Source organism: Lolium perenne, chromosome 4 (genome assembly GCF_019359855.2).
Source record: "Lolium perenne isolate Kyuss_39 chromosome 4, Kyuss_2.0, whole genome shotgun sequence".
Lineage (NCBI taxonomy): Eukaryota > Viridiplantae > Streptophyta > Magnoliopsida > Poales > Poaceae > Lolium > Lolium perenne.
The window spans coordinates 363,792,561-363,853,508 of NC_067247.2; the positions used below are offsets into that span (position 1 = coordinate 363,792,561).

Below are 60,948 nucleotides of genomic sequence, written 5' to 3' on the forward strand. Positions count from 1 at the left end.
GCAAGGACTACCAACGGGCAACACATGGCAATATTAAGGCGTGGAAACCGATGATGAGATGAGGGGATGTCACTGGGCATCAACTTAACGAATCTACTGGAGTAGCCAGGCGTGTCAATCAATGCTTAGACGAGGAGGTGTCACTGGGCATCGACGAATCTACTGGAGAGCCACGGGGTGAGAGGAGAGAGAAGACATGAAGAATGATAAAACCATTGTCATGTACGGACGAAAGGGGTGCAAAGTACGATAGAGCAATCAAGGATTTATTGCTGAAATTGAATACCTAGTTTAAAGTCTGCCAAAGAATCAAGTGGGTCTTACGAACAAATGCAGCCGAGTCGTTGGGGAGACACGCCAGTAGTCGCGCCGGAGCGCTCCCCAAGGAAACAGGTAGTCGCGTCTGCGTCTCGTCTTTGCGGCTTCCCAAACAGCAAAAAGATTCCCGCGAGATTCCCACGGCACGTCGTGGCGAGGCGGGCGACGGAGGAGGAGGAGTGCGCGAGGGCTCTCTCTCTTCTCACTCACTTACTAGTACTAGAACAGCTCACCTTATATATCACTCCAACTCTCTTCCAACTAGCAATATGGGACTAAACTTTAGCCCCAACTAGTACTGTCACTGATTTTTGGAAATGGACCATGTGAGTTTCAGAATTTGATAATGGGCCATGGGCCATAGGCCCAAAAATTCCAGCAGACTAGTTTGCCAAGTCTTTTTTGTTTTGTTTTTGTGAAACTAGCTTTTTTTTTTTTGGGTGAAAATTAACTTGGCAAGTTGAGGAAAAAAATTCATGAGAACCTCACTCGATGACTCGAGTACCTCTTGTACCATGACACGCAAATCTGTCGAGGTTCCATGATTCCATCGAGAAAAGGCAAGGATAAAAGAGAGCTACACATTGTAGACACGGTAGCAAAGTCATGTATACTCCTACTTAAAGCTATTGCGCGTGAGCTCAGCAAGGCAATTTCGACCGTCTAAAAGGAAAAGAAAGAGTCATGAAGAAATTACCTTACGGGCTTACGGGGCTTACAGCATAAGCTACGGCCCGTGACACGGATATGAACGCGCAGCCTCGCTGACGACGTCTTGACGTCCCAGGTGACCGTAATCGGCACTCGATCAGCCGCAAACAGCCGACCGGCCGTCCGCACAAATGAACCTACCGCGGTCTGCCTGGACCGCGCACGGTGGCGTAGTAGAAACCTGTATCATGATCCAACTGCGTCGTTCAGCACATACTTGCCTATTCAAGTTCCTAATTTCCCATAATTTGTAGTATCTCATAAGCTTTGCTTAACTAATACTACATCGTAGTAACAACATAAAATTTGCCACTGGCACCAGCGTTCAGTGCATCCCATAATTTTTCCCCATATCGATGGGTAGAATACACTAACTTAAGATGGCACGGACAACGAGTATTGTGGCCTGGCCTACCTAGATGTTTTATCCAAGCGGATATCTGAAGGTATCATCTGCAATTGGGTGCAGTCGCAAGCCGTGCGTAGACCTTAGTCTTCTATCTTTTGAAATGAGAACACCTAAACAGGTTCGGATGATGGCACCACTGTTATAATCGAGATGCACAATAAACGAAGAACGAAAAGTAAAACACCGCAGGAGATACGAGATTTTAACGTGGAAAACCCTTGCAACACACAAGGGAAAAACCACGGGCGCCAGCCAGCAAAACTTCACTATATCGAGGAGTGTTTACAAACGTCGTGGGTTATTTTATAATCTGATGAATCCTAGCCGGCGGCTTACAAGATGTATATATAGGCGGTGCCAACGATCGGCCCAAGCCTCCGACGACGGGCCTCGCTCCGCTCGTCAGAAGTTAGCCTCCCTTTAGTATATGAATTTGGATCACAATACAATAAACTCCACCTTGAGACAAATTCCATCTTGTAGCATGAACTTCAACAATCTTCTGAACATCAAAGGAAAAACACTTGCTGGCGCCAACAACCACTTGGGCTAAACAGTTATACCAACCAAGCTTGAGCAAAGCTCAAACTTGGACACAGGGACATGCTTAGTCATCATATCAGCAGGATTATCATGAGTACTAATCTTGCATACCTTCACTTTACCTTTTGCAACCACATGTCTGATTGCGTGGTACTTAATATCAATGTGCTTTGTCCTCTCATGGAACATCTGATCTTTAGTAAGATAAATAGCACTTTGACTGTCACTGAACAACTTAATGCAAGAATTATCTCTACAAAGCTCAGCATATAAACCTTTCAGCCAAACAGCCTCTTTACATGCCTCAGCAATAGCCATGTACTCAGCCTCAGTAGTAGATTGTGCAACAGCATCCTGCAAAGTAGCCTTCGAGCTAACAGCACATCCACCAACAGTAAACACATAACCTGTGAGGGACCTTCTCTTATCCAAATCGCCAGCATAATCTGAATCCACATATCCGGCGAGCCCCTCACCAATCCTGCCAAACCTCAAGCAAGCTTTTGATGTGCCGCGAAGGTACCTGAAAATCCACTGAACATCTTTCCAATGTTCTTTACCAGGATTAGCCATGTATCGACTGACCAAACTCATAGCATATGACAGATCAGGACGTGAACAAACCATGGCATACATCAAGGAACCAACAGCACTAGAATAGGGAACTTGAGACATGTACTCAATATCATCTTCAGAGCTAGGACATTGCAAAGCTGACAACTTGAAATGAGAAGCAATAGGAGTAGTAACTGACTTTGCATCATGCATATTAAAACGATGAAGAACTTTCTCAATGTACTTTTCCTGACTAAGAAACAACAAACTAGACTTTCTGTCCCTTTTAATTTCCATGCCTAATATTTTCTTAGCAGGACCAAGATCCTTCATCTCAAACTCACTACTTAATTGATTCTTTAAAATAGTGATCTCTTTCATGCTCTGGGCAGCAATCAACATATCATCAATATATAGCAGCAAATAAATAGGTGATCCATTAACAACATATATCAGCAATTCGGCCCAAGCCTCCGGCGACGGGGCTCGCTCCGCTCGTCAGAAGTTAGCCTCCCTTTAGTATATGAATTTGGATCACAATACAGCAACCAGAGAAACCGGGTGGCGAATGTTGTTGTCCAGACATATGAGGGTTTTAGATTATGAAGTTATTAGGCAATTTCCAAGTTATTGTAATTACCGAAAACAACATTGCACAAGCATTAGGCGATTTAACCACATGCATAGAACCGAGTACATATACGAGATGCGCACGTACGTGAAGCAATAACTAGTGCAAGGTAAGATAGGATGAGCACTGACACACATAAGTACCCGGAGGGTCACTGCGCCAGCTTTGTTGTTGAGGCCGCCCATAGAGATGTCGGGGTCACCGAATCCGAAGAGGGCAACGATAAAGCAATAAGATGATAGCTGAAGATGATGTATTTGAAGTGTAACAAGACGCCGCGCCGAAACGTTCTCTAGGGGTCTTATCGCCCATCTCCTGGTGCACTTGATCCCTATAAATGTGATTTTGGAGGAAGACTCTCGAACCTTGGTAACAAAACCATTTTCGAACGTTAGGAAAGGCGACGATGCGAGGCCAGGTACTAGAGAAAAAGAAATGCGTGAGCTCTTGTGTTGTCGCTCCAAATCAAGCAAGGCAAGGATGAGAAGAGGGCTACACATTTTTTATTTTTTGACAGAAGAAGGGTACACATTATAGACACGGCCGGAGAAGGAAAAAAGGCATGCAGCAAAAGGTATTTGCGCGTGCGAAAAGGAAAAAAGGGCCAGCGAAATTACCTTACGCTACCGCCGGCGATACGCAAAAAAGGAAAATATACGCGGCAGACGCAGACGCCGCGCTGACGTCGCAGGTGACCGTAACCGGCACTCGACGACGCGCACGGCGGTCGGTCCCGCTGCCTCCGACGCGGGTACGGATCACCACCGCCTGACACCCCGGCCCCACCACCACCACAGCACGCGTCATGCCTTTCCTTTCTCCTTCCTTCCTCCTCCGCCTATTTATCTCCGCCCGCAACACCACATCGCCGTTTCGTTTTGTTTTCTCCGAGCCTCGTCAAACACGCAGCGAGAGCCACACGCCTGCCTGAGAGACTCTCACAAGTCCCCAACACGTGCGAGCGGATACAAGGGAAGAGGAAGAAGAGTCCAGAAACCACACACACCCACAGCTTGGTCGTTGCTCCATGGGGGCGGGGAAGGACGCTCCTCCGCCGGCGACCGACGGGGCGGCCGCCGCGCCGCCGCCGCCGCCGCAGCCGGTCGTGCTCCGGATGATCTTGCATTGCGACGGCTGCGCCAAGAAGGTCAAGAAGTCCATCCACCGCATGCCTGGTACGCACCCGCCCAACCCAATTCCTCCAACACACTCCGTTTCGTTCTCGATTTGGTGGTCTGATGATGAATCCGCTTCTTCTGCTCTGCAGGCGTGGTGTCCGTGGTGGCGGACGCGGCGGCGAACACGGTCATCGTGGCGGGGACGGCGGACGCGGCCGCGCTCAAGGCGCGGATCGAGTCCAGGACCAAGAAGCCCGTCGAGATCGTCTCCGCCGGCGCCCCAAGCAAGCCCCCTCCCGACGCCGAGCCCAAGAAGAGCCCCGACAAGGGCGCCGGAGGCGGCGAGCAGAAGAACGCCGACAGCAAGGGGGATAAGGCCGGCGCCGAGTCGTCGCCGCCCAAAGAGGAGAAGAAGCAACCGCAACCGCCCGAGGAGAAGAAACCCGTCCAGGTCGGTACACAAGCGGCAAATCCTGCCCCCACGCAACGCTCTCCTCCTCCTCTGCTCTGCTCCCAACCACTCCCACCGACCATCTCTCTCCAACTAACATTGTCTCTCTGCTCTGGTTTTGTTTTCGCCAGGACGCGACGGCGCTGCTCAGGATCCGCCTCCACTGCGACAGCTGCGCCGACCGCATCAGGAGAAGAATCTACAAAATCAAAGGTGCCGTTTTGTTCGCACCATCAAATTCCAACCTTTTCCTCTTCCAATTTGTGGTCTGATGCTCTGCTGTCAATTAATTCGAAATTGAACGGGTTTTTTAATGTCTCCAGGGGTTAAGGATGTGATCCTGGAAGGCAATGCCAAGGACGAGGTGAAGGTCGTGGGCACCATGGACGTGCCCGCCATGGTGGCCTACCTCAACGACAAGCTCAACCGCGCCGTCGAGGCCGTCGCGCCCGGAACCAGCAGCAAAGACGCCAACACTACCAACAAGGGCGGCGACGGCGACGGACACATCAAGAAAGACAAGGCGTTTGCCGCCGCCGCGGGACAGGACGCGCACGAGTACAAGGGGAAAGGGATCGAGGTGGCCGGCCCGTCCGTGGCGTCGGCGGCGGCGTCGCTGGCGCCCGCGCCCATGGGCGCGAGCACGCACCACGTCTCGCCGTACGGGTACGGCAACGTCGCGTACCCGCCGCCGCCGCAGCAGGGACCTCCGCCCGGCTACTACGGTGGTGGCAATGCCGACGGCGCGGGGTACGCCACGCCGTACTACCCGCAACCAAGAGCCGACGGCGCGGGGTACGCCACCCCCTACTACGAGCAACCAAGACCCGACGCCGGCGGATACTACCAACAGCAACCAAGAGGCGACGCCGGCGGCTACTACCAGCACCAACCAAGAGGCGACAGCTACTACAACCAGCCACCCAGCGCCGACGGCGGCAGCTACTACCAGCACCCCGGCGGCTACGACCAGCACCCCAACCCGCCGCCGTACCAGCCGTACCCGTTCGACACGGCGCCGCCTCCGCAGATGTTCAGCGACGAGAACCCCAACTCCTGCTCCGTCATGTGACTCCGTCGGCCGCCCCTCGCATCGGAAGGAATTCACTTCACCGGGAAGAAGGAAGAAGAAGAAATCTCTGACGTAGTTAACCGAGGAGTAGCTGCTGCTAGCTTAATTTAGCCTTTACTCGGATCGGCAGCGCCATCAAATTCATTGATGCGCGGGCCCGATCAAATTTTGCTCATCCCATTTCCGTTGCCTGTCCCCTGATGATGATCGGGCCTTGTTCTTTACACCATCATAATTTCTTAATTCGATTCGATTAGCAAGAGGAGATGAACCGGTCGCCAAGTGTGTGCGCGAGTGCTCGCCGGCTCGTTCGTCGCGAACTGGGCGTTGAATCGTGGACTGGTTTTACCATATAATCTTGTCTTAGTCGCCGTCACTTTTAGTCTCTTTTTCTTTCGTTTGATCCCGTCATTTCTAGTCTGATCAGAGAGATGTGATCGAGACGTACTATTGATTGACCTCTGGTGTTGGTGACGGACGGGAAACAAGATCTCCGGACGTGGAGCAATTTCAATTTTGGAATCCGGCCGACGGCCGTGGTGGCGGCACCGCCGATACCGTCGTGGCGGCAAATTCGATCTTGCTCTCCCCATCCTTGCTGCGTCCGTCCGACGCGGCGCCTAGCGGGATCGATAGCAACGCCGCTCCAGCCAGCGGATATTCTCCCCTTCGAATTCATATTTGTCGACCACTACTTGATGCTATTTGTTCCCGCAAATTCCACCGATTTATTGATAACTATCAATAATAGTATTGTACTAAAAGTAATGATTTTTTAACTAGGTGTTTGGACCATGAAGTTTGATAAAGCTTGTTATGGGATTTGTTGTAATGTAGTAGATAGACGAGAAGTTATCGTGTTAAACTCCAGACAACCAACACACCAGGATGTAACCACCATCAGTGATGACACTCGCTGATCATCAATCAAGGTTCAAAGACCTCTCTCCTCAACAATAGGAGTAGGTGAGAGTCAAACTCTTTAAACCGGGCCGACCTGATGCCATCCTCGCCGGCGATGACTAGGAAAGGCGAAGGCGAGACACCGGAGCTTGCATTGTAGTACATGCTAGGTGTAGTAGCAGTAGGGTTTATTCCTTCATTAGGGAGTATGGTGTCCTGCTAGTATCTGGTGTCATGCCGATGGAGTGCATGCTATCGATGTGATCGAGCAACGAACGATGGATGGTTAGTGGTGGAGATCTTGTTGGCGGCAATGTGGTGCTTGTTCTTGCAGGTTGGACCTTCCATGGCGCATCACCCCAATAAGCCCGATCCAGATTTGGGGGACTTGTTGTTGTGCGGGTGCGATGGAAGTTGTGGTTCTTCATATCTTCGTCAACGAGGAGATGGAGGGGAGTGGTGGAGAGCCGATCTGCATCGATCGACATAGTTGGGATCTCTGGCTGCTGCAACTTGCGGAGTTCACCAACCGCAGCAAAGATGCACTGCTATAATACGTGGTCAATGGGACAACTCCGTGCTTGGACGGCTAGCCAAATAGGAGTCCCTTCAGCCACTCGTCATGGCACTCATCTTCGGTCGAGCCCCAAGTGGTTCCTTCCCCGACGATGTCATCTTCATCGGTGGAGAGGCACCTGGTTGCGCCTTCCAACCTATCTTGTTCAAGGTCCTTTTGTAAAACCAACAGATTGGTTATATTTTTTATTTTCTTGTAATGTTGTTTTTGTAAAATGTAAACCAGCCGGGTAGGCAGCTCTAGAACCTTCATGTTTTCCCTTCTTTTGAATAATTGTTATGTTTGTCTGTGACGGCTGTTGTTTTGATATATTCTGTGTGCCATAGATAACTATTAAGCCGAATTGCGGCTGCAACCTGCTAGGCTCAACTATTTTTGTATTAGAAGATTTTATTAGTTATGGCATTCACATGGATTTATTGAGTTTGTCAAGGCTGGTTAATAGGCAGTCCCTATCTCATATGCACAACCTTTTTGACATTTTCGGGGCGACAGAATGAGCCGGTGAATCCAAAAGACAGATTCATCGTCATCTAGTACGGTAATTAATTTCCTACGTTATCTTGCTGGGAAATCTTGGGCTGGTTTCGAGACCAATTCCAATTTCCAAGCAATCGCTGGTTAGGTGCCCACTAACGCCAATTCTGCATCTATCTTTCTCCTACAATCTCTTCCCAGGACTAGCTGGAGTGGACTGTCAAAGTGTCAAAACCTGTGCATCGGGCTGGTATTGACCAATGGGACGACCGGATTGAGTGGAAGACGTTATCCGGAAGGGAGAAATGGTTCGAATATTTTACACGCACACACGTCCTTTTCGCACACATTTTGCAGGTTTGCAAAGCCACCTACCGATCTGTACGTGCCATTGCAGCAAGCTGCAACTACGAGTCAGACGCAGGTATGCCCGTGTTTGAAGATTGCGGAAATTGTGCCGGCATGAAGAATACTCGCCAGCGTACATGCATTTGTGAAAAAAAAGCAAAAATACAGAGGGTACATAGACTTTGAACACGTAGGACGCGCTTTCTACCTCTCACGGTGATAGGTAGACCATGGTAATAGCAAGACGAGAAAGATATATTTTTTCATATCCTACCAAACAAATTTATCCAAAAAAATCAGCATGTTCAAATCGGCATTTTGTCCGAAGCAAGGTTCGTCTAGGTGGAAACTAAGGAAAATTTCCTTATTTCTTGTGCCAGGCTGCATGAGCCTCTCACATGATACGGTCATGGGCGGAGCCACCACCGTGTCGAGGAGGGTCGGTCGACCTGGCTCAGAAATTGGGGAAAAAATAATCGGCACCGAATCGGTACAGGAGAGCAGACTCGTCAACGCCCAGACCCTAACCCCGCGCCAGGCCGAGACGGCGAGACCCCCATCCCGCACGATGCGAGTACGCGACCTAGCCCCGCCGTCGCCACGCCCCGTTCCGGCGGCCCGCCGCCTTTCCCCGCCGGCCCGCCGCCGCCTTCGTCTCCAGTCGCCTCCCCCTGCTCAGCGCCTCAGCTCGTCCCGATCTCCAACTCCAATCGCCTGGCCTATGCTCGTCCGGTCGGCCCTGCCCGGCTGCCCCCAGCTCGGTTCGTTCCCGGCTGCCTTCGATGGACGCCGACGAGGAGGCTCGCTGGATCGAAGAGGAGGCATCAGAGGTTGAAGAACAGGAAGCACGCAAGAGGACACGCGTAGAGGTTAATTTCCCCTCCCCCCCCTCCTTGAGTTTTGATATATATCTGTCTAGTATAATTACTAGTGTTTAATTAGTAGCTCAGTGGCTCAATGATTTGCTATATTGATAAAGATAAGAAGATTATGCTACGTTTCCATTCCTATAACAATCTTAGAGGTCATCTTCCTCGGGCCTTTCGTCTTCCAAGCTTAGATGCAATTTAATGATATGATACTATCTTATCAAAATATAGTTCTATTTTGGTGTTCTTGTTTTTTATAGTTATTTTGTTGTTGTACTTGATGAAATATGCAAATTGAATTTGTTTGGACCTCTTTTGTTGAATACATTTGCTCTTTTCTGTAAAAAAAAAAAATAGAGCTTGGTTTCGACCCCCTAGTTCAATTCCTGGCTCCGCTCCGAGCTAACAAACAAGCTTAAAACCGAAAAGCTCTTTTGGATCATGGGCACTAGTGATCTCAGTGTATTAAAAAATTCGAAAATTATATTTATATATTTCAAAAAATTATGTAGTAAAATTCTAAAAGTAGCCAATGATGTATTCCACTAACGTATAAAATCTCAATTGCAAATGTTTTGTTTTCTGAGCTGCACAAAAATAACAAATTCTGAATTGTTTTTGAGATTTGAATCACTATACTCAGAACCACATATTTGTTATTTTTTTGCAGCCCGAAATACATATTATTTTGAGTTGAAAATTTACACGTTTGTGGGATACAATACTGACTACATCATGATTTATTTTCAAATTTTTCTAAAACATAAAAATGTGATTTTTAATTATTTTTCTGAAAAGGGATCACTGGAGCTCCTGTGCACCAAATCTCTGTCCGCTTAAAACGCCATATTTTTCGTCGTTTCTACCCTTTTGAGCCAAACATGATCCTACTGTTTTTGTGCACGTTTAGTACGTAAGCAACCAGCTCATTGTCCTCTGTCCCGCGAAAGTGGCAACAGTTTATAATCGAGCAGGATACCAAACCATCCTATCCACTTCCAAGTGCGATGCTCTTTCTTTAATCTTCAAAAATCATCGTCGCTAACGACACCCCTGAATCATTGAGACGGTGCCAGATGGAGTGGAGAGAAACACGTACGCATGTGTGGAACAGAACCTGCTATGTTTTGTTGTCCCCACGCATGTCATGTGTTTGAGTTTGGCTAGGAATATCCTCCACGCAAGATCCGTGTCAGCAAAATGGACAGGGGAACTGAAAAAATTAAGGCTTCTCCATAATTAATGATGAAAGGAATGGAAATAAAGGCTGTCTTATTTATTACCCTCTCCTTTAATAAATGGACAGAGGAGTATGTATTGTTTTGCCTCTCTTTTCTTATGCACGGGGACCTACTTATGTGTACCCCTAGGTTATAATTTAACTAACGTTATACATTACAAAATATAGATTGTTAAGAAATAGATGTTTTACTTTCTAATAATACAATTTTTGTATAGTATAATTTAAATCATGTTAGTTAAATTGACGAAAAGGATAGATAGCTGCATGCCTCTTATTCTCTCCCTTGTGTTGGTATGGTGTAGACATTAGGCCGAGGAAGGGGATGGCGGCGCACGAGCGGGAATGAAAGTTCCCTCCCGCCCATCCTACCTCCGTTTTGCATATGAACTAAAAACTAGGCCACCTACTGCACATCATTTTGGCACAAACTTAACTTCTTTTTTTTTGTGTACGGTACATTTTGTGGATATGATAGATCATTTTTTCCGCCTCATATTCATATGTATCATACACATTGGTTAAAATGTGAGAGTTTTATAGGTTTTCCCTTTTGAGTATCTCTTAGAGATCCTCTAAGTACGACAGAGTCATTGATTTGAAGAAGGATTTTAATAGTCGTTATTGCATCTACATTGATCTTATTGGGTCATGTCCGAGCATATACAATGGTCGATAAGACTGTTTCTTTTTATCAGTTTCACGTCACTTAAATAAAACGAAAAAAGATAGGATACAATGGATCCTTAAAGGTATATCTAGTCATTACCGTTTGCATGCTACTAAAATTATGGAATTGTTAATACTAATCAAGAAAACATGCGAGTAAAGGAAACATCTCACACAACGACAAGAATGTCTAGAAGATTATCCCTTAGAGAAGAGAAGAAATATCTTTTTTTTTTTTGTTTCTCTCTTCCAACTCAGCCGCCGCTAGCTATCTCTTATTCTTATCTTTTGTAACATTTTTATCGGCACCATGGGATGCACCGGTGAATCGAAAGGATACACTCTTAGTCTAATAAGATTTACTTTGTTATCTTCTGAGAAAATCTGGGGCTGGTTTCGAGACCATTTCCGAGCAATGGCAGGTTAGGTACGCGATTAACACCAATGCTGCTATTTTTTCTGCTAATCCACACGGGTCTAGAGTGGACAGGCAAAACCAATGGGACGACCGAATTCAGTGGAAGACGTTATCCAGAAATTTTGAATATCAAGTATGCCCTTTTCACACACATTTTGCAGGTTTGGTCATGCCACCTACCGAATCTACATCCGTACCATTGCAACAACTGCAAGTCAGTCACCACAGAAGTATTAGTATGCCGGTGTTTGAAGCATAGCAACTGCCCAGACATAAAGAACCGGGGCACACATACATGCACTTGTTGTAAAGTAACACATGCATTAGCATAGACTGGATCTCTATAGTCTGGATTTTTGATCGCTAAGCTAGGTCCCTTATAAATGCCATTGAACTTAGTACTACTCGTGCATAAGCAACGAGGTCATCGTGTTTTACCCCAGAATCCGGCAACATTTTATAGTCCAGCAGAAACGTAAACCATCCTATCCGTTTCCATGTGCCGTGCTTCTCTTTACTCGTCGTCATCTCTAACGACGATTGTGAATCATTGACGGTGCCGAATGGAGGAAAGCAACACGCATGACGCATCGGTGGAACAGATCGATCGGAGCAACACGCATTGGTTTGACCAGGAATATTCTCCACGGCCGCCACGCAAGCAGCGTGTCAGCGAAAAATGGACTTCAAAACTCAGAAACAATATTCAGTTCAGCAGCATCTGAATCTGATCAGGATCCATGTGCTGCTGCAGGACAGAGTCCTTCTCTTCTGGAAGTAACAGGTACGAGCAATGGCAGGCCGTCGGCGTGCTAATTTAATCTGTCCTTCTTTAATCAAGCCGGCGTCCTAAGTAAGCCCCAACAAACAAAATTAGTCGGTGTCTAAAAAGTATCCGTTGGACGAACTACGATTTGACCTGATCTGAACTCCAGTTTCTGCGTATGAAATGCCGGCGCATTGCATAATCACGACGGCGACGGACGGCATCATCTCGATCGATTATTTATACGAAGCGAATATCGAATTGCTAGCGTGTTTTGGGTACCTATAATCTATTGCTGGGCATCGTGGCATGTCGTGAGGATACAGCAGGAACTGTCCTATCGGTTCGACCGTCGTGTGTTCCTCCCCAGCCTCATGGATGATGAGACGCACGAATGTCACGATACTCAGACTATCAGGGTCGAATCTTTTTTTTTTCAAATCTCAGCTGACGTACCTCGAGCTGGCACGCGCGCGTGCTATTATTTGAATCAGATCAATGTACTGTAGTAGCCAGCAACCGACCGGCCGATCTTGTTTTCATATCGCGGACTCATGATAAGATCGAATCCGTCGACCACATTGCTCACATGGAAATGGATTAAAAAAAATAAAGATTGCCTCTTCAGGGCCTGATCCATGTAAACTCCCGGCTAAACGGAAAGCCAATCTTTCTTCACACTGCCCTTTTAACCTTTGTTACTCCACTGCAAGTTTGCTTTTGCTTTCAAAGTAGCACTTTGATTTTGAACACATTTTGTTTTGGCTACCAGGGTACACACAGGAACGGAACGGGGCGTATCTAGGGAAACAAGATCATCAAAGACAAAAGGAAGCAGACACGACAGTTTCCGGCCACGCGGAGGGTAGTGGGCCTCTCTTTGCTCATGGGCGCCCTTTAATCACATGTTTGGGCCTCTTTGAAACCCTGCCTTTGCACACACCCCATTGTCATCTTTCTCAAAAATCAAAATCCCCCCCCCCCCCCCCCCCACTCTTACGCTATCTGCCACTGCCAGCGTGCCACCTCGATCTGCTCAGGAACCGCTCCGTTCCGTTCTTGGTGCGCCAGCAGGATCTGGTGATTCATTTACTTTTGGTTCAAGTATCCCAACTGACACTAGGTGAGTGAGACCTGGTGTCTGGTAGTAGTAACTTGCAAGGCGGTGAATTAGTTACCTGCAGCAAGCACCAACAAGAGCAGCTTCCTTGTCGGTTGCCATGTACCGTTCAGTCTGATTTTTTTTGTTTTGTTTTGGCTCATTTGATAGTTCAGTACGATTGCATCATTGCCTAGGTTTGTGCAGCTGCTAACTTTGCGGGAGTCTCCAACAGTTCCTCGTCTCTTTATCCTCCTTTTTCTACCATGATGAAAGTACAAAGGCAAGTCCTTTTGAGGAAAGATAAAGTGTGCTGTAACGGACCGCATTGACATTTCACATCCCAACTACAAATTTCAGGTCAACTTTGCAAAAGATCCCACTCCGACGCTTTAGCCACATGCACGCATGGCTGCACACTTTGTTGTTAGCTCCATTCCACGAGGATAACCACCAAGAGATACAGTCATACGGACGAGTCCATCGGTTTCTTGTACAGGTACAAGCCTACGAGGCAGCCAAGTTTCGTCCAGTTTGTAACAAATTCCGCAGAGCCCAACTTGATAGTTGAAACAAGAAATAAGAAGTGGAGTCATATATAGTCTTGTCAGAAATTCCACTGTTCGTCCATCAACTCTACTGGTTTCATATCGTAAAACTGTTGTTTAGTTTAAAACAAGCCCTCCCTCAACTCTTGAGAAGACTTACATCCTGCGTGACCCAGAAATACATTGACATGGACAAAGGTAACTACACCGCAAAAAGAAAGAGAAAAATTGTGGCAAGCCCAAAACAAGGAAAAAAATGAGCCCTCTACCCAACCGACCTCTCTAGCACCATGTTGGCCACAAAGCCCTAGTAGAGGTGTCCCCACCCCCTAGCACTCGCGTGCAACCTCATGGTCCCACCTCTTAGCCTTAATTAGCACTATGTCATCCATATGGCCTTAGCAATACTGCAATAGCCCACTATGTTTTCTTCCTTTTTTGTGAAAGCACTATATATGTTGTCTTCTTGAAGTTGTGCCTTCAACTTGAAGGAAGGAGCATGGAGGCATTAACCGGTGATGAATTCATCCGACAAGAGCGACAAAGTGTCGCCAATGAGCATGGTAGGTACGATGATTTTAACATCGCACTAACGAATGGGAAAGCGAAAACGCGCTAGGGGCGCGAGGGAGTAGGAAGGAAGGAGCATGGAGGCATTAATTGGTGATGAATTCATCAGACAAGAGCGACGAAGTGTCGCTAATGAGCATGGTCGGTACGATGATTTTAACATCGCACTGACGACTGGGAATGCGAAAACGCGGTAGGGGCGCGAGCGAGTAGGACGACGAACGAGCCAATCAAGTTCGAGGATCAACATGGACTAGCCAGATGTCCACGTACTGCTCATGCGGGGAGTTTGACGAGGGTAGCGTGGAGTTGCTTGGCTAGAAGAGGCAGGTATATATTTGGACGGTTCAATCTGATATTTAATTTTTTCGTGCCACTTGTTGTCCACCTAAGCATGATGTGATATGAACTTTTCCAAGAGTTTAAAGTTTCTTTGGACCAAATCAAAGTTTACGCTGAAAGGTGAGCTTGCTAGATATTCCACGACGAAAAATGGCCTTAATTTTGTAGGAGGAAGGGAGTTTTCATTGATCAACCAAGTTCACAGGGATGCAGGTAATGTCAGTCGTCCTAGAAGCCAGATAGGACGGCATGCAGGCAGAGTTAGAGCATCTAGTAGAGCCCGTATATCACGGAACCAAAAACTACGAGTTCGGTCTCCCGAACTGTAGGAAATTGTTGGATTTAGTCACGGCGCATAACAGAAAACGAACTCGTGAACCGAATCAAACGTCGAGGGAAATTGAAACTCGCGATTGAACTCGATTTGCTCCGATCAAGCTGAATTCGTTGATAATACAATAAGGCAGGCAAAATACATCCATCTTCAACCTACATTCGGTACTATGGGCCTAATTTAGACTAGATTTAGTCACCGGATGGACTATACTGTCAACGGGGTGCTTCAGGTTGCCGGCAGAGGGTTTTTGGTCGCCGGCTATTCCTAGGCGACGATGAGCGCCGCCACCTCGAAGGCCGCCACCTCGGAGGTGCTCCCGCAAGCTAGAGGCGGCCCGTCGGCATCATCGTTGTCGTTGCCGCGCGGGGGCAGCGTCGGCTGCGGCGGGCTACACGAGCCAGCAGCGGGGGGCGCCTCCGCTTCTCCTTCTCAGCCGCCTCCTCGCGTGCTTGACGACGCGCCATAAGTTCCGGCCACTTCCGGCCGGCCCGCTTCCATGCGCCGTCGGAGCGCGACCGCCTGGCGCGCCGCCTTCGCCCGTACACCCGGTGGACGGCGAGGTGCTTTTCCTCCGCCGATTCGGCCACCTCCCCTACCCACGCGTCTTAAACGCCCCATTTCGGACGGAGGAGTGGTGGCCAAAGCGGCGGAGCGGCGTCAAAGGAGGCGGAATCGCCCGCCGCAGAGGAGGCAGGCGGTGACGACGGGAGTGAAAGCAGCGTAGGGGAGTAGGGTTTACAAACCGAACTCCCCTCCGCGACCCCTTTTAATACGGGGCGTGCGCTCGATTTCTCGGGGGCCCAAACTCGTTTTACGGGCCAGGCCGCGAGTTCGGGCTCCGTTCTGGCCCATCTCCGAACCAAACCCCTATTTTCGCCGGACTTTTTTAGTTTCGCGAATTCGGGCTCTGTTAGAAATGCTCTTACTACATCATTTACAAGAGAATGAGCATCCACAGTAGACTCTCTATACTCATGGCTAAAAGAAGCCACCTGAAACAAAGAACTCCGGTAGTCCGGTACTCTATTTCCTTCAACAAGAAAACATATCGACAGGGCACCTTGTTCTTCAGATTGTGTATCACTTTATTACCTGTAAACGGAAACGACACTGGTTTCAGTCAGCTGAAGATCAAGTGCAAGCGAGTGTGCTTCATGGCGAGCTAAAGACATGTCGAGCAGTCGAGCTCCATCTCAAATGCCAAGGCCCAGCCTGTGCATGGCCTCCTTAGTGAACAGCGGTAGGCCTTTTTTTAGATGGGCCACTCCTCGGTAACACGGCCGCTTCCTGTTCAGCTTTTGTTTCCAGAGCACAATGGAAGGCCCACCCCAGTGGTCCAGTCTGGGAGCTTATTATTCTCTCCAAATGAAAATAGTTTTCCTATATAACTTTTGAAGTTTAACAAGAGTCTGAGAACCAATGTGTGGCCTTCCCTAAAAAAGGGTGTAGTTGGATGGTTTGGGAGGCAGTGACACTAAGTCACTCAGAAGAGTTTAAACCTCAGGTTTAACAGTTTAGTGTTTCGTAAAGATGAAATATTCTTCCGCGCGAGATGAAGTTCCGGTCGACAACGAGGCGAGGCGCTTGTGGTATGACTCTGTCAATCTCGCATGTGGTGAACAAGACTATGCATGGTTTGGTACCAACTCGCCCAAGCTGTCGAACCAAACCAAGGGCAACTGTGTCACAAACTAACTTGTCTATTGGATCCAAGCTCGTGAATAGCAATAGTGTTAGCTACCTTTTAATTACATGCGATGCACGATAATACCATGCCATTTTCTCACTTCGTAAATGTGAACGTCAGTCGTTGAGTTCGCTGACAGTTAGGGAGCTCGGTGGCCTCGGCGGCGTGTGATACGTCTCCGACGTATCGATAATTTCTTATATTCCATGCTTGTTTTATGACAATACCTACATGTTTTGTTCACACTTTATATCGTTTTTATGCGTTTTCTGGAACTAACATATTGACGAGATGCCGAAGTGTCAGTTCCTATTTTCTGCTGTTTTTGGTTTCAGAAATCCTAGTAAGAAAATATTCTCGGAATTGGACGAAATCAACGCCCAAGATCTTAAAATCCCACGAAGCTTCCAGAACACCCGAGAGCCACCAGAGGGGAGCCCTGGGGGCCCCACACGCCACCCTGGCGCAGCCAGAGGGGGGGCCACGCCCCCCTATTGTGTCACTGTCTCGTCGACCTTCCGACTCCGCCTCTTCGCCTATATAAATGTCCCTGACCTAAAACATCGATACGGAAAAGCCACGGTACGAGAAACCTTCCAGAGCCGCCGCCATCGCGAAGCCAAGATCTGGGGGACATGAGTCTCTGTTCCGGCACGCCGCCGGGACGGGGAAGTTCCCCCGGAAGGCTTCTCCATCGACACCGCTGCCATCTCCACCGCCATCTTCATCACCGCTGTTGTCTCCCATGAGGAGGGAGTAGTTCTCCATCGAGGCTAAGGGCTGTACCGGTAGCTATGTGGTTCATCTCTCTCCCTATGTACTTCAATACAATAATCTCATGAGCTGCCTTACATGATTGAGATTCATATGATGATGCTTGTAATCTAGATGTCATTATGGTAGTCAGTGGATTTTACTTATGTGATCTCCGGAGACTCCTTATCCCACGTGTGTAAAGGTGACAGTGTGTGCACCGTGTGGGTCTCTTAGGCTATATTTCACAGAATACTTATTCACTGATATGGATAGCATAGTGAAGTGCTTATTTATATCCCTTTATGATTGCAATGTGTTTTGTATCACTATTCATCTATGTGCTACTCTAGTGATGTTATTAAAGTACTCTATTCCTCCTGCACGGTGTAATGGTGACAGTGTGTGCATCGTGTAGTACTTGGCATAGGTTATGATTGTAATCTCTTGTAGATTATGAAGTTAATTATTGCTATGATAGTATTGATGTGATCTATGCCTCCTTCATAGTGTGATGGTGACAGTGTGCATGCTATGTTAGTACTTGGTGTAATTGCAATGATCTATCATGCACTCTAAGGTTATTTAAACATGAATATCGAATATTGTGGAGCTTGTTAACTCCGACATTGAGGGTTCGTGTAATCCTACACAATTAGTGGTGTTCATCATCCAACAAGAGAGTGTAGAGTATAGCATATATCTATTTATTCTGTTATGTGATCAATGTTGAGTGTCCACTAGTGAAAGTATAATCCCTAGGCCTTGTTCCCAAATACTGCAATCATCGCTTGTTTACTGTTCTACTGCATCTGTACTGCCTGAAATATTATCACCATCAACCACACGCCAGTTGTAGCATCAAGCTATTTTCTGGTGCCGTTACTACTGCTCATATATATTCATACCACCTGTATTTCACTATCTCTTCGCCGAACTAGTGCACCTATACATCTGACAAGTGTATTAGGTGTGTTGGGGACACAAGAGACTTCTTGCTTTGTGGTTGCAGGGTTGCATGAGAGGGATATCTTTGACCTCTTCCTCCCTGAGTTCGATAAACCTTGGGTGATCCACTTAAGGGAAACTTGCTGCTGTTCTACAAACCTCTGCTCTTGGAGGCCCAACACTGTCTACAAGAATAGAAGCACCCGTAGACATCAAGCACTTTTCTGGCGCCGTTGCCGGGGAGGAAAGGTAAAAGGTACTCACACTCCGGATCTCGGCTACTAAGCTATTTTGCGCCGTTGTAAGTACTCGAAGCTATTTCCTTTAGATCCTGCAATTGCATCTTTTTGTTTCTTGTTTTACACTAGTTTGGCATAATGGAAAGCAACATGGAGCTTTTTATTCTTTTTCCTAAGTTAAGACATGGATGGTTTGATGCGGAAATTAAAAAACCCATGAAACATATTAGTATGAATACTTTGAACACCACTATTGCTAATGATATGGAAAATTCTAAGCTTGGGGAAGCTGGTTTTGATGAGCATGATCTTTTTAGTCCCCCAAGCATTGAGGAGAAAATTTTCTTTGATGATATTTTGCCTCCCATTTATGATGATTATAATGATACTAGCCTTTTGGTACCGCTTGTTATGGAGGATAAATTTGATTATGATTACAATATGCCTCCTATATTTGATGATGAGAATAATAATGATAGCTACTTTGTTGAATTTGCTCCCACTACAATTAGTAAGAATGACTATGCTTATGTTGGGAGTAGTAATAATTTTATGCATGAGACTCATGATAAGAATGTTTCATTTGATAGTTATATTATTGAATTTGCTCATGATGCCACTGGATATTATTATGAGAGAGGAAAATATGGTTGTAGAAATTTTCATGTTACTAAAACACCTCTCTATGTGCTGAAATTTTTGAAGCTACACTTGTTTTATCTTCCTATGCTTGTTACTTTGCTATTCATGAACTTGTTTATTTACAAGATTCCTATGCATAGGAAGCATGTTAGACTTAAATGTGTTTTGAATTTGATTCTTGATGCTCTCTTTTGCTTCAACTCTCATCTTTATGGGTGCATCATTTAAATTGCTGAGCCCATCTTAATGGCTATAAAGAAAGCACTTCTTGGGAGATAACCCATGTGTTTATTTTACTACAGCACTTTGTTTTATATTTGAGTCTTGGAAGTTGTTACTACTGTAGCAACCTCTCCTTATCTTTATTTTATTGCATTGTTGTGCCAAGTAAAGTCTTTGATAGCAAGGTTGATACTAGATTTGGATTACTGCGCAGAAACAGATTTCTGTCTGTCACGAATTTGGGCAGGGTTCTCTGTAGGTAACTCAGAAAAACCTGCAAATTTTTGTGAGTGATCCTCAGATATATACGCAACTTTCATTCAATTTGAGCATTTTCATTTGAGCAAGTCTGGTGCCTCAATAAAATTCGTCTTTACGGACTGTTCTGTTTTGACAGATTCTACCTTTTATTTCGCATTGCCTCTTTTGCTATGTGGGATGGATTTCTTTGTTCCATTAACTTCCAGTAGCTTTGAGCAATGTCCAGAAGTGTTAAGAATGATTGTGTCACCTCTGAACATGTGAATTTTTGATTATGCACTAACCCTCTAATGAGTTTATTTCGAGTTTGGTGTGGAGGAAGTTTTCAAGGGTCAAGAGAGGAGGATGATATACTACGATCAAGAAGAGTGAAAAGTATAAGCTTGGGGATGCCCCGGTGGTTCATCCCTGCATATTTCAAGAAGACTCAAGCATCTAAGCTTGGGGATGCGGAAGGCATCCCCTTCTTCATCGACAAAATTATCAGGTTCCTTCTCTTGAAACTATATTTTTATTCGGTCACATCTTATGTACTTTACTTGGAGCGTCTGTTTGCTTTCGTTTTTGTTTTTGTTTGAATAAATGCATGCTTGAGTGGGAGAGAGACACGCTCCGCTGGTTCATATGAACACATGTGTTATTAGCTTTTAATTTTCATGGCGAAGGTTGAAACTGCTTCGTTAATTGTTATATGGTTGGAAACAGAAAATGCTACATGTAGTAATTGGTATGATGTCTTGAATAATGTGATACTTGGCAATTGTTGTGCTCATGATTAAGCTCTTGCATCATATACTTTGCACCTATTAGTGAAGAAATACATAGAGCTTGCTAAAATTTGGTTTGCATGATTGGTCTCTCTAGAGTCTAGATATTTTCTAGTAAAGGTGTTTGAACAACAAGGAAGACAATGTATAGTCTTATAATGCTTGCAATATGTTCTTATATAAGTTTTGCTGTAGTAGTTCATACTTGTGTTTGCTTCAAACAGCCTTGCTAGCCTAAGCCTTGTATTGAGAGGGAATACTTCTCATGCATCCAAAATCCTTGAGCCAAACACTATGCCACTTGTGTCCACCATACCTACCTACTACATGGTATTTCTCCGCCATTCCAAAGTAAATTTCTTGAGTGCTACCTTTAAAATTTCCACTCTTTACCTTCGCAATATATAGCTCATGGGACAAATAGCCTAAAAACTATTGTGGTATTGAATATGTACTTATGCATTTTATCTCTTGTTAAGTTGCTTGTTGTGCGATAACCATGTTCCTGGGGACGCCATCAACACTTTGTTGAATATCATGTGAGTTGCTATGCATGTTCGTCTTGTCTGAAGTAAGGGCGATTTACCATGAGTTGAATGGTTTGAGCATGCATATTGTTAGAGAAGAACATTGGGCCGCTAACTAAAGCCATGATCCATGGTGGAAGTTTCAGTTTTGGACAACAATCCTCAAACTCTTATGAGAATATTATTTGTTGTTAAATGCTTATGCATTAAAGAGGAGTCCATTATCTGTTGTCTATGTTGTCCCGGTATGGATGTCTAAGTTGAGAATAATCAAAAGCGAGAAATCCAATGCGAGCTTTCTCCTTAGACCTTTGTACAGGCGGCATAGAGGTACCCCTTTGTGGTACTTGGTTAAAACATATGTATTGCGATGATAATCCAGGTAATCCGAGCTAATTAGGACAAGGTGCGGGCACTATTGGTAATCTATGCATGAGGCTTGCAACTTGTAGGATATAATTTACATAATACATATGCTTTATTACTACCGTTGACAAAATTGTTTCTTGTTTTCAAAATAAAAGCTCTAGCACAAATATAGCAATCAATGCTTCCCTCTGCGAAGGGCCTTTCTTCTACTTTTATGTTGAGTCAGTTTACCCATTTCTCTCTATCTTAGAAGCAAACACTTGTGTTAACTGTGCATTGATTCTTACATGCTTGCTTATTGCACTTGTTATATTGCTTTGCATTGACAACTATCCATGAGATATACATGTTACAAGTTGAAAGCAACCGCTGAAACTTAATCTTCCTTTGTGTTGCTTCAATGCCTTTACTATGAATTTATTGCTTTATGAGTTAACTCTTATGCAAGACTTATTGATGCTTGTCTTGAAAGTACTATTCATGAAAAGTCTTTGCTATATGATTCAGTTGTTTAATCATTGTCTTTACCATTGCTTTGAATCGCTGCATTCATCGCATATGCTTTACAATAGTATGATTAAGATCATGTTGGTAGCATGTCACTTCAGAAATTATCTTTGTTATCGTTTACCTACTCGGGGAAGAGTAGGAACTAAGCTTGGGGATGTTGATACATCTCCGACGTATCGATAATTTCTTATGTTCCATGCTTGTTTTATGACAATACCTACATGTTTTGTTCACACTTTATATCGTTTTTATGCGTTTTCTGGAACTAACCTATTGACGATATGCCGAAGTGCCAGTTCCTGTTTTCTGCTGTTTTTGGTTTCAGAAATCCTAGTAAGGAAATATTCTCGGAATTGGACGAAATCAACGCCCAAGATCTTAAAATCCCACGAAGCTTCCAGAACACCCGAGAGCCACCAGAGGGGAGCCCTGGGGGACCCCACACGCCACCCTGGCGCGGCCAGAGGGGGGCCGCACCCCCCTATTGTGTCACCGCCTCGTCGACCTTCCGACTCCGCCTCTTCGCCTATATAAAGGTCCCTGACCTAAAACATCAATACGGAAAAGCCACGGTACGAGAAACCTTCCAGAGTCGCCGCCATCGCAAAGCCAAGATCTGGGGGACAGGAGTCTCTGTTCCGGCACGCCGCCGGGACGGGGAAGTGCCCCCGGAAGGCTTCTCCATCGACACCGCTGCCATCTCCACCGCCATCTTCATCACCGCTGCTGTCTCCCATGAGGAGGGAGTAGTTCTCCATCGAGGCCAAGGGCTGTACCGGTAGCTATGTGGTTCATCTCTCTCCCTATGTACTTCAATACAATAATCTCATGAGCTGCCTTACATGATTGAGATTCATATGATGATGCTTGTAATATAGATGTCATTATGGTAGTCAAGTGGATTTTACTTATGTGATCTCCGGAGACTCCTTGTCCCACGTGTGTAAAGGTGACAGTGTGTGCACCGTGTGGGTCTCTTAGGCTATATTTCACAGAATACTTATTCACTGTTATGGATAGCATAGTGAAGTGCTTATTTATATCCCTTTATGATTGCAATGTATTTTGTATCACTATTCATCTATGTGCTACTCTAGTGATGTTATTAAAGTACTCTATTCCTCCTGCACGGTGTAATGGTGACAGTGTGTGCATCGTGTAGTACTTGGCGTAGGTTATGATTGTAATCTCTTGTAGATTATGAAGTTAATTATTGCTATGATAGTATTGATGTATCTATGCCTCCTTCATAGTGTGATGGTGATAGTGTGCACGCTATGTTAGTACTTGGTGTAATTGCAATGATCTATCATGCACTCTAAGGTTATTTAAACATGAATATCGAATATTGTGGAGCTTGTTAACTCCGGCATTGAGGGTTCGTGTAATCCTACACAATTAGTGGTGTTCATCATCCAACAAGAGAGTGTAGAGTATAGCATATATCTATTTATTCTGTTATGTGATCAATGTTGAGAGTGTCCACTAGTGAAAGTATAATCCCTAGGCCTTGTTCCCAAATACTGCAATCATCGCTTGTTTACTGTTCTACTGCATCTGTACTGCCTGAAATATTATCACCATCAACCACACGCCAGTTGTAGCATCAAGCTATTTTCTTGTGACTTTTATACTTCTCATATATATTCATACCACCTGTATTTCACTATCTCTTCGCCGAACTAGTGCACCTATACATCTGACAAGTGTATTAGGTGTGTTGGGGACACAAGAGACTTCTTGCTTTGTGGTTGCAGGGTTGCATGAGAGGGATATCTTTGACCTCTTCCTCCCTGAGTTCGATAAACCTTGGGTGATCCACTTAAGGGAAACTTGTTGCTGTTCTACAAACCTCTGCTCTTGGAGGCCCAACACTGTCTACAAGAATAGAAGCACCCGTAGACATCAAGCACTTTTCTGGCGCCGTTGCCGGGGAGGAAAGGTAAAAGGTACTCACACTCCCGATCTTGGCTACTAAGCTATTTTGCGCCGTTGTAAGTACGCGAAGCTATTTCCTCTAAATCCTGCAATTGCATCTTTTTGTTTCTTGTTTTACACTAGTTTGGCATAATGGAAAGCAACATGGAGCTTTTTATTCTTTTTCCTAAGTTAAGACATGGATGGTTTGATGCGGAAATTAAAAAACCCATGGAACATATTAGTATGAATACTTTGAACACCATTGTTGCTAATGATATAGAAAATTCTAAACTTGGGGAAGCTGGTTTTGATGAGCATGATCTTTTTAGTCCCCCAAGCATTGAGGAGAAAATTTTCTTTGATGATACTTTGCCTCCCATTTATGATGATTATAATGATACTAGCCTTTTGGTATCGCCTGTTATGGAGGATAAATTTGATTATGATTACAATATGCCTCCTATATTTGATGATGAGAATAATAATGATAGCTACTTTGTTGAATTTGCTCCCACTACAATTAATAAGAATGACTATGCTTATGTTGGGAGTAGTAATAATTTTATGCATGACACTCATGATAAGAATGTTTTATTTGATAGTTATATTGTTGAATTTGCTCATGATGCCACTGGATATTATTATGAGAGAGGAAAATATGGTTGTAGAAATTTTCATGTTACTAAAACACCTCTCTATGTGCTGAAATTTTTGAAACTACACTTGTTTTATCTTCCTATGCTTGTTACTTTGCTATTCATGAACTTGTTTATTTACAAGATTCCTATGCATAGGAAGCATGTTAGACTTAAATGTGTTTTGAATTTGCTTCTTGATGCTCTCTTTTGCTTCAACTCTCATCTTTATGGGTGCATCATTTAAATTGCTGAGCCCATCTTAATAGCTATAAAGAAAGCACTTCTTGGGAGATAACCCATGTGTTTATTTTACTACAGCACTTTGTTTTATATTTGAGTCTTGGAAGTTGTTACTACTGTAGCAACCTCTCCTTATCTTTATTTTATTGCATTGTTGTGCCAAGTAAAGTCTTTGATAGCAAGGTTGATACTAGATTTGGATTACTGCGCAGAAACAGATTTCTGTCTGTCACGAATTTGGGCAGGGTTCTCTGTACGCAACTCAGAAAAATCTGCCAATTTTTGTGAGTGATCCTCAGATATGTAAGCAACTTTCATTCAATTTGAGCATTTTCATTTGAGCAAGTCTGGTGCCTCAATAAAATTCGTCTTTACGGACTGTTCTGTTTTGACAGATTCTACCTTTTATTTCGCATTGCCTCTTTTGCTATGTGGGATGGATTTCTTTGTTCCATTAACTTCCAGTAGCTTTGAGCAATGTCCAGAAGTGTTAAGAATGATTGTGTCACCTCTGAACATGTGAATTTTTGATTATGCACTAACCCTCTAATGAGTTTGTTTCGAGTTTGGTATGGAGGAAGTTTTCAAGGGTCAAGAGAGGAGGATGATATACTACGATCAAGAAGAGTGAAAAGTCTAAGCTTGGGGATGCCCCGGTGGTTCATCCCTGCATATTTCAAGAAGACTCAAGCATCTAAGCTTGGGGATGCGGAAGGCATCCCCTTCTTCATCGACAAAATTATCAGGTTCCTTCTCTTGAAACTATATTTTTATTCGGTCACATCTTATGTACTTTACTTGGAGCGTCTGTTTGCTTTCGTTTTTGTTTTTGTTTGAATAAATGCATGCTTGAGTGGGAGAGAGACACGCTCCGCTGGTTCATATGAACACATGTGTTCTTAGTTTTTAGTTTTCATGGCGAAGGTTGAAACTGCTTCGTTAATTGTTATATGGTTGGAAACAGAAAATGCTACATGTAGTAATTGGTATGATGTCTTGAATAATGTGATACTTGGCAATTGTTGTGCTCATGATTAAGCTCTTGCATCATATACTTTGCACCTATTAGTGAAGAAATACATAGAGCTTGCTAAAATTTGGTTTGCATGATTGGTCTCTCTAGAGTCTAGATATTTTCTAGTAAAGGTGTTTGAACAACAAGGAAGACAATGTATAGTCTTATAATGCTTGCAACATGTTCTTATATAAGTTTTGCTGTAGTAGTTCATACTTGTGTTTGCTTCAAACAGCCTTGCTAGCCTAAGCCTTGTATTGAAAGGGAATACTTCTCATGCATCCAAAATCCTTGAGCCAAACACTATGCCACTTGTGTCCACCATACCTACCTACTACATGGTATTTCTCCGCCATTCCAAAGTAAATTGCTTGAGTGCTACCTTTAAAATTTCCACTCTTTACCTTCGCAATATATAGCTCATGGGACAAATAGCCTAAAAACTATTGTGGTATTGAATATGTACTTATGCATTTTATCTCTTATTAAGTTGCTTGTTGTGCGATAACCATGTTCCTGGGGACGCCATCAACACTTTGTTGAATATCATGTGAGTTGCTGATACGTCTCCGACGTATCGATAATTTCTTATGTTCCATGCCACATTATTGATGATATCTACATGTTTTATACATACTTTATGATGATTTTATGCGTTTTCCGGAACTAACCTATTGACGAGATGCCGAAGGGCCAGTTCCTATTTTCTGCTGTTTTTGGTTTCAGAAATCCTAGTAAGGAAATATTCTCGGAATCGGACTAAATCAACGCCGAAGATCTTAGAATCCCCGGAAGCATCCAGAACACCCGAGAGTCGCCAAAGGGGGGCCACAGGCCCACCAGACCATAGGCCGGCGCGGCCTGGGGGTGGCCCGCGCCCCCCTATGGTGTCGTCGCCTCGTTGACCTTCTGACGCCGCCTCTTCGCCTATAAGAAGCCCCTCGACCTAAAACCTCGAGACGGAAAAGCCACGGTACGAGAAACCTTCCAGAGCCGCCGCCACCGCGAAGCCAAGATCTGGGGGACAGGAGTCTCTGTTCCGGCACGCCGCCGGGACGGGGAAGTGCCCCCGGAAGGCTCCTCCATCGACACCACCGTCATCTCCATCAACGCTGCTGTCTCCCATGAGGAGGGAGTAGTTCTCCATCGAGGCTCGGGGCTGTACCGGTAGCTATGTGGTTAATCTCTCTCCTATGTACTTCAATACAATAATCTCATGAGCTGCCTTACATGATTGAGATTCATATGATGATGCTTGTAATCTAGATGTCGTTATGCTAGTCAAGTGAATTTTACTTATGTGATCTCCGGAGACTCCTTGTCCCACGTGTGTAAAGGTGATAGTGTGTGCACCGTGTGGGTCTCTTAGGCTATATTTCACAGAATACTTATTCACTGTTATGAATGGCATAGTGAAGTGCTTATTTATATCTCTTTATGATTGCAATGTGTTTAGTATCACAATATATCTGTGTGCTACTCTAGTAATGTTATTAAAGTAGTTTTATTCCTCCTGCACGGTGTAATGGTGATAGTGTGTGCATCCGTGTTAGTACTTGGCGTAGGCTATGATTGTGATCTCTTGTAGATTATGAAGTTAACTATTGCTATGATGGTATTGATGTGATCTATTCCTCCTACATAGTGTGAAGGTGACAGTGTGCATGCTATGTTAGTACTTGGTTTAGTTGTGTTGATCTGTCATGCACTCTAAGGTTATTTAAATATGAACATCGAATATTGTGGAGCTTGTTAACTCCGGCATTGAGGGTTCGTGTAATCCTACGCAATTAGTGGTGTTCATCATCCAACAAGAGAGTGTAGAGTATGCATTTATCTACTCTGTTATGTGATCAAAGTTGAGAGTGTCCACTAGTGAAAGTATGATCCCTAGGCCTTGTTCCTAAATACTGCTATCGCTTGTTTCTTGTTTCTTTGCGTTACTACTGCTGCGTTACTACTGCTTGTTTACTGTCCTGGGCAAAGCACTTTTCTGGTGTCGTTGCTACTACTTATTTATACCACCTGTATTTCACTATCTCTTCGCCGAACTAGTGCACCTATTGTATTAGGTGTGTTGGGGACACAAGAGACTTCTTGCTTTGTGGTTGCAGGGTTGCATGAGAGGGATATCTTTGACCTCTTCCTCCCTGAGTTCGATAAACCTTGGGTGATCCACTTAAGGGAAACTTGCTGCTGTTTTACAAACCTCTGCTCTTGGAGGCCCAACATCGTCTGAGGAAAAGGAGGGCGTAGACATCAAGCTATTTTCCGGCGCCGTTGCCGGGGAGGAAAGGTAAAAGGCACTCATACTTCGGTTCCGGTGTAATGATGCTTTTCTGGCGCCATTGTGTTTGTGCTCGAAGCTATTTCCTTTAGATCCTGCAATTGCATCTTTTGTTTCTTGTTTACACTAGTTAGGCATAATGGAAAACAACAAAAATATGAGAGATCTTTATGAACTTTATCTTGAATTAGGACATGATGTGTTTGAAGAGAGAATTAAAAAACCCATGGAACTTTATATGCATGCTAATGGGAATGTTATTAATATGAATGCTTTGAACACTATTGTTGCTAATGCTATGGAAAATTCTAAGCTTGGGGAAGCTGGTTTTGATGAGCATGATCTTTTTAGTCCCCCGGGCATTGAGGAGAAAAATTACTTTGATGATACTTTGCCTCCTATTTATGATGATTATAATGATAGTAGTCTTTTGGTGCCACCTGTTATGGAGGATAAATTTGATTATGATTACAATATGCCTCCTATATTTGATGATAGCTACTTTGTTGAATTTGCTCCCACTACAACTAATAAAATTGATTATGCTTATGTTGGGAGTAGTAATAATTTTATGCATGAGACTCATGATAAGAATGCTTTATGTGATAGTTATATTGTTGAGTTTGCTCATGATGCTACTGAAAGTTATTATGAGAGAGGAAAATATGGTTGTAGAAATTTTCATGTTACTAAAATGCCTCTCTATGTGCTGAAATTTTTGAAGCTACACTTGTTATATCTTTCTATGCTTGTTGCATTATGCTTCATGAACTTGTTTATTTACAAGATTCCTTTTCATAGGAAGCATGTTAGACTTAAATGTGTTTTGAATTTGCCTCTTGATGCTCTCTTTTGCTTCAAATACTATTTCTTGCGAGTGCATCATTAAAACTGCTGAGCCCATCTTAATGGCTATAAAGAAAGAACTTCTTGGGAGATAACCCATGTGTTATTTTGCTACAGTACTTTGTTTTATATTTGTGTCTTGGAAGTTGTTTACTACTGTAGCAACCTCTCCTTATCTTAGTTTTGTGTTTTGTTGTACCAAGTAAAGTCATTGATAGTAAAGTTCATACTAGATTTGGATTACTGCGCAGAAACAGATTTCTATGCTGTCACGAATCTGGGCAAAATTCTCTGTAGGTAACTCAGAAAATTATGCCAATTTACGTGAGTGATCCTCAGATATGTACGCAACTTTCATTCAATTTGAGCATTTTCATTTGAGCAAGTCTGGTGCCTCAATAAAATTCGTATTTACGGACTGTTCTGTTTTGATAGATTCTGCCTTTTATTTCGCATTGCTTCTTTTGCTATGTGGGATGGATTTCTTTGTTCCATTAACTTCCAGTAGCTTTGAGCAATGTCCAGAAGTGTTAAGAATGATTGTGTCACCTCTGAACATGTGAATTTTTATTATGCACTAACCCTCTAATGAGTTTGTTTCGAGTTTGGTGTGGAGGAAGTTTTCAAGGGTCAAGAGAGGAGGATGATACAATATGATCAAGAAGAGTGAAAGCTCTAAGCTTGGGGATGCCCCGGTGGTTCATCCCTGCATATTTCAAGAGGACTCAAGCATCTAAGCTTGGGGATGCCTTGAAACTATAATTTTATTCGGTCACATCTTATGTACTTTACTTGGAGCGTCTGTTTGTATGTTTCTTGTTTTTGTTTTTGTTTGAATAAATCATTGTGTGGGAGAGAGACACGCTCCGATGGTTCATATGAACACATGTGTTCTTAGCTTTTAATGTTCATGGCGAAGTTTCTTCTTCGTTAAATTGTTATATGGTTGGAATTGGAAAATGATACATGTAGTAAATTGCTATAATGTCTTGGATAATGTGATACTTGGCAATTGTTGTGCTCATGTTTAAGCTCTTGCATCATATACTTTGCACCTATTAATGAAGAAATACATAGAGCTTGCTAAAATTTGATTTGCATAATTGGTCTCTCTAAGGTCTAGATAATTTCTAGTATTGAGTTTGAACAACAAGGAAGACGGTGTAGAGTCTTATAATGTTTACAATATGTCTTTTATGTGAGTTTTGCTGCACCGTTTCATCCTTGTGTTTGTTTCAAATAAACCTTGCTAGCCTAAGCCTTGTATCGAGAGGGAATACTTCTCATGCATCCAAATCCTTGAGCCAAACACTATGCCATTTGTGTCCACCATACCTACCTACTACATGGTATTTCTCCGCCATTCCAAAGTAAATTGCTTGAGTGCTACCTTTAAACAATTCAAAATTTATCACCTCTGATTTGTGTCAATGTTTTATAGCTCATGAGGAAGTATGTGGTGTTTATCTTTCAATCTTGTTGGGCAACTTTCACCAATGGACTAGTGGCTTCATCCGCTTATCCAATAATTTTGCAAAAAGAGCTGGCAATGGGATTCCCAGTCCCAAATTAATTAACAAAAAATAGACACTCCTCCATGGTATGTGATTGTTGGACGGCACCCGAAGGATTCGGTTAGCCATGGCTTGAGAAAGCAAAGGTGGGGAGGAGTGTCATCTAAATAAAACTAAAATAAAAAGGCACTCCTTCATGGTATGAGATTGTTGGCAGGCACCCGAGGATTCGGTTAGCCATGGTTTGTGAAAGAAAGGTTGGAAGGAGTGCCACACAAAAATAAAATAAAATGGGAGCCGCTCTTTGAAGGTTTGTCTGGCAAGGGGGTTAGAGTGCCCACTACCATTCGTTGACAACAACAAACACCTCTCAAAACTTTACTTTTATGCTCTCTATATGTTTTCAAAAATCAAAGCTCTAGCACAAATATAGCAATCGATGCTTTCCTCTTTGAAGGGCCTGTCTTTTACTTTTATGTTGAGTCAGTTCACCTATTTCTCTCCATCTCAAGAAGCAAACACTTGTGTGAACTGTGCATTGATTCCTACATACTTGCATATTGCACTTGTTATATTACTCTACATTGACAATATCCATGAGATATACATGTTACAAGTTGAAAGCAACCGCTGAAACTTAATCTTCCTTTATGTTGCTTCGATACCTTTACTATGAATTTATTGCTTTATGAGTTAACTTTTATGCAAGACTTATTGATGCTTGTCTTGAAGTACTATTCATGAAAAGTCTTTGCTATATGATTCATTTGTTTACTCATGTCATTTACATTGTTTTGATCGCTGCATTCATTACATATGCTTACAATAGTATGATCAAGGTTATGATGGCATGTCACTCCAGAAATTATCTTTGTTTATCGTTTACCTGCTCGGGACGAGCAGAAACTAAGCTTGGGGATGCTGATACGTCTCCGACGTATCGATAATTTCTTATGTTCCATGCCACATTATTGATGATATCTACATGTTTTATACATACTTTATGATGATTTTATGCGTTTTCCGGAACTAACCTATTGACGAGATGCCGAAGGGCCAGTTCCTGTTTTCTGCTGTTTTTGGTTTCAGAAATCCTAGTAAGGAAATATTCTCGGAATCGGACGAAATCAACGCCGAAGATCTTAGAATCCCCGGAAGCATCCAGAACACCCGAGAGTCGCCAGAGGGGGGCCACATGCCCACCAGACCATAGGCCGGCGCGGCCTGGGGGTGGCCCGCGCCCCCCTATGGTGTCGTCGCCTCGTTGACCTTCTGACGCCGCCTCTTCGCCTATAAGAAGCCCCTCGACCTAAAACCTCGAGACGGAAAAGCCACGGTACGAGAAACCTTCCAGAGCCGCCGCCATCGCGAAGCCAAGATCTGGGGGACAGGAGTCTCTGTTCCGGCACGCCGCCAGGATGGGGAAGTGCCCCCGGAAGGCTCCTCCATCGACACCACCGTCATCTCCATCAACGCTGCTGTCTCCCATGAGGAGGGAGTAGTTCTCCATCGAGGCTCGGGGCTGTACCGGTAGCTATGTGGTTAATCTCTCTCCTATGTACTTCAATACAATAATCTCATGAGCTGCCTTACATGATTGAGATTCATATGATGATGCCTGTAATCTAGATGTCGTTATGCTAGTTAAGTGAATTTTACTTATGTGATCTCCGGAGACTCCTTGTCCCACGTGTGTAAAGGTGACAGTGTGTGCACCGTGTGGGTCTCTTAGGCTATATTTCACAGAATACTTATTCACTATTATGAATGGCATAGTGAAGTGCTTATTTATATCTCTTTATGATTGCAATGTGTTTAGTATCACAATATATCTGTGTGCTACTCTAGTAATGTTATTAAAGTAGTTTTATTCCTCCTGCACGGTGTAATGGTGACAGTGTGTGCATCCGTGTTAGTACTTGGCGTAGGCTATGATTGTGATCTCTTGTAGATTATGAAGTTAACTATTGCTATGATGGTATTGATGTGATCTATTCCTCCTACATAGTGTGAAGGTGACAGTGTGCATGCTATGTTAGTACTTGGTTTAGTTGTGTTGATCTGTCATGCACTCTAAGGTTATTTAAATATGAACATCGAATATTGTGGAGCTTGTTAACTCCGGCATTGAGGGTTCGTGTAATCCTACGCAATTAGTGGTGTTCATCATCCAACAAGAGAGTGTAGAGTATGCATTTATCTAATCTGTTATGTGATCAAAGTTGAGAGTGTCCACTAGTGAAAGTATGATCCCTAGGCCTTGTTCCTAAATACTGCTATCGCTTGTTTACTGTTTTACTGCGTTACTACTGCTGCGTTACTACTGCTTGTTTACTGTCCTGGGCAAAGCACTTTTCTGGTGTCGTTGCTACTACTTATTTATACCACCTGTATTTCACTATCTCTTCGCCGAACTAGTGCACCTATTGTATTAGGTGTGTTGGGGACACAAGAGACTTCTTGCTTTGTGGTTGCAGGGTTGCATGAGAGGGATATCTTTGACCTCTTCCTCCCTGAGTTCGATAAACCTTGGGTGATCCACTTAAGGGAAACTTGCTGCTGTTCTACAAACCTCTGCTCTTGGAGGCCCAACACTGTCTACAGGAAAAGGAGGGGGCGTAGACATCAGTTGCTATGCATGTTCGTCTTGTCTGAAGTAAGGGCGATTTACCATGAGTTGAATGGTTTGAGCATGCATATTGTTAGAGAAGAACATTGGGCCGCTAACTAAAGCCATGATCCATGGTGGAAGTTTCAGTTTTGGACAACAATCCTCAATCTCTTATGAGAATATTATTTGTTGTTAAATGCTTATGCATTAAAGAGGAGTCCATTATCTGTTGTCTATGTTGTCCCGGTATGGATGTCTAAGTTGAGAATAATCAAAAGCGAGAAATTCAATGCGAGCTTTCTCCTTAGACCTTTGTACAGGTGGCATAGAGGTACCCCTTTGTGGTACTTGGTTAAAACATATGTATTACGATGATAATCCAGGTAATCCGAGCTAATTAGGACAAGGTGCGGGCACTATTGGTAATGTAACACCCCAAATTTCAATAAAAAGAAAGTTAGAGAATTCCAGAAAGCAAATTTTCAAACCAACAAAAACTTTTCTATTTGCATATAGTACCATGCATAGGACTTGTGCATTTGAGTGATATGCCATGATGATTGCTTTTACTTGTTTTTGCTATGCTCTAAAACCCTAGTGTGATCATATGAAGATCACCAACCAAATAAAACAAAGAGGATGAAAATCCATAAAATGCAAAACCCTAAAAAACCTAACATATGCCCTATGGCATTTTTATAAATTTTGACCCTAGACCTATTTGGTCTTCACCATTAGTTGAATAATGTTATTAAACACTTATTACAACTTTTGGAACCAAAGTTTCACAATTCAAAGGAATTTCAAACACAATTCCCACTCACATATGATAATGGTCAAAACTGAAATTTATAGTCTGATCACCACTTTGAGCCCCTGCAATTCAATTTTCCCAAACCAATTCTTGCTAACTCTTTGCACCATTTCAAAGTCAACATCAAGGTGAACAACTTGGATGAAGATCACCCTGCCAAATTCATCTTTGATCAATAGCTATGCTCATCCAAAGTTGCAACATTTTAACAAGTGGAACAATCTCACACTTGTCAATTTTTGCAATTCTTGAATTCTACTTTTTCCACCACCACCTCAAATCACCTCTGGTCATTTACAACTAATACCAACACTCACATTTCAAAAACTTTCACCTTTTGAATTAATTCAAATTTGGAGAATTTTGCAATTTGCAAAATATGGCACTATTTGACACTATTTGAAATAGTGTTCTATACACACCTAACCTACACTACACTACTCCAAATGGTTCCCCTGCCCCCTTTCACCCTTAATGGCCACATAGAAACCCTAGGGAGAGGAGGAGCAAGGCTAGACATGGCCATGCCGGCCATGTCGCCCAACCCGACAACCTCCCCCTCTCCTCCTTCGCTCTCCGCCCTGGCCACCATGCCATTGAGCGCCACCGCACCTCCCTAGTGCCGCCTAGCACCGCCCTGGTCGAGGAGGAGCTCGACAACGCCCGGACGATGCGCGCCCAAGCATGCCCTGGATGCCGCTCGCGTCGCGCATGGACGCCACTGGCCACGCGCCGCGCCACCACCTCGAGCCCTCCCTGGACCCCCTGTGAACGCGTTGAGCACCGCAGTGACACCGCGACGCCACCAGACACGCGCCCAGCCAGACCCGTGACCGCCGGTGCCGGAGACGACGACCATATCCCGTGAACGCCGCGGCCGTCGTGGAAGCAATGCGACCCAACCAGGCCCTCCCCGACCAAGCCGTCGCCACCGTTCGCCTCGCCTGGACACGTAGAGCATCGCCATGACCACGCCTAGCTCGACCAGCCGCCGGAGAAGCCGCGCCATGGTCGACCTTGCCACTGCCCCGCAACCCTTGCTCAATCCTATAAATAGAGCGTTCCCTGGAAGCAACCGAGCACAACACCTCACTCCCCACCCTTCACCACTTCGCCTAGCACCGTTAGCCACCTCGATTGTCGCCGGAGCAAGGCCAATTGCAAGATCGGAGCCGCGGAAGCCCTGGAGAAATCGCCATTGATCCAGGCCACCTCGAGCTCCGCCACTGCTACCAGCTGCTTCGCCGTCGTCCACATCTACCTCGCGCACACTGCCATCCCTTGCTGGAGCCGCGGTGAGCTCTCCGACCCCCTACCCTCGCCGCCAACCTCTCTGCCTCTCGCCGGAGAAGACGACGCACCTGCGCCGTCCGATCTCAGTCTAATCCTACGTCCCACGTTGAAACATACCGCTTCGGGCGTTATGAGCCACTGACGCCTGGCCCCCACCCTGTCAGGCAGCCCGCGCGTCTGTGGACCGTGGCTGGGCTGGACTGGGTTGGTTTGGGCCGTTTTCGAATTGTTTAGCCCAACTAGTTTTCCCGCCGGCCTGTTAAATTCAAATCCAGTTTAATTATTACAAATCCATTTCAATACTGCCCAAACTTTGAAATTCAATATTTTCAAATTGGCTAAACCAAATTTAGTGAATTTTATATTGTTAGAAAGCCACTGAAATTCTCTATAACATGCCACTGGCCCCATGGTCAGATTATTTGTAGAATAAATATGATAAAAATAACAAGACAGGGACTTTTCCCTATTCAAATAATTCTTAAAAATCAACCAAAATAGATATTAAGTTAATTCCAACTCTAATAGCTCACATTTGACTTACACCAATTGTTTATGCAATAAAATGGTGTGGTCACTTTGCATGATCATGCCATGGTTTAATGAATGGATATTTTGACTAGTTTAACTAGTTGATATTGTCCAAAACTATTAAAGTTAAATTGTGTGAAGTCTTACACTTTATTTAAACTTGTCTCACATGGATTCATGGGATGTTTGGACCCCTGGTCCCAAACTCTCTTATATGAATTACTTGAGATTTAAATCAAAGGTAGTGTTATTTAAATGGTATGAGGTGACCCACCTCATTTAAATCATTTTCCCAAATGATGATGATGATGAACATTTGACTTAGATCAATATGAGTTCATGCATGATTGTTGGAGAAATTAAATTTTAAGAAGATTTCAATGAGAGGAAATTATTTCTCAAGAACCCTATGGAAACTATCATTTACATATGGAATACAAAGAAGTGAATCCTATTTAAACCCCACAACCCATGCACCCTAGTTTATTTACTTGTGTGCATAGAGTAGTTTGTGTGTTCTATGTGATGTATGGAATAGCCATTGAATTAGTGAGTAATTATACTCGTATTCCAATTTAGACGGTAGCACCGGAGAGTACGCCGAAGAAGAAGGTTGCTACCAAGAGGAAGAGGAGGAACAGTTTGAGAACTACCAAGGCAAGCTACTACCAATGCAAGCTAATATTCTTGCAAAGTGCAAAGCCCCTTGGGGCAAGGCACCATGTTTCTTACCTTTTCTTATATGAACCCATCCCAAGTTTTTACTTTACAAGTTTTTACTTGTTTTCTAAATGAGTTACTTTTATAGTTAACTTTGGTCAAAGTACAAGTTGATTACTAGAGTAGTGAGTTAGTTTTCTCCAAGCAAAGCAAGTTAGCACCCCTCATGAATTAGAGCTAGTGCTAATGAATTAAAACTTGACTACTCTAGATGGGAACAATGTGATTTTGGAGGATTTTTGAAACCTTGGAATGAAGATGCATTCCATTGAATGATTTTTGAAGGTGAATATGAACAAGAGAAGATGGTGATTTTTGATAAAACAATGATGTTGGTTGGAATGCGATACCTTTCCAATTATTAAGTACCCCCACAATACCTGATTATGGGTAGGGCTTAACTGGAAGTTTATGCGTCTTAGTATGGGTTCCCTCTAAACAAGCGTCATCGGGGTTATGCCGAAAGCTGCCTCTACCACACAAGAAACGATATGATATGATGCGAAATGAGGTGAATGTCCGGCCCAAGCCCTGTGCAGTTCCAGTGGTATCTGTCTTCACCGGGAGGCCAAGCTCATGGGGAGAGGTGCTCATACTAGGATTCGTAAGTGAAAGGTTATGGTTGATGATCCGCGTCATCGTGTTACGATGATTCGGGGAAATCCCGACGGATGAAATCAAATGTTGTGGCACAAGTGTGCAACCTCTGCAGAGTGTAAACCTATTCGAATAGCCGCGTCCACGGTTACGGACGGTTGGAAAGGCCATACAGTTTCCGATGTCATATCTTTGAAAATGATGTTGAAAAGGGATGATGGTGAAATGACTTGTGGTGAATTGAATTGAAATCACCACTTAAATGGTGGGAATGACACTAATGTTCCCACTTGAGTTAGTTCGCATTTGTTTAAGCTTTTCTCAGACTTTGTGAACTAAAACTAGCTTTATGCAAATAAACTAGAGCTTAGCAAACCATACTAGAATATCTAGCACTTACATTAGTATTAGTTTGCGAGTACTCAATGTACTCACGGCTTTGTCCCTGGCTATTCAAATGGCCAGAGTATGAAGATGAACAAGGAGACGACCAGCCGGACGCCTACGACAACTAAGCGCCTTCCGACGTCAAGCGTTGGCCTGTGGACTAGAGAGTCCTTGTATCTTACGCTTCCGCTATATTGAACTATGAACTTGTGTGTGTTCGTTGATCAATAGATCAACTATTTGTGTAATATGGATCATGTGATTCCAATTTGTAAGACTTATGGTTTGTAATGAATGATGACTGTGATACTTAACTATTATGCCTCGCAACAACAATATTCCTGGGATTGCGATGTATGACATAATAGGCATTCGGACTTAAAAATCTGGGTGTTGACAGGTAATCTATGCATGAGGCTTGCAACTTGTAGGATATAATTTACATAATACATATGCTTTATTACTACCGTTGACAAAATTGTTTCTTGTTTTCAAAATAAAAGCTCTAGCACAAATATAGCAATCAATGCTTCCCTCTGCGAAGGGCCTTTCTTCTACTTTTATGTTGAGTCGGTTTACCCATTTCTCTCTATCTTAGAAGCAAACACTTGTGTTAACTATGCATTGATTCTTACATGCTTGATTATTGCACTTGTTATATTGCTTTGCATTGACAACTATCCATGAGATATACATGTTACAAGTTGAAAGCAACCGCTGAAACTTAATCTTCCTTTGTGTTGCTTCAATGCCTTTACTATGAATTTATTGTTTTATGAGTTAACTCTTATGCAAGATTTATTGATGCTTGTCTTGAAAGTACTATTCATGAAAAGTCTTTGCTATATGATTCAGTTGTTTAATCATTGTCTTTACCATTGCTTTGAATCGCTGCATTCATCTCATATGCTTTACAATAGTATGATTAAGATCATGTTGGTAGCATGTCACTTCAGAAATTATCTTTGTTATCGTTTACCTACTCGGGGAAGAGTAGGAACTAAGCTTGGGGATGCTGATACGTCTCCGACGTATCGATAATTTCTTATGTTCCATGCTTGTTTTATGACAATACCTACATGTTTTGTTCACACTTTATATCGTTTTTATGCGTTTTCTGGAACTAACCTATTGACGAGATGCTGAAGTGCCAGTTCCTGTTTTCTGCTGTTTTTGGTTTCAGAAATCCTAGTAAGGAAATATTCTCGGAATTGGACGAAATCAAAGCCCAAGATCTTAAAATCTCACGAAGCTTCCAGAACACCCGAGAGCCACCAGAGGGGAGCCCTGGGGGCCCCACACGCCACCCTGGCGCGGCCAGAGGGGGGGCCGCGCCCCCCTATTGTGTCACCGCCTCGTCGACCTTCCGACTCCGCCTCTTCGCCTATATAAAGGTCCCTGACCTAAAACATCGATACGGAAAAGCCACGGTACGAGAAACCTTCCAGAGTCGCTGCCATCGCAAAGCCAAGATCTGGGGGACAGGAGTCTCTGTTCCGGCACGCCGCCGGGACGGGGAAGTGCCCCCGGAAGGCTTCTCCATCGACACCGCTGCCATCTCCACCGCCATCTTCATCACCGCTGTTGTCTCCCATGAGGAGGGAGTAGTTCTCCATCGAGGCTAAGGGTTGTACCGGTAGCTATGTGGTTTATCTCTCTCCCTATGTACTTCAATACAATAATCTCATGAGCTGCCTTACATGATTGAGATTCATATGATGATGCTTGTAATCTAGATGCCATTATGGTAGTCAAGTGGATTTTACTTATGTGATCTCCGGAGACTCCTTGTCCCACGTGTGTAAATGTGATAGTGTGTGCACCGTGTGGGTCTCTTAGGCTATATTTCACTGAATACTTATTCACTGTTATGGATAGCATAGTGAAGTGCTTATTTATATCCCTTTATGATTGCAATGTATTTTGTATCACTATTCATCTATGTGCTACTCTAGTGATGTTATTAAAGTACTCTATTCCTCCTGCACGGTGTAATGGTGACAGTGTGTGCATCGTGTAGTACTTGGCGTAGGTTATGATTGTAATCTCTTGTAGATTATGAAGTTAATTATTTCTATGATAGTATTGATGTGATCTATGCCTCCTTCATAGTGTGATGGTGACAGTGTGCATGCTATGTTAGTACTTGGTGTAATTGCAATGATCTATCATGCACTCTAAGGTTATTTAAACATGAATATCGAATATTGTGGAGTTTGTTAACTCCGGCATTGAGGGTTCGTGTAATCCTACACAATTAGTGGTGTTCATCATCCAACAAGAGAGTGTAGAGTATAGCATATATCTATTTATTCTGTTATGTGATCAATGTTGAGAGTGTCCACTAGTGAAAGTATAATCCCTAGGCCTTGTTCCCAAATACTGCAATCATCGCTTGTTTATTGTTCTACCGCATCTGTACTACCTGAAATATTACCACCATCAACCACACGCCAGTTGTAGCATCAAGCTATTTTCTGGTGTCGTTACTACTGCTCATATATATTCATAGCACCTGTATTTCACTATCTCTTCGTCGAACTAGTGCACCTATACATTTGACAAGTGTATTAGGTGTGTTGGGGACACAAGAGACTTCTTGCTTTGTGGTTGCAGGGTTGCATGAGAGGGATATCTTTGACCTCTTCCTTCCTGAGTTCGATAAACCTTGGGTGATCCACTTAAGGGAAACTTGCTGTTGTTCTACAAACCTCTGCTCTTGGAGGCCCAACACTGTCTACAAGAATAGAAGCACCCGTAGACATCAGCGTGGCGAGCGACCATGGTGACTACGATGAGCCCAGACGCTGTGGCATCGGAGGCGAGGCATGGGCGATGGTGGCCTCAATGAGTATTGACCCGGTGATGAGAAGAGAAGTAGCACTGCAACGCATGCAAATGCCTCTTGTTGGCCACGATCACCGCCGCGGTGAGGTGCACCGCGCACGGCAATGGTCGAAACATGAACTTATGCTTAGAACTCGCCACGACGGAGAATACGAGGAGGACAACTTTGAATGAGGTGATGATCATGGACGCCACCAGGGACCCGGCCGGATGTGGCGATAAGTGGCGTATGTGGCAATCGGAGCAACGGCATGCCGATGGTGAGCGGCGCAACGCAACAAGTTCATCACGACGGCAAGTTGGGTGAGATCGATTGCCACATCGTTGCCGATGCAACAACAAGGTCGAGTATGTTGGCCGTCGCGGCGTGGGCAATCTCGACGAGTCGTGTGACGTGAGGTTGTGAGGAGGAGCTTGCTAACCAACACCACCACGTCGTTGCTATTGCCCATTGAAACGTGTGTCTTCGTAAGCCGGTGTAAACCGCGAAACCGTACTAGACAAAACTAGTCGAATACGGTAGTGTTGAGTTCGCGCCAAAACCATCTAAAACCACGTATGGAGAGATCTAGTAGTGACTTCGTTAATCTGAAGACCCACCGGATAAACTTTTTGGACCCGTCTCTCGGAGGTGCTTATATAGGTGTCGATAATAAAAGTGAGTATATTTACGTATTTGCGAGCGTCTGTAAATTACTCCGTTCTTTTATAATAGCCATCGAGTTTAAAAAAAGCGTGACACGTCTAAAATAAGAGTTTTCACAGGGTGAGACTGACAGACGGAGCCCACGCAGGTAACGACTTGGCCTTGCTTTCCCCGTGCAGCAAAGCATCTCTCGCGACACCAACACGTCCTGCAGAGTCTTGGACCAACAAGCTGCGACTGCGAGCCAACCGAGGAGGACACCGCAACCGCCGGATCCGGCCCCTCCCCGTCCCCGTCCCCATCCCCGCCGGCTGCAGCCGATCGCCGCCTTCCGAATCCGACCCCGGGCGCCGTTCCACGCCGCCGACGCCGCCGGGAAGCGCCGGCCATGGGCTGCTCCTCCTCCGTGCCAGGTAGGTTGGCGTTCCTCTTTTCGATGCGATTCATTCTCCGTCTGATAGTGGCCTGCTACCGGCGCCGTGCCTCGAGCGTTAGGATAGATGCCCGATGCTGTCCGTAGCTTTAATTCGAGCCTCGATCGGTATTTATGTTTTCCCGGCCGGGGTTGATGCCTCCTAATATTGGCCAGGCCACATAGTTTCCTCAATTTAATAGGGTTGAGACCACTCTTCAACTGCCGGTAATAAATCTCTAGGATTCGTTAGAACGGCGTGTCCGCGCCGTCTCCGCAAATGGAGTGCGAGGGTTTGCAGCTGGAGCAGAGGAATTAGTCAACTACTTACTGTTTTGTCATGCTCTGTTTTGTCATGCGTGCAGCTGCTGGAAGTACTGGAGGGCTGAGAAACATCGACGGCAGCTCTTCTGCTACGGACTCAAACGAGTTGCGTGCAAAGGTACCTTTCCCCCCCTTCTGTCTGCGCCTGCTTATGTTGTCGTTGCTTGCGGTACCAGGACAAGCAATTGCAAGTATTTGCAACCATAGTTTCGCTTTGCATGACGTTAGAGCCAACAATTGATTTGGAGAAGGCGGACCATTGGCAAGATTCAGAAATATGATGGCTTGGAAACAACATTCAGAACATACTATTCTCCTTCTGCACCGTGATCTGGATAATAATTCCTATAGGCTCTAGTGTATATGAATTGGTAGTATTCTGCATCGGCCTAACAGATCAACAGAACCTCGTCCACCTATTTCCATGTGTACTACTACTATATACCCCTCCAGCAAAATACAGCGAGATACACTGCATTGATGTTTGTATCGTTTACTTGTGCCTACACTTAATATTTATAAGTGAAACTGGAAATCATTTTAGTATGGACAAGCTCTGTTGTACAAGGTGGGAATCATGCAGTTGCTCTGCTCAACATTTTTACTTTAGGATATCTGGTGTTGTACTGGATGATTTTGGACATTTCTGTGGCCAATAAAATAGAATCTGTCAGCTGCTTCATGCGTCCATTCTTTAACTATTCTATTATTAATTTGATCTGACATACATATTAGTGTTACACCTTTCTGGGTAGGCATTGATCCCCATGGGGCAGGATATGTCTATATGTCCTAGCTTGTTTATGTGTGGATGCTTTTAAAATTTGGCATAATTCATGAGCAAGGTACCTTCCCCCCATTCTGTCTGCGCCTGCTTATATTGTCGTTGCTTGCGGTATCAGGACAAGCAATTGCAAGTATTTGCAACCATAGTTTCCCCTTGCATGACATTAGAGCCAACAATTAATTTAAGCCACACCGTCCGGTAGTGTACAGAAGACAGACCATTGGCCAGATTCAGATATATGATAGCTTGGAACAACGTTCAAAACGTACTAAGTTTTTCTTCTGCACTCTTCATCTGGATAAGAATTCCTCTAGGGTCTAGTGTATGTGGATTGGTAGTATTCTGCGTCAGCTTATCAGGTCAACTGAACTTCGGGTCTGTTTGTTTGGGCTGTAGCTTTTAAAAGGCAGCTGTAGCTGGTGAGCTGTGAAAAAGCAGCTGTGGAAATCAGCTGTTAGAAGTTGAAATTTGATGTTTGGCAGGAGCGCTTTTTATGGCTACTGCTGTTGGTTTTAGGAGTAAAATGTCTATAATACCCCAGAGTGTTGAAGATGTTGTGTAAATGTTAATTTGAAACGAAATGGCTATTTCTAACTGTTTTATTACATAATTAATATGTTTAATGACTGAATTAACTCAATTAACCTTCTTTGCCAAATAATTCTTGAAGTGTATCAGAAAATGTGTAAACAATATTAGTACAAGACTTGTCCATATGAACCGAAAAAAGTTAGAAGTTTCTCAGGCATATTCTCTGTACGTGTATGAACTAGATGTCCTCGAATATACATCACAAACAGGCACAACTTGCACAAATAAACTACACAAAATGCATCAAATCCTCCTCAAAATATGCATCCAATCTAGGAGATCTGGTCTAGGAGTAACTGCTGGGGGAATAGATTGGAGATTGAGATCAGGTGGCATGCTGGGCTCCTGAAACTCCGGTGGCGCGCGGCACTTCTGGAGGTCGACGAACAGGGTGGGGAGCGGCAGCACCGGCGTTGGACTCGTCCTCTGTAGAGAGGAGAGGACGGCGGCCAACGGGGACGAGCTCCACCCCGTGTGATGAGCGGCGGAGGAGAAAAACCGAGGTGGCACCGGCACGAACACGTCCTGTCGCTGGCGGCTGGCGGCCGGCAGGTGCCCGTGGTGCGCCGGGCTGATTCACGGACGGGGCGAGCTCGACGAGGCCCGGAACAGAGAGGAGGAGGAGTCCTTTGACGTCGGTGGCCGGGATTGCTGTCGATGAGGCCAGGGAACGGCGGCGGCGGCCGGTTCGATTTAACCCTAACCCTAGCTGGCCATGGATAGGGGACAGGGAGGAGGGGAAATGGGGTCGGGGGTGTCGGGATGGGTGGGGAGTGCAAGGGCAGACAAGGATATATAGGTATGGCATTTCTTTCGCAATTATTTCGAAGTCTAAGGGGCACTTTTGTCCAGTGCATATCGGGAAGCAGGCAAAAGCTCGGGAAGCGCCTCGCCTGGTGCTTTCATTGCTTTTCGCCCTTCTAGTTCATTTCACGGCCCGCGCTTCTGGACAGCGCTTTCCTATTTCGTGGTGTTTGTTTGGGCTTCTGCTTTTGGACCCCAAAAGCAGAAGCAGAAGCCCAAACAAACAGAGCCTTCGTCCACCTATTTCTATGTGTACTATATAATATGCCCCTTCAGTAGAATACAGCGAAATACATTGCATCGATGTTTGTATCGTCTACTTGTTGCCTACCTTAATATTTATATGTTCTGTTTTACGGTTATAAGTGAAACTGGAAACCATTTTAGTATGGACAAGCTCTGTTGTACAAGGTGGGAATCATGCTGTTGCTCAGCTCAACATTTTTAGTCTAGGATATATGGTGTTTTTTTTAGCGTGAATATCTGGTGTTGTACTGGATGATTTTGGATATTTCTGTGGCCAAAAAAATAGAATCTGTCAGCTGCTTCATGCGTCCATTCTTTAACTATTCCACTATTAATTTGATCTGACATACATATTAGTGTAACACCTTTCTGGGTAGGCATTGATCCCCATGGGGCAGGATATATGCCTACATGTCCTAGCTTGTTTATGTGTGGATGTTTTTAAAATTTGGCATAATTCATGAGCAAGGTACCTTCCCCCCCTCCTGTCTGCGCCTTCTTATATTGTCATTGCTGGCGGTATCAGGACAAGCAATTGCAAGTATTTGCAACCATAGTCTCCCCTTGCATGACATTAGAGTCAACAATTAGTTGAAGCCACACCGTCCGGTAGTGTACAGAAGACAGACCACTGGCCAGATTCAAATATATGATAGCTTGGAACAACGTTCAAAACGTACTAACTTTTTCTTCTGCACTCTTCATCTGGATAAGAATTCCTCTAGGGTCTAGTGTATGTGGATTGGTAGTATTCTGCGTCAGCTTATCAGGTCAACTGAACTTTGTCCACCTATTTCTATGTGTACTATATAATATACCCCTTCAGTAGAATACAGCGAAATACATTGCATCGATCTTTGTATCGTCTACTTGTTGCCTACCGTAATATTTATATGTTCTGTCTTATAGTTATTAGTGAAACTGGAAATCATTTTAGTATGGACAAGCTCTGTTGTACAAGGTGGGAATCATGCTGTTGCTCAGCTCAACATTTTTAATCTAGGATATCTGGTGTCGTACTGAATGATTTTCGATATTTCTGCGGCGAATGAAATAGAATCTGTCAGCTGCTTCATGCGTCCGTTCTTTAACTATTCGACAATTAATTTGATCTAACATTCATATTAGTGCAACACCTTTCTGGGTAGCATTGATCCCCATGGGGAAGGATATATACCTATATGTGCATACACATAGCGTGTTTATGTGTGGATGTTTTTTTAAATTAGGTATGTTCCATGACCAAGGTGCCACATTAAGCTTTGGTTGCACGTTCTGTACAATTGCCAATAAACATGATATGTAAACCATACCATTTGACATTTGTTGCTTGTACATGTTTTGACAACCTCCAAAGAATCACATTGTTTGAAACATTTTATCATTTTACACAAAATTACATTGTTGTTGTTTGAACAGACTCCTGTTTTTTTCATCCTGGGAATGTGACTCTTTTTGATAGCGTGACAAAAACAGAAGCGGAGATATATTTATGCACATGAAAGATTTGAAACTCTGTTTTCCTTCTGTCCAGTAATTTATTTCATGGTTGGCCCTGTTGAACACATGTGTTGTGTCTAATGATGGTTAGTGGCTCTGTTTGATGTTCTCATTATCTTCACGTTGCAGCTGGTATTGCTCGGGGACTCAGGTGTTGGAAAAAGCTGCATTGTCCTTCGATTTGTTCGTGGCCAGTTCGATCCGACTTCCAAGGTAACTGAAATGTTACTTGACTTGGATGCGTTTCTCTTGCTTCAGAAGTTCCATTATTTATTTGTTTATTTTTAAATAATTTTAGGTAACTGTTGGTGCATCGTTTTTATCGCAAACATTGGCATTGGAGGATTCGACAATAGTGAAGTTTGAAATCTGGGATACCGCTGGACAAGAGAGGTACATTTATTTTTGCTCTAACCATCTTATAATGATAGGTATTTAACAAGTTGGTGAGAAGTCATGACTGATAAGATAACCTGTCAATTTCAGGTATGCTGCCTTGGCACCTCTTTATTACAGGGGAGCTGCTGCTGCTATTATTGCCTATGATATAACTAATCCAGAATCATTTAAGAAAGCACAATATTGGGTGAAGGTGAACTATGCTAACTCTCTTTTATTCAGTTCTTTGCTGTCCATTCCTTTAGTACTAGATTTTCTTATGCTCAATACTCTAAGACTGCTGAAGTGCTGATATATTTAAAATATGTTGGAGATGACCATGTTCTATCTGGATAATTCCTGCATAACAGAATTGGTTGTGAACATAAAGTGTACCTTACAGATTAGAGTTGTGAAGTCCGTTATGTATCCCACTGTTTATATTCATTTTGGCTGCCGTATATTCAAATTCCCTTTTATATTTCCTATACTGCAGGAACTTCAAAAACATGGTAATTCTGGTATTATCATGGTTCTGGTTGGTAACAAAGCTGATCTACATGAAAGTAGAAGTGTAGCTTCTCAGGTATGAGCGTATACTTCATTGTGAAGTCGCAATGATTACTTTTGTTTTGATGATATTGTGCACTTTCTGAAGGATGCACAAGAGTATGCGGAGAAGAATAGCATGCTTTTCATGGAGACGTCAGCAAAAACAGCTGATAATATAAATCAAGTATTCGAGGTATGCCTCCGAGTACATCTGGCAACTTTATTAGGCATAATGTGGAAGATGATCAGTTAATAAGTTATTACTAGCTGGTTAACAATTGTAGTGATAATTGCAGTGTTTTTTTTGACGAAGTAATCAAATCTAATGTCTGAAAGCCTTAGACTTCAGAAATTTTGAATTTTCATCAAGTCATTATGGATGAGTCATCTCATGGACCAGAACTGCATCGAACAAGCAATATCAACTCATACCATCTCATTTTGTTTATTATAATCTTAGTAACTTTTTTTTCTCGAGAGGCCAGTTACGGAAAACAATTCTAGGGGTTTGTCACAATTTTTAAATGCTTCTGTTATGTTAAATTCCCCGCTTAAACTTTGCATCTGTATTACTACTGCCATGGAGAACACTTTGTCAACGTCATCCTAACGAATTCATGTTCCTGGGACAGGAAATTGCAAAGAGGTTACCCAAGCCAACAACGTCGTGATGAACAGCGCTGGTGTATACTGCAGAGTGAGCGAGCGAGTGACACACACAGAAGTCTGCGCCCATGTAAAGTTTGCTGCGAATCCATACGAGAGTCTGGGCATTGCTTGAAAACAGAGGATAATGTAAAGCTTTCGTGTCAACTGTATTATAAACCGTGTTAACTGCAGAAAGAATCTTTTGTTTAGTTTTTTTGGAGACGAATCATACATAGGCTAAAGGCGAAGTTGCTGGCCATGCTATCCGCAGGCAGCGTGGCGCGTCAATGGCCTGTACTGTTTACGCTTGAACGAGTGATTTCATCGAAACTATCCTGAAAGAGTAGGGGAAATTGTGCGCGCTCTGTAGGCAGCAGCGCTTATGGAGCACCATGAATTTCAGAGGAAGAGAGGAAGAGTCCGGTGAAACACAAGAAGCATACGACCGGATTGCATCTGTTTGCACCATATGACAGGTTTATTCGATATTTCGAGTACAGTCTCATAGGAGTACTTTTTTTTTTTCTGACGGCACTATGACTCAGAATAGAGTGTATCCAAAGGAGTCCAACAGAAAAAGCCATTCCGTAGGCGTTCGAGCATTATTTCCAAGCAACTTAGCTCACTTGTTCGTAGTACTATGTTACACCAAATTTCTTGGATTCTTCTACGAATCTCAGTTTTTATTGTATCAACTTCCAAATAATTCATCTCAAAAAAAAAAAAAAAACTTCCAAATAATTGACTCAGTTTTGTCTAAACATACATGGATCTAAACACTGATGATGATGGATTAAAAACGGAAAGACAATTCGATTCCACGAACAGCACGGGTCGAGTCGTCAAGATACCAAACTTGTGAAGGGAGATCATCTTCCATCCGACTCCGATCCAACAACTATTTCCTTCTTTACACACGCGAGTTGAGTCTAGCACACCTTCTAGAGCCTTCCACGTGTACCCCACCCGAACGCTCCCCCGACCGGGACTCCGAACCCGCGCAGAGCCCCGAGTCACTGCCCGGTGGGCCATTAGAGACCCGGCCCCGCACGTCATGGACTTCGTGTACAACTCGGTCCCCGAGCCGGAGTGAATCCCAAACCCCTCTTCCAAGAAAGAAGCTATATAGGTAAACTAATCCCCGGCCTGCTCCTCACTTGTTTTTCGCACGGCGGAACAATATCTCCACCTCTCCCCGCAACAACCACCCGGAGCCGCCGAGACCTAGCCCCGCCGCCAGCCGCCGGCGAGCCCGCGACCATGGCCACCCCGACCCCGCAGGGCGAGGCCTCCTCCTCCGATCCGTAAGTCCCCGCGCCCCGATCTACCCCCGCCGGTCCCGATCTGGCCGACGGATCTCTCTTTCTTGATTTTTTCTGACCTGGGTCGGGGGTTTGCTCTGCAGGAAGGGCGCGAAGAAGGACTACTCGACGGCGATCCTCGAGAGGAAGAAGTCGCCCAACCGCCTCGTCGTCGACGAGGCCACCAATGACGACAACTCCGTCGTCGCGCTCCACCCCGACACCATGGAGCGCCTCCAGCTCTTCCGCGGCGACACCGTCCTCCTCAAGGTACGCGCGCGCACCGGTTCCTCCCCCTAGGTCCGAATCCGACGGCCTCGGTTGTTGATTACGCCGCCGATCTAGGGATTCCGGTGTCGTTTGGTCTGATGCAGGCAGCTGACGGGGCTGGTTAAGAGTCTAGGCCGCGAATCTGTAGGAAAAACCGTAGCTTTTCTCGGTTTAGGCGCCCCTGTTTGCTTTGACTGTGGAAAAATTTAGTCTTTGCGGACGGATTGTTAGGGATCTACTGGCTGCTGGCTTGATATTCAGATTACTGCCTTGTTGTGGCGAAAAGGTCTTAGATTCGGAGAACGGTCTCAAGATTGCACTTTGTTCCTGGGTTACAAAGTTTCTGTAGGGATTTTACGGTGGGGACTCCAGTCTGCAACTATGTCATCTTAGCTGAACTATGTCATGTCATCTTAGCGCATAACCTAGCTTATTAGCCCTGGTCAGACCAAGTAATCGATCTACTCAGTTTCAAACTGTGCTCTGGTTAACTGGATATCTTTTTCTAGGTACTTGTTTTATTCACCATGTAGGGTACAAGTAACTATGCAAGCAGACTTGTGCAACTAGATTACCGAGATAGGAGTTAAAAACTAAAGCTTTCTTGTTTCTCCTTATAGCGTCTGCAAATATGCTTGATTTGTGTTGTCACTGTAGACATGGGTTTTAGTTCGCAATTTAGGTGTTTCAGTGTTCATCGTGCTCTGCAGTTCTTACTGCAGTGGGTAGTGACATAATTATTCTGTCCTGATGGTTCCATTGTGCCAGATGTGTAGTGGGACATATTTGTTGATTTATGGATGCTCCTCTGTACTGGCCCCTATGTCATAAATCCTCTGTCTGCATGCTATGTAGTTCTTAATTAATGCCTGCTAACTTTTCTCATCACTGTCTTGCAGGGTAAGAAGAGGAAGGACACAATCTGCATTGTGCTTGCAGATGACACATGCGAGGAGCCAAAGGTCAGAATGAACAAAACCGTCAGGAAGAACTTGAGAGTGAGACTTGGCGACGTGGTGTCTGTCCATCAGTGCCCAGATGTCAAATACGGCAAGCGTGTGCACATTCTTCCTATTGATGACACGGTTGAAGGCATTACTGGGAACTTGTTTGATGCCTTCTTGAAGCGTGAGTTTTCTTTATCACCAACATGTACAATTGTAAAGATGTCTGACATAGATTTCTGCTTTTCTTTTGTCAGGTCCTAAGTTAGTTAACCTCCAGTACTTTTGCGTAACATTATCATACTATCTGGGTTATTCAATTGAAGCTGTTTTCAAGTCTGTTAAGGAGTGTAGAGATAACTTTACTTATTTCTCAACTTGTGTAGTATAATACTGCTAAATTTTCCCATAATGTGGCATCTATCACCACAACAATCAAGTTTGTAGTGAGATTGCTGCCAAACTATATATATATATTAGAAATTTTTGATATACTTTATGCTACATTTTTTGCAATTTTCTGTCTCTTTGATTGCATCCAGTCTCTTCAACTAATCTTGTATTCATCTGGTTCTTTTCAGCATACTTCCTTGAAGCTTACCGCCCTTTGAGAAAGGGAGACCTTTTCCTTGTGAGGGGTGGAATGAGGAGTGTGGAATTCAAAGTTATAGAGACTGACCCTGCAGAGTATTGCATCGTCGCACCTGACACTGAGATATTCTGTGATGGTGAGCCTATTAAGAGGGAAGACGAGGAAAGGCTTGATGAGGTTGGCTATGATGATGTTGGTGGAGTTAGGAAGCAAATGGCCCAGATCAGAGAACTGGTTGAACTCCCACTGCGTCATCCTCAGCTCTTCAAGTCTATTGGCGTGAAGCCTCCTAAGGGCATATTGCTGTTTGGACCACCTGGCTCTGGCAAGACCCTTATCGCTAGAGCTGTTGCTAATGAAACTGGTGCATTCTTCTTTCTGATTAATGGCCCAGAAATTATGTCCAAGCTAGCAGGAGAAAGTGAGAGCAATCTCAGGAAGGCATTTGAAGAAGCTGAGAAGAATGCACCATCAATCATTTTCATTGATGAGATCGATTCGATTGCACCAAAGAGAGAGAAGACCAATGGAGAGGTTGAGAGGCGTATTGTTTCACAGCTGTTGACTCTTATGGATGGGCTCAAGTCCCGTGCACATGTTATTGTTATGGGCGCTACAAACCGCCCAAACAGTATCGATCCTGCCCTCAGAAGATTTGGTAGATTTGATCGGGAGATTGACATTGGTGTCCCTGATGAAGTTGGGCGCCTGGAAGTTCTCCGGATTCACACCAAAAACATGAAGTTGGCTGAAGATGTGAGCAATCTTTGATAATAATTTTTGAATTTGATGATTTTCTAGATAATTCCTCATTTGATGGAACATTTCCATGATTGACCTCTCTAATTGTATTGCAGGTTGAACTGGAACACATTTCAAGAGACACCCATGGGTATGTTGGTGCTGATCTCGCTGCCCTTTGCACTGAGGCTGCTCTCCAATGCATTCGTGAGAAAATGGATATTATAGATCTCGATGATGAGACCATTGATGCTGAGATTCTGAACTCAATGGCTGTGACAAACGACCATTTCAAGACTGCATTAACAACAAGCAACCCATCTGCTCTCCGTGAAACTGTGAGTATCTCTTTGGGTCTATCTCTTGTCTTAGTTTTTTTTACATATATATGGCTATTTTGCACATGTTCTGTAGGTCTTACCTTCTATCTTTTGAAAATCAGGTCGTTGAAGTTCCCAATGTCTCTTGGGAAGATATTGGTGGTCTGGAGAATGTCAAGAGGGAGTTGCAGGAGGTATTTATTGTCCTTCCGTTTATCTCTACTTTGAAGCTATTTTGTTATAGCTGTAGCTTGGTGTATAACATAAATGAAATTCTTGCAGACTGTCCAATACCCTGTGGAGCATCCAGAGAAATTCGAGAAGTTTGGCATGTCTCCTTCCAAAGGTGTTTTGTTCTACGGCCCTCCTGGCTGTGGTAAAACTCTGTTGGCAAAGGCAATTGCTAATGAGTGCCAGGCTAACTTCATCAGTATCAAGGGACCTGAGCTGCTTACCATGTGGTTTGGAGAGAGTGAGGCTAATGTGCGTGAGATCTTCGACAAGGCTAGGGGGTCAGCGCCATGTGTCCTCTTCTTTGATGAGCTTGACTCAATTGCTACCCAGGTCAGTCTCTCTTTTCCTCTCTTATAGCTGTTCTTCTGTGTGTGTTGCTGTGGCCACTGAGTGAGAGTTACTTCATTGTATTTCTTATTTGCTGATAACTCTGAACCATTATGCAGAGAGGAAGCAGCGTTGGGGATGCTGGAGGTGCTGCTGATAGAGTGCTCAACCAGCTCCTGACTGAGATGGATGGCATGAACGCCAAGAAAACTGTGTTCATCATCGGTGCCACCAACAGGCCTGACATCATTGACCCTGCGTTGCTTAGGCCAGGGCGTCTTGATCAGCTTATCTACATCCCTCTCCCTGATGTTGAGTCCAGGCTCCAGATCTTCAAGGCTTGCCTCAGGAAGTCCCCTGTGGCCAAGGATGTTGATCTGGATGCTCTCGCCAAGTACACCCAAGGGTTCAGTGGTGCTGATATCACTGAAATTTGCCAGCGTTCTTGCAAATATGCCATCAGGGAGAACATTGAAAAGGTACCAGCAATTTACTTGAATTGATCTGGCAGTACTGTGTGTTCTGGTGAACAAAATCTACTTTGTACCTGTGATCTAATGAATGGAACTCATCTTTGCAGGACATCGAAAGGGAGAGGCGGAAGAAGGACAACCCTGAAGCCATGGAGGAAGACGAGACTGATGAGATTGCTGAGATCAGGGCTGCTCACTTTGAGGAGTCGATGAAGTATGCGCGCCGTAGTGTGAGTGATGCTGACATCCGGAAGTACCAGGCCTTTGCCCAGACTCTGCAGCAATCTCGTGGATTCGGCAGCGAGTTCCGGTTCCCTGACGCTCCTGCTTCAGGCGCAGCCGCTGCTGCAGATCCTTTTGCGTCATCAGCCGCTGCGGCGGAGGATGATGATTTATATAGCTAGATCCTGTTGCTGTACCATTAACTTACCGACGATTTCCTTTCCTTCATACACTTGTTATGTCATGCTCTGTATGGAAGACGCGGGCAGACAATGTACTTATTTAAGTTGATATTGGGATGCACTGATAATCTGCTGGTTATTTGCTCTGTCGTCTTGAATTTGTTTTCTACCCTTACTGAAAAACGAGTATATCTATCCGAGAGGGAATATTCATATGATTGTATTTTATCTGTCATCAGCAAGGAATATAACAATTAAAGAAGTTTGGGATGGTGTTGATGTCAAACTCACCTTTAGGAGTGTTTAACGATAGAACAATTTCAGGAGAGTTGATGGTGCTGATGGAACAATGGCTCCAAATTGAGGAGAGTTTTCGGAGGTGGAAGATGCTTTAGTGTGGGATTTACATAGATTTTGTGCCAGAATGTTTCAGTTTATATTCCTACCTATTGTCTGGATATATCAAGAGAGATCTAGAGTTAATATTTACTCATGGGTGAGGCAAGCTCTTCTATTCTGGTTCATGGTTTCTCTTGGCTATATGGGGAGGATCGAGCTTCAAAAAATTGTGAACGGTCTTATCAATACACAAATGTATAACTCCCCAGGAATTTTAATTGCGCTTATATCCATCACTATACCGCGGTATTGCGCATCTAGATTACTATATTGTTGACTCCGGATTATTTAATATTTAATAAAATTTATAATGACATTGTCATGGCATATTATTTATATTAAAAGTTAAATAAAAAGTACATCTTAAAGAAATATTTAGACTATATAATTTTTTGTAGGTAGGACACAAAATCAACAATGGTATTGATACTCACCATGAAAATATTCGAGCTCATGTGTACCAATTGAGTACCCCCTCTTTCAATATAACGAGGCATATAAATTATGTCTGCCTGGCTAGTTGTGCCAATAAAACATATACAAATTTACCCCCTTTACTCCCCAAATGAATATACTCAGCCAGACATTCATTCAAAAAGTCCTGGATTTGGGCAAGCGTATTCTAATTTAGTGGTAGGTTAATCTGCGGTGCTATTGTAAAAATAAATTCTAGTAGTTCAATTGTAGTTGGGTCGCTTAGAAAAAAAATAGTTCAATTGTAGAGATCATTGTAGTTAAATATATGTGAAAATAATTTAGTTGACGTTATCATTGGATATTAGTTAGGTTTCCAATGGAATACTCGGATGGACTTTATGTACACTTAGTGGTCTTAGTGAGTATTTCAAACTGCAGGTTTAGATCCGGTAGATCCTTCTAGACTGATTATTAGAAGAAAATACACCCGTTTTAATGGGATATAATTGTTTAATCATTTTTCTGTTGATGTTTTATAGCAAGAATGCACCTCCCTGGTACACAGATTCATAACGAGATCTCCATAGGAAATTAATACTCTACTAGCATCCACACAATGCATATCTTAGGAAGCATCGGATCGTATAGGTTCATAATATTTTGTGATGTTACTCTTGATTTGATCATACAACGCACTTCAATTGGTCTAACATACATGTTCAGCAAGGTCATGGACAAGATCTTGCTAGGCCAGCTCCATGGGGCAATCGTTGTCTCATCATGCGCCCCAACATCTTCAAGGATGATGAACAATGTACCATCGATCGACCCTCAGCATGATATTCTCTAGATTGATCGATTCGGCGGCAAGCAGCATCATTAACGCCCGGTGATCGGACATTCATAGATTGATCGGTCGTTGCCACTGGCGAGCAACATGACGCTTAATTAACGCCCGGTGCGCGCATGGGTGCCGGACGACAGGCACGGCCATCATCAAGGTAAAAAGCAGAAAACCCACAGCTTAGCTTAATGGTCAGGATTTAAGTTATCAAATTATGAAGTGGAACCTACAGTTTAGCTTAATGGATTAAATTTATGGGTAATTTTTTTTGCATGTAACACCCAAAAACAAAATAAATATTTTTTTCAACCTTATTCCATGCTATTTCCATATGATTCTTCTTTTTTATTCTTAAGCAAGCCCTCGAGAGGCTTAGTTGATCATGATTTATGTTTTCTCTTTCTTTTGCTTTTTGTTTGTTTCGAGAAAGATATTGTCCGATTCTCCTTCTATTGATATTTTTTCGATCGAGATGTACGAACCCATGTGCCTACATGCCTAGATTCTGTTCATGGATTAACGAAAACTAGCAAGGTATGGCACGGCGGCACGCCGCGCCCATTGTTATGACATAGACCATCTATAAGATTCATGGCAGTGTTATGAGCAATAGGGCTCAAAAGATGCATTTATACATAAGAGCAGTGATTAGACAACAACAATAATACATATATAAGTAGACCGTGAGATTGAGAAATCTGATTAGATAGCTCATGGAGGCTTTTACATATCCGGTACATGGAAGACAGGAGGTTCTACTTGACCTACATACTAACATATTTTTATTGATCAAGCTTAAGGAAATAGTAAAGTAGAATAGTAAAACAGGTAGTGCGACTGTTCCCTGGTCTCTAAGCACTCAGAGCTCAGCTTATTGTTCTTTTCATTGGAGAAAAGAGTGATGAGTTCTTGTATTTGTTGAAGAAATCGATGGTTGGAGCAGAGTATGGTCCGTTGTCACATGGAACCAAAGTCCCTGGTTCGGCGTCGAAGAGAGCATGGATGTGCTATAATTCTTTCTCATGCATGTTTACCACTTGCAGTGTCTATGTATATGAATTAGTTACCAACCAAGAATTAGAAGAAGATACATCAAAGATATGAAAGTCTCAATGTACCGCTGATGTGCAATCAAAAAAATCATAGAGAACCTTGAAGTCTTCCAAAAATTTCACTACATAAATGTATTTCACCTGTAGAACAACATCAGTGTAGCAAAATTTAGGATTTGAAGATAAGTTTGAACTGTTCTTGAAAACAAAAACAAAAAAAGATAGGCTTGAAGTAGGCAGACAACAAAATAGCTCAGACCGGTGACCAACAATTTAACTAATCCCTCTTAAGATGGCTACTAAGACAATAGGTACTGCTAAATATGAATATTACTTCCTCTGTTTAAGATCTATACATACAATTTAATGTCAGCTAGAGACCGTAACGTTCGAGGACAGCAAGGTTTGGAATTGGCAATGAAAATATAAATTTAATGTTTGCAAACCTAAAACATTGATCCAACAAATCTCTTGACCAAATCCCTCAATGTGACAATTTTCAATACAACCTGTAAGAGTACTACTATATAGTCACCGTACTCGCCTTAAACCCACACCTAACTTTATCAGCAATTCGAAATAATCACAGCATAAACCATGATCTTCAATGAACAGGAAAGCTATTTCTAATGGTGATTGCAAAATTAACTAAGTGACTATGGATTGGTAACTGGTAAAGAACAGAAGCAGACAAATAAACCATTACCCTCCAAATGTAGAGAAGGTCGCCAGATTACCTCGGAAGGGATAGTAAGGTCACCTTGACCTATCTTTGTCGAGAACTTTGGGCTTGTACTTCACCATCTTGTTTGAATCATTCTTCAGTACTTGTGCAGAATACTTATGAAAATACTATATGCCAAAGCATTCTCATTATAGCAATGAACCCAACAATAATATCCCATCGACAACGACAGTTCACTTAGTTTCCCAACAGCGGGATTGATTGCTTGACCTGTCATCACTAAAGAAATAAACAGTAGGATACCACATGAGCAACTAAAGGAATCATTGCCTTGCAGGAAGAACCAAAGAGATCATACGCTCATGATTGCCTTCACATAGAACCAATTTATGGGGAAATTCGTCATCCATAAAGATACATGTATCGCAGAAAAAAAAGAATATTATTATCAGAACTCACAAACAAATGAACAGAATAATGACATGATTCTGGTCTGGAGCAACAATCTTAGGACACAAAACTAAAAAGAGATGGAAAGGTTAAGCAAACAGAGAGCCAAAAAAAATAAATGAACTTATCACATACTTATTTGTACTTATCATAGCCATTGTTGCATTTAACAACGGTAAAGACATTCATTACTCTGAAATAAGAATAACTTGGTTTCAAAAACTGACTACAAGTCCAAAACACTATCATTTCTTTGTGAACTCAATTCAGAGGAGCGAGACAATGATAATGTCTCATCGAATCCCTTATTCACAGGAAAAACAGGGCAACAAATGAAAACCAACTATTTGTACAAAATAAATTAAGCAACCAGAGGTTCATGCTTGTGCATATACTAATTTCTGAAGCGAAAGGTTGAGTAGAAAATATCTAAGGGAGGGGATTTATTTACCTTGGTTTGAAAATTGAGTCAGCATCCATAGCTGAAATTGATTAAATCCTCGGAGAATATCCAATTGACTAATGATTAAATCGTCGGAGAATATCCAATGGACTAATCATACATATTTATCTTGTGTAATTTCTAAGTCGATGCCAATCATGGAGATACCCTTAATAAATCCATGATCAATGGTTCACATTTCTTAATTCAGAAGTAAACTTCGAGAAGACACTATTGAGCATATTGGAAGTAGGCAGACCCGAAGTTAATGATTTTTTTTTGAGGGGAGACCTGAAGTTAATGATTTGAGAACTGCAGCTACCTTTATTGCTGGTCCCATATTAGAAGAGAGATGATAAAATATAACAAATATATAGGGTGCATCAATACTACATTGAAGATTTCTTTGTTGCACCCATGTTAGATATCATATGAAAACTTCTCCTAGTTCAAAGTAAAATTATACCATAAGTATGACACTTTCTAAATAGCATCAGCGGCTCAGCGCCTTGTCAACATAAGATGCAGCATTTAAGTATCAAACCCCGCCCTATCCATAAGAGTTGTTTACTGCATTAGCTAAAACTGGAAAAATTCATGTTACCTATAAAGGCTTCAGCTTCAATTTGTATATTGAGCTAAGAATAGAAACTTGAACTTTACAGTCAAATGAATACAATCAGCATCACACACACACAAAGTTCCATACATGTGGGTTCTGACTCAGTTGTTTGAGATATGCACATGTAAATCAGCAAAGAACTATCAGTTGCGAGAGAATCAATGTGGTAAAACAAAAAGGAATCGAATGGATTAGAGTAGAGACCCCAGCTTCTGCTTCTTCTATCTGCTTATCCTACTTAACTTAGGGACTGGCGCGGCAGCACGCCGTGCCTTTCTTGTAGACATTAGCTGAAGAACAAAAAGTATTTCTGTTGCAAGATAGAGTGGGCATGTGGCGACGTGTAGCGTGTGGATATATTCAAAAGCAAGTGTCAAATCTATTTCAAGTGAATAGAGAAAAGTCGGCCTCTGTTTAGCGCTGCTCTTTTAGATCAGGCTCCTATGAACTCAGACACTATTTCCTAATCTGCTAACGGTTGACCTCGTCCGATTACAGGCTGCCCAAAAATCAATGTTGATGGGGAGGCGGGCAATGCCCCGGTGGCTCATGATCATGGTGGCATTGATGCCATCAAATTTGTTGCTACCTGGGTTAAAAAACCGGTAATCATTAAAAGTGCCAAGGTGTGAACTCCTCAAGTCAAAACAGTTCTCTAGACACTGAAGTATCTACAACTCTAGTAAAGAGGGTAGAAAAGCTTTTCAGTTTTATAGTTTTCAGAAAGTGAAGAGAGATTGTAGTAGTGTGGCTAATGAGCTCCATATTACGTAAGAACAAATGGCCTGTGGATGCATGAGGTACCAGAGGCAATAGATGTGTACCGCAGTGCATCAGCAGTCCAAGGATTACCTGACATATATTTCAACAAAACAGTACATGATCAGATGCAATTTCAGGTGTTTTATCACACTGCATGTGAATTTGGAGAAAAACCTTAAATCCATGAGAGGGTATAGAGCAATAATATGTGAAAAGAGGCTGGTAGAAGTCAAAAGAGATATCTGAAAAGTTATAAGCCACATACAAATTAATTAAAAGCATGGAGCAAAGTGTGAACCTGGACTTTTTTTAGTTCTTAACAAAAGATTATGGTCATTAGAACATTACATTTTTTTCTAGCCGGTTCATATGGGCACATAATATGCGGAGAAAGTAAGTTGAAAATTGGTGAACGAACTCCTAAAAGCTACTTGATGGTAGATGAGTTTTTCCTTTTCGTATAGTGCAGTGTGGACTGAATACATTGTTATCTAATTGTAGAAAAACACATATATAGCATATGGATAATGCTATGTACCATTTTTGTTACAGGTATCTGTTGGCAATGTCTTTATTTATTATTGGGTAAAAAAATATCAAATATTGCTACGTGAAGAACTAATTAAAGACATGTTATCTACCAATCATTATATTAATCCATGAGATGAGAGGCGATGGACACGAAAAACAATAGTATTCATACTGCAATCTCGGAAGTTCTAAAAAAAATATGCCATTATGTGACATCGTGAGAAAGAAAGTACTCTAGAAGAAAGTTAGTTACCTGCAATCTTAGAAGTTCTAAACAATATGTCATAATGTGACATCATGAGACAGAAAGTACTCTAGAAGAAACTTGGTTACCTCTTAATGAAACATATGAGAAAATAATGCCTACAGCAAATAAAATAATCAGAGAACCACACGGCCATGCCTCCGGTTTAAACACGTTAGAGGAAGACCATCCCCAATAATGTAGAACAGCATGATCCAAACCAGTTAGACGTGATCACCAAAAGAGACGAATCTGTTGCTGTTGACCTTGAGGAACATGAGCTAAAACCCAAAAAGACCACATATAAGAACAGACAAATTAGTGCAGCAAACCTCCAAAATAAGCAATAGGTCAGTTAGCATGACTTATCTCCTCACAAGGATGACACATCGATGCCGCGACCAGAAACTGAAGAAAGACGCACAACCTCGGCAATATGAAATACTAACAACACAACCGAACATAATGAAGGACAACCCCACGAAGTAACCGCTGTAGTCCGAGTGCAAACCTCAGCGCACAGGTGCGGACCTTGCAGGCCATCCCGCAGGAAAGAACACACCGGAGAAAGGTAACAACCCGGCCCGTCAGCTGGTCATGCCGGACGCAAGGCCTGCGGTGGACAACACTATGGTGCATATTTGCAGAACTGCAGTGAAATCCATATGTAAAGCTAAATTAGAAAATTAGAAACAGTAATACATCCGCAGAGAAAATGAAAACCACAGGCCATTCAGCAAAAGGTTGTACCTGAAACTACCTATGGAGACGTTCTTCACCAAATGATCTGCATTGCCGCCGCTAACTGCATAGCCCCATATTTTTTAGCACAAGAAGCCTGCACAAAAGGATATCAATTTCATTAAAACTACCACGGGACTTGATCGGCCAATTCTGAAAAAAAAGAAAAAAAGCAGGAAGCGCGGGAAATCAGAGGGCACACAATGAAGAAACACATCTTAGCAACCTGGGATTATCAAAGCTATTGGAGCCAGAGCGGAGCCTCTTATTGGAAAAATGGAAATAAAAGAGGAAAGAGAAGATGTTCATGAACATGAACGAACGGACCCGAAACATGGTCCATGCCGCGTGCGCCACCGGGCCACGCGACTGCGGAGGAGTGGCCACAGGAGACGGACGCACGACGTCCTCGCCGCCCCCGACCTCTAGAGGCAGGGGTTGTATCCCTAACTACTGCGGGGCGCCCACGGCCTCGAGGCCCCACGAGGCGGCGACCTCTGCAGGTGTCTCTTGTAGCGCCATCCTCGAAATCGACGGCCGCACGGCGCCCTCGCCGCCAAGACCCGTGGAAGGAGCGAGCGTAGCCTTCACCTCCCGTGGAAGACCACGCCGTTATTGTGAAGGCGGTTCCTCCACTGATTCCCCACCGCGATGTGGCTGGCGGCCATGGGGAGAAAAAGAGAGAGAAAGGATCGGAGAGATGGTGTGGTGGAGGGTCTCCCCGTCGAAGCCGCTGCCCGGACTTTATCCCCTGCCTCCACGGGCCGCCGCCGGCCGCCACCGGCCGCTTGATCTGGATGCATCTATAGAAAGAAGAAAGAGACATGGCGTAGGAGAGATGGGGTCCGGTCAAAGAATAAACCAGATGCAGTTAAGCGGTGGCCGGTGGGCGCCGCTTTGACCGCACTGTAACTTGCGGGTCCAGCTCTACGCGCTACACGCACACAGAAAAAGATCAAACGCACATGAAGGGTACTACACAGAATCCAAGCACCTCTTAAAATTTGTAGGAAGCACCGAAAGTGCACACGTTTTAAACCCATCAAAAATAGTGCAAACGTGTCAGCTTCACATTAATTCTCAGCATACCCCAAAATTTTGAGAAAAAA

The 60,948-nt window shown here is 43.6% G+C and overlaps 3 protein-coding genes and 1 long non-coding RNA gene across 4 annotated transcripts; 3 read left to right on the plus strand and 1 right to left on the minus strand.

Moving 5' to 3' along the window:
* The first annotated feature begins 4,036 nt into the window (after nucleotides 1-4,036).
* Nucleotides 4,037-6,073, plus strand: LOC127296747 (uncharacterized). Its single transcript, XM_051326953.2, has 4 exons — nucleotides 4,037-4,342; nucleotides 4,435-4,736; nucleotides 4,868-4,949; nucleotides 5,060-6,073. The coding sequence occupies exons 1-4, from the start codon at nucleotides 4,195-4,197 to the stop codon at nucleotides 5,806-5,808; spliced, it is 1,281 nt and encodes a 426-aa protein (XP_051182913.1). The 5' UTR covers nucleotides 4,037-4,194; the 3' UTR covers nucleotides 5,809-6,073.
* Nucleotides 6,074-40,992: 34,919 nt separating this feature from the next.
* On the plus strand, nucleotides 40,993-47,332 carry LOC127296746 (ras-related protein RABF1). Its single transcript, XM_051326952.2, has 8 exons — nucleotides 40,993-41,215; nucleotides 41,580-41,656; nucleotides 45,596-45,679; nucleotides 45,765-45,859; nucleotides 45,953-46,058; nucleotides 46,341-46,430; nucleotides 46,503-46,589; nucleotides 47,029-47,332. The coding sequence occupies exons 1-8, from the start codon at nucleotides 41,191-41,193 to the stop codon at nucleotides 47,065-47,067; spliced, it is 603 nt and encodes a 200-aa protein (XP_051182912.1). The 5' UTR covers nucleotides 40,993-41,190; the 3' UTR covers nucleotides 47,068-47,332.
* An 858-nt stretch (nucleotides 47,333-48,190) lies between these two features.
* LOC127296745 (cell division control protein 48 homolog D) lies at nucleotides 48,191-52,789 on the plus strand. Its single transcript, XM_051326951.2, has 9 exons — nucleotides 48,191-48,348; nucleotides 48,450-48,615; nucleotides 49,515-49,743; nucleotides 50,141-50,907; nucleotides 51,009-51,230; nucleotides 51,335-51,406; nucleotides 51,495-51,776; nucleotides 51,893-52,252; nucleotides 52,354-52,789. Exons 1-9 carry the CDS (start codon nucleotides 48,305-48,307, stop codon nucleotides 52,648-52,650), a joined length of 2,439 nt encoding a protein of 812 aa, XP_051182911.1. The 5' UTR covers nucleotides 48,191-48,304; the 3' UTR covers nucleotides 52,651-52,789.
* Nucleotides 52,790-54,957: 2,168 nt separating this feature from the next.
* On the minus strand, nucleotides 54,958-60,657 carry LOC127296744 (uncharacterized). Its single transcript, XR_007848702.2, has 3 exons — nucleotides 59,849-60,657; nucleotides 56,100-59,747; nucleotides 54,958-55,503 (listed from the first exon to the last, which is right to left on the minus strand). It is a non-coding gene; the product is annotated as an uncharacterized lncRNA (long non-coding RNA).
* Nucleotides 60,658-60,948: the final 291 nt, after the last annotated feature.

What these genes read in the sequence shown, in the direction of transcription:
- LOC127296747 (XM_051326953.2), top strand. Translation starts at nt 4,195, where the DNA reads ATGGGGGCGGGGAAGGACGCTCCTCCGCCGGCGACCGACGGGGCGGCC. An exon ending in GTCCATCCACCGCATGCCTG is followed by an intron (nt 4,343 to 4,434) that starts GTACGCACCCGC and finishes TCTGCTCTGCAG; the next exon opens with GCGTGGTGTCCGTGGTGGCG. An exon ending in AGGAGAAGAAACCCGTCCAG is followed by an intron (nt 4,737 to 4,867) that starts GTCGGTACACAA and finishes TGTTTTCGCCAG; the next exon opens with GACGCGACGGCGCTGCTCAG.
- LOC127296745 (XM_051326951.2), top strand. Translation starts at nt 48,305, where the DNA reads ATGGCCACCCCGACCCCGCAGGGCGAGGCCTCCTCCTCCGATCC. An exon ending in GCGACACCGTCCTCCTCAAG is followed by an intron (nt 48,616 to 49,514) that starts GTACGCGCGCGC and finishes ACTGTCTTGCAG; the next exon opens with GGTAAGAAGAGGAAGGACAC. An exon ending in ACATGAAGTTGGCTGAAGAT is followed by an intron (nt 50,908 to 51,008) that starts GTGAGCAATCTT and finishes ATTGTATTGCAG; the next exon opens with GTTGAACTGGAACACATTTC.
- LOC127296746 (XM_051326952.2), top strand. Translation starts at nt 41,191, where the DNA reads ATGGGCTGCTCCTCCTCCGTGCCAG. An exon ending in AGTTCGATCCGACTTCCAAG is followed by an intron (nt 45,680 to 45,764) that starts GTAACTGAAATG and finishes AAATAATTTTAG; the next exon opens with GTAACTGTTGGTGCATCGTT. An exon ending in GTAGAAGTGTAGCTTCTCAG is followed by an intron (nt 46,431 to 46,502) that starts GTATGAGCGTAT and finishes CACTTTCTGAAG; the next exon opens with GATGCACAAGAGTATGCGGA.